The sequence below is a fragment of the Drosophila sechellia genome, unplaced genomic scaffold (genome assembly GCF_004382195.2).
Source record: "Drosophila sechellia strain sech25 unplaced genomic scaffold, ASM438219v1 U_45, whole genome shotgun sequence".
Taxonomy (NCBI): domain Eukaryota; kingdom Metazoa; phylum Arthropoda; class Insecta; order Diptera; family Drosophilidae; genus Drosophila; species Drosophila sechellia.
The window spans coordinates 1-57,690 of NW_022611319.1; the positions used below are offsets into that span (position 1 = coordinate 1).

General features: G+C 39.9%; 5 non-coding genes and 1 pseudogene across 5 annotated transcripts; all 6 read right to left on the bottom strand.

Annotated features, from left to right (window-relative positions):
• Nucleotides 1–1,207: 1,207 nt before the first annotated feature.
• Nucleotides 1,208–5,157, bottom strand: LOC116803298. Its single transcript, XR_004363535.1, has one exon. It is a non-coding gene; the product is annotated as a large subunit ribosomal RNA (ribosomal RNA).
• A 387-nt stretch (nt 5,158–5,544) lies between these two features.
• LOC116803301 lies at nt 5,545–5,725 on the bottom strand. The gene has a single exon (XR_004363537.1). It is a non-coding gene; the product is annotated as a 5.8S ribosomal RNA (ribosomal RNA).
• Nucleotides 5,726–21,317: 15,592 nt separating this feature from the next.
• Nucleotides 21,318–24,951, bottom strand: LOC116803299 (annotated as a pseudogene).
• A 393-nt stretch (nt 24,952–25,344) lies between these two features.
• On the bottom strand, nt 25,345–25,523 carry LOC116803297. Its single transcript, XR_004363534.1, has one exon. It is a non-coding gene; the product is annotated as a 5.8S ribosomal RNA (ribosomal RNA).
• Nucleotides 25,524–50,787: 25,264 nt separating this feature from the next.
• On the bottom strand, nt 50,788–50,966 carry LOC116803300. The gene has a single exon (XR_004363536.1). It is a non-coding gene; the product is annotated as a 5.8S ribosomal RNA (ribosomal RNA).
• Nucleotides 50,967–51,653: 687 nt separating this feature from the next.
• LOC116803302 lies at nt 51,654–53,648 on the bottom strand. The gene has a single exon (XR_004363538.1). It is a non-coding gene; the product is annotated as a small subunit ribosomal RNA (ribosomal RNA).
• Between the last annotated feature and the right edge of the window lie 4,042 nt (nt 53,649–57,690).

Genomic DNA, 57,690 nt, shown 5'->3' on the forward strand with positions numbered 1-57,690 from the left:
CGTCACTAAATTGATGACGAGCGTGTTTGGCAACTTGACACAATCCATTAAAGTCTTTATATTTAATATTGAAGTGACAATATCATATGCGTCACTAAATTGATGACGAGGTGTTTGGCAACTTGATACAATTCTTTAAATCTTTATATTCAAAAATTAATGATAGGGACAATATCATATGCGTCACTAAATGATGACGAGGTGTTTGGCAACTGACACACAATTCATTAAGTCTGTATATTATTTTGATAGGGACAATATCATATGCGTCACTAAATTGATGACGAGGTGTTGGCAACTTGATACAATTCATTAAAGTCTTTATATTAAAATTATATGATAAGGACAAATTTCATATGCGTCACTAAATTGATGACGAGGTGTTTTGGCAACTTGAACAATTCATTAAAGTCTTATATAATTTATGTATAGGACAATATCATATGCGTCACTAAATTGATGACGAGGTGTTGGCAACTTGATACAATTCTTTAAAGTCTTTATATCAAAAATTATATGATAGGACAATATTCATATGCGTCACTAAATTGTGACGAGGTGTTTGGCAACTTGACACAATTCATTAAAGTCTTTATATTAATTATATATAGGACATATCATATGCGTTCACTAAATTGATGACGAGGTGTTTGCAATATGACCAATCCATTAAAGTCTTTATATTAAATATGATAGGACAATATCATATGCGTCACTAAATTGATGACGAGGTGTTTGGCAACTTGACAATCTTTAAAGTCTTTATTAAAATTATATGATAAGGACAATATCATATGCGTCACTAATTGATGACGAGGTGTTTGGCAACTTGACACAATTCTTAAAGTCTTATATAAATTATATGATAGGACAATATCATATGCGTCACTAAATTGATGACGAGGTGTTTGGCAACTTGATACAATTCTTTAAAGTCTTTATATAAAAATTATATGATAGGGACAATATCATATGCGTCACTAAATTGATGACGAGGTGTTTGGCAACTTGACACAATTCATTAAAGTCTTTATATTAATTATTATGATAGGGACAATATCATATGCGTCACTAAATTGATGACGAGGTGTTTGGCAACTTGACACAATCCATTAAAGTCTTTATATTAATTATATGATAGGGACAATATCATATGCGTCACTAAATTGATGACGATGTGTGGCTACAGGAAAAAATCATTTATTTATCGAATCATCAAGCAAAGGATAAGCTTCAGTGGATCGCAGTATGGCAGCTGCTCAACCACTTACAACACCTTGCCTGTTACAAAAGTCGTTTACAATTGATTCTAGGCTTTGTCATTGTATTAAATAATGCTTTTATATGTAACTAGCGCGGCATCAGGTGATCGAAGATCCTCCTAATTTACTATGTTACAAATTACATTGGCATCACATCCATTGTCGTTTATAAAATAAATTATAAACTTTAAATGGTTTAGAAGCCATACAATGCAAATTGCCCCTTATTTATCATTGCAGTCCAGCACGGATACGACCTTAGAGGCGTTCAGGCATAATCCAACGGACGTAGCGTCATACCACTGTTCGCTCGAACAAGTATTGTGCCATTGGTCCGTACCTGCGGTTCCTCTCGTACTACGCAGGAATGCTGTCGCAACAACGTTTGTCATTAGTAGGGTAAAACTAACCTGTCTCACGACGGTCTAAACCCAGCTCACGTTCCCTTGCATGGGTGAACAATCCAACGCTTGGTGAATTTTGCTTCACAATGATAGGAAGAGCCGACATCGAAGGATCAAAAAGCGACGTCGCTATGAACGCTTGGCCGCCACAAGCCAGTTATCCCTATGGTAACTTTTCTGACACCTCTTGTTAAAAACTCTTTAAACCAAAAGGATCGATAGGCCGAGCTTTTGCTGTCCCTGTGTGTACTGAACACCGAGATCAAGTCAGCATTTGCCCTTTTGCTCTATGTGTGTTTCTGTCCGCACTGAGCTGGCCTTGGGACACCTCCGTTATTATTTGAGAGATGTACCGCCCCAGTCAAACTCCCTACCTGGCAATGTCCTTGAATTGGATCATACCTGAGTAATTGGAGTTATACCAAATTTTCAAATCAAAAATACATAAATGCATCGTTTTATTAAAGAATTTGTTTGCGATTATATAACAAACTCGTGATACTTTGATCAAGAAGCTTGCATCAAAACCCAATACCATAAGATATAATAAATATATCCGTATAATGGCTAGGAAATGATACACGTTCCATTTAATCAAGTAAGTAAGGAAACAATAAGAGTAGTGGTATTTCATTGACGATACCAAACCGAGGTCTAATATCTCCCACTTATTCTACACCTCTTATGTCTCCTTACACTGCCAGATTAGAGTCAAGCTCAAAAGGGTCTTCTTTCCCGCTAATTATTCCAAGCCCGTTCCCGTCCGTGGCTTGTGTATCGATAGATAGTAGGCATAGGGACAGTAGGAATCTCGTTAATCCATTCATGCGCGTCACTAATTAGATGACGAGGCATTTGGCTACCTTAAGAGAGTCATAGTTACTCCCGCCGTTGACCCGCGCTTACTTGAATTTCTTCACTTTGACATTCAGAGCACTGGCAGAAATCACATTGTGTCAACACCCGCTAGGGCCATCACAATGCTTTGTTTTAATTAGACAGTCGGATTCCCCAAGTCCGTGCCAGTTCTGAATTGATTGTTAATTGATAATCGTTATAATTGATAAGAACTAATTGGTTTAACCCAAATAGTATTCTTAAAAATTTTAGCAAGAAAGTTCCACAATTGGCTACGTAACTAAACTATCCGGGAACAAGTAACTAACATAAATGCTAGAAACTCTATTTACCCAGAACGAGCACATAAACCATGTTATTGTTTCCCAATCAAGCCCGACTATCTCAATCTTCAGAGCCAATCCTTATCCCGAAGTTACGGATCTAATTTGCCGACTTCCCTTACCTACATTATTCTATCGACTAGAGACTCTTCACCTTGGAGACCAGCTGCGGATATTGGTACGGCCTGTTGAGAAGTTTGCGTGTCCCCACCATAAATTTTCAAGGTCCGAGGAGAAAATATCGACACAACAGTATATGTCATGCTCTTCTAGCCCATCTACCATATCTCTCTGCGAAAGACTTCCATGGTAGTACGGCTATAAAACAGAAAAGAAAACTCTTCCGATATCTCTCGACGGCTTCTTTATGGTCGTTCCTGTTGCCAGGATGAGCACGAGGCCCATATTTAATAACAAACGGATACTCAACAGGTTACGGAATTGGAACCGTATTCCCTTTCGTTCAAAATTATTCAAGTGTATTATATTCGCTTTGTTTATATAGTTAGGCATTTTTGTTTTACTTGAAAATTTTCGGCTTTCGCCTTGAACTTAGGACCGACTAACTCGTGATCAACCACTGTTCACACGAAACCCTTCTCCACTTCAGTCCTCCAAGGTCTCATTCGATTATTTGCTACTACCACCAAGATCTGTACCAATGGCAGCTCCATGCAGGCTTACGCCAAACACTTCTACGCATACCATTGTACCTTCCTACTCACTAAAGTTTCAAAATTTATATCACAAGTAATATAAATCATCTACTTTAGCGGTAATGTATAGGTATACAACTTAAGCGCCATCCATTTTAAGGGCTAGTTGCTTCGGCAGGTGAGTTGTTACACACTCCTTAGCGGATTTCGACTTCCATGATCACCGTCCTGCTGTTTTAAGCAACCAACGCCTTTCATGGTATCTGCATGAGTTGTTAATTTGGGCACCGTAACATTACGTTTGGTTCATCCCACAGCGCCAGTTCTGCTTACCAAAAGTGGCCCACTGGGCACATTATATCATAACCTTGAACTTCATATCAAGAAAGTTAAGGTTCTTACCCATTTAAAGTTTGAGAATAGGTTAAGATCGTTTCGACCCTAAGGCCTCTAATCATTCGCTTTACCAGATAAGATTATTTTATATAATATTAAAATGCACCAGCTATCCTGAGGGAAACTTCGGAAGGAACCAGCTACTAGATGGTTCGATTGGTCTTTCGCCCCTATACTCAATTCTGACAATCGATTTGCACGTCAGAACTGTTTCGGTCTTCCATCAGGGTTTCCCCTGACTTCAACCTGATCAAGTATAGTTCACATCTTTCGGGTCACAGCATATATGCTCAAGGTACGTTCCAGTTAGAGGCATAAATAATATAAATATACATTATACATAATATATAGAACGCCCCGGGATTGTGTTAATTAGCTATAAATAGCTAAAAAACTAATCCCATTATTAGTCAAGTTAATTACGCTATTAGGTTTACATCCCAATAACTTGCACATATGTTAGACTCCTTGTCCGTGTTTCAGACGGGTCCCGAAGGTATCCTGAATCTTTCGCATTGTTAATCATACAAGAGCATATAATAAACACAAAAATCAATGATAATTATGCCATTATATAATTCCGGAAAAATTAACGCTCTGTAATAATATAAATCTATCAGCACTTTATCAAATTAATAACATTTATTCTGTGTTAAATGCAAGCAATTTAATTGGAATAAACTATAAGTTATATTTATGATAAATTTGGGATTATGCTAATGATTACAATTCCTTATATGGAAAAAATGCACATTATTCTTAATAATATTATTTAAATATTACAATTTTAATGATGAATTTCCATAACGGATATTCAGGTTCATCGGGCTTAACTCTAAGCAGTTTCACGTACTGTTTAACTCTCTATTCAGATTCTTTTCAACTTTCCCTCACGGTACTTGTTTACTATCGGTCTCATGGTTATATTTAGTTTTAGATGGAGTTTACCACCCACTTAGTGCTGCACTATCAAGCAACACGACTCTTTGGAAACATCATCTAGCAATCATTAACGTTATACGGGCCTGGCACCCTCTATGGGTAAATGGCCTCATTAAGAAGGACTTAAATCATTAATTTCTCATACTAGAATATTGACGCTCCATACACTGCATCTCACATTTGCCATATAGACAAAGTGACTTAGTGCTGAACTGTTTCTTTTCGCTCGCCGCTACTAAGAAAATCCTTGTTAGTTTCTTTTCCTCCCCTAATTAATATGCTTAAATTCAGGGGTATCCCATATGAGTTGAGGTTGTATATATAACTATATTTTGCCATAAATTCTTTATATATAAATGATAAAACATCAATTAAATTCGTTATAAATAGTTCCAATAGTTCTTGTAAGCAAAGTCATTTTTATCCATTTAACGAACCAACGAAGAATAATAACAAAACCAAGATTTTTCTTTTCCGAATCATTAATAAGAGACAATTCTAGATGAAAATATTTCAATTTTTATGCTAGACATTTCTCAGTATTATTTGATTGAAAAAGAAAATATTTCTCTTCGTTTTCACATTCAAATGTGAGATAATGTTTTTCATTTCTTTTTTAATATTATGAATAAAATCATTATTTAATCAATAATATACCATATGCTTATAAAAAATTTATAAACAACTTAATTAGCTAGTCTTACAACCCTCAACCATATGTAGTCCAAGCAGCACTATAAAAATTATTAAAGTACATAACAGCATGGACTGCGATATGCGTTCAAAATGTCGATGTTTCATGTGTCCTGCAGTTCACCACGATGACGCACAGTTTGCTGCGTTCTTCATCGACCCATGAGCCGAGTGATCCACCGCTTAGAGTTTTATAATTCAATTTTATATAATGTCAATATTGTTTTTATGAAAGAAATTAAAAATACACCATTTTACTGGCATATATCAATTCCTTCAATAAATTTATTTTTATACCTAAAATAAATGTTGCGAAATGTCTTAGTTTCATATAAGCATTATGTATCATAATAATCTGGTTATGGTTTGCTATTTTGGGTGACACATACTGCAAAATTTATATAAAACATTAACCTGATGGATGACAGGTACAAACATTGTATATTTAGGTTGTGCATTAGCCAACGTATGCTCATAACATAGATGAACAACGCGTGTATATTATGGTCCATATACACACACACTTATTTTGATTACCACACATTCAAAATTATTTTTATTTTAATTCGACTTTACTTTCGAATTTAGTTTAGTTTCTTCGATTTCCATTTTCGGAATTTGTTTTTATAGGAAACGCCGTGTTGTAGTAAGTACTGCCACAAATACGCACAGCAACATTAATAATGTTAAAGTCTTTTATGAGGTGCCAAGCCCACATATAAAATAAAAGCCATCTTCATTTTATTTTGACTTTAACTTTGATTCCGTGGAATCATTTTGTAATATTTTTATTTTGGTAAATTGTATTTATTTGTATTATAACAAATATTTATTAACGATAAGGATATTATACAATAATGATCCTTCCGCAGGTTCACCTACGGAAACCTTGTTACGACTTTTACTTCCTCTAAATAATCAAGTTCGGTCAACTTTTGCGAAACAACCGTAACACGCAAGGCGTCACAGTGATCACGTCCGGAGACCTCACTAAATAATTCAATCGGTAGTAGCGACGGGCGGTGTGTACAAAGGGCAGGGACGTAATCAATGCGAGTTAATGACTCACACTACTGGGAATTCCAAGTTTCATGTGAACAGTTTCAGTTCACAATCCCAAGCATGAAAGTGGTTCAGCGGTTTACCCGGACCTCTCGGTCTAGAAATACACGTTGATACTTTCATTGTAGCGCGCGTGCAGCCAGGACATCTAAGGGCATCACAGACCTGTTATTGCTCAATCTCATTATTGCTAGACGCAATTTGTCCATTTAAGAAGCTAGTGTCCTTATAATGGGACAAACCAACAGGTACGGCTCCACTTACATAAACACATTCAAACACAATAAACATTTTACTGCCACCATGAATGAGGCTACATAGCTTCAGCACCATAATCCTGAAGATATCTATTTAATATATTTGAGTCTCGTTCGTTATCGAATTAACCAGACAAATCACTCCACGAACTAAGAACGGCCATGCACCACCACCATAGATTCGAGAAAGAGCTATCAATCTGTCTTACACACTTATGTTCGGACTGGTAAGTTTTCCCGTGTTGAGTCAAATTAAGCCGCAGGCTCCACTCCTGGTGGTGCCCTTCCGTCAATTCCTTTAAGTTCAGCTTGCAACCATACTTCCCCCGGAGGCCCAAAAGCTTTGGTTTCCCGGGAAGCGACTGAGAGAGCCATAAAGTAGCTACACCCAATTGCTAGCTGGCATCGTTTATGGTTAGAACTAGGGCGGTATCTGATCGCCTTCGAACTCTAACTTTCGTTCTTGATTAATGAAAACATCTTTGGCAAATGCTTTCGCTTAAGTTAGTCTTACGACGGTCCAAGAATTTCACCTCTCGCGTCGTAATACTAATGCCCCAAACTGCTTCTATTAATCATTACCTCTTGATCTGAAAACCAATGAAAGCAGAACAGAGGTCTTATTTCATTATCCCATGCACAGAATATTCAGGCATTTGAGCCTGCTTTAAGCACTCTAATTTGTTCAAAGTAATAGTACCGGCCCACAATAACACTCGTTTAAGAGCACTAGTGCAGGTTTTTAAATAGGAGGAACATATGAAAAAATACAAGTATTTAATCACATATAGAACTCCACCGGTAATACGCTTACATACATAAAGGTATAGTACTAACCACAATTGTAAGTTGTACTACCCGTATGAAGCACAAGTTCAACTACGAAGTTTTAACCGCAACAACTTTAATATACGCTATTGGAGCTGGAATTACCGCGGCTGCTGGCACCAGACTTGCCCTCCAATTGGTCCTTGTTAAAGGATTTAAAGTGTACTCATTCCAATTACAGGCTCGGATATGAGTCCTGTATTGTTATTTTTCGTCACTACCTCCCGAGCTGGGAGTGAGTAATTTACGCGCCTGCTGCCTTCCTTAGATGTGGTAGCCGTTTCTCAGGCTCCCTCTCCGGATCGAACCCTGATTCCCCGTTACCCGTTGCAACCATGGTAGTCCTAGATACTACCATCAAAAGTTGATAGGGCAGACATTTGAAAGATCTGTCGTCGGTACAAGACCATACGATCTGCATGTTATCTAGAGTTCAACCAATATAACGATCTTGCGATCGCTTGGTTTTAGCCTAATAAAAGCACATGTCCCATAAGGTTCATGTTTTAATTGCATGTATTAGCTCTAGAATTACCACAGTTATCCAAGTAACTGTTAACGATCTAAGGAACCATAACTGATATAATGAGCCTTTTGCGGTTTCACTTTTAATTCGTGTGTACTTAGACATGCATGGCTTAATCTTTGAGACAAGCATATAACTACTGGCAGGATAACCAGAATAATGTTTTTCCTTCATATTCCATTCATATTTTTTGAATCGAAATAAGCAATATAATAGATATATAGATTTTTCACTTTATATAATTCCATGATTTTATTATATTGAATAAAATTCAATATTTCGCCTTTGGGTAAATTTTAAATATATAAATATAAGTAAAAAATCTATTCGATTACGGCCATTTTTATATAGCATTCGTAATCCATATTTTCATTTTTAATTTATACTTGTTTTACCAATATAACAAGAATTTCATATAATTATTGTAATATATATGTTTCTATAATTTTATCTTTTTATATATACATATTTCATTATAAATATCATTTTATTTCCAACATACATAATTATTGTATCCACACATGTACAATTTTTGTTTAACCAATATAAATATTAAGTTATTAAATCATTTGCATTTTGAAGATAAATTTAAAATTTATCTCTTTTCATATATCTCTCTGGTAATATATAACATAAAACCAAGCGCATATGATAATATTTCCACATTTAATATATAATTTTATATTTCTTTCATAAGAATCCATATTTGTATTATACCGTAACGATATAATAATCCAACTATACGGCAGGTAATAAATTAATATTTGCCTGCCTCCAAAAATTAACGATAATATATGGAAACGATTTGTTATTCTATATATAATAGAAACTTGACTTTTGTTTCAACGATATTATCTAAAAAGCGTATATTCCTATTATCCGCGGAGCCAAGTCCCGTGTTCTATAGAACTGAGAAACAAATTTGTACGGATAATAATATACTTTATTTTATGTAACCAATATAAACATAATCCGAAATAAATATTTCGAATAATGCGGGAGGTCGGCAACCACTGCCTACCTATAGTAGTTTTTGAACCCGCTGTCCTCAAGCGGGTATTTTCAATTCCGTTTGCCACCCAACATACGGTCTATTCTCTTATATATTAAGAGATTATAGGAACATTTCATTTTTTTTCCATTATTCATATATAATATGATTATTTTTTTTTTTATACATATAATAAATATTAATTTTTATATGTTTATTATTTAATTTACTCATATAATTGCCAAATTCATATGAATACATAAGTTTTGAACAATATGAGAGGTCGGCAACCACTGCCTACCTATAGTAGTTTTTTGAACCCTCTGTCGTAATTCCGGTCGTTTACACTACTATACCCTCTCACTATAATGGCTTTTCTCTATAATACTAAGAGAATATGGGAATATCTCAGCATTTTTTCCCATATACATATAATAATTAACCATTTTCATATGTATATTATTTAATTTAATCATATAATTGCCAAAATCATATGAATACATAAGTTTTGAACAATATGAGAGGTCGGCAACCACTGCTACCTATAGTAGTTTTTGAACCCTCTGTCGTAATTCCGGTCGTTTACACTACTATACCTCTCACTATATGGATTTTCTCTATAATACTAAGAGAATGTGGGAATATTTCAGCATTTTTTCCCTTATACATATAATATTAATCATTTTCATATGTATATTATTTAATTTACTCATACAATTGCCAAAATCATATGAATACATAAGTTTTGAACAATATGAGAGGTCGGCAACCACTGCCTACCTATAGTAGTTTTTGAACCCTCTGTCGTAATTCCGGTCGTTTACACTACTATACCCTCTCACTTAAATGGCTTTTCTCTATAATACTAAGAGAATATGGGAATATCTCAGCATTTTTTCCCATATACATATAATAATTAACCATTTTCATATGTATATTATTTAATTTAATCATATAATTGCCAAAATCATATGAATACATAAGTTTTGAACAATATGAGAGGTCGGCAACCACTGCCTACCTATAGTAGTTTTTGAACCCTCTGTCGTAATTCCGGTCGTTTACACTACTATACCCTCTCACTATAATGGATTTTCTCTATAATACTAAGAGAATGTGGGAATATTTCAGCATTTTTTCCCTTATACATATAATAATTAATCATTTTCATATGTATATTATTTAATTTACTCATACAATTGCCAAAATCATATGAATACATAAGTTTTGAACAATATGAGAGGTCGGCAACCACTGCCTACCTATAGTAGTTTTTGAACCCTCTGTCGTAATTCCGGTGGTTTACACTACTATACCCTCTCACTTAAATGGCTTTTCTCTATAATACTAAGAGAATATGGGAATATCTCTGCATTTTTTCCATATACATATAATAATTAATCATTTTCATATGTATATTATTTAATTTACTCATACAATTGCCAAAATCATATGAATACATAAGTTTTTGAACAATATGAGAGGTCGGCAACCACTGCCTACCTATAGTAGTTTTTGAACCCTCTGTCGTAATTCCGGTCGTTTACACTACTATACCCTCTCACTTAAATGGCTTTTCTCTATAATACTAAGAGAATATGGGAATATCTCTGCATTTTTTCCCATATACATATAATAATTAACCATTTTCATATGTATATTATTTAATTTAATCATATAATTGCCAAAATCATATGAATACATAAGTTTTGAACAATATGAGAGGTCGGCAACCACTGCCTACCTATAGTAGTTTTTTGAACCCTCTGTCGTAATTCCGGTCGTTTACACTACTATACCCTCTCACTATAATGGATTTTCTCTATAATACTAAGAGAATGTGGGAATATTTCAGCATTTTTTCCCTTATACATATAATAATTAATCATTTTCATATGTATATTATTTAATTTACTCATACAATTGCCAAAATCATATGATACATAAGTTTTGAACAATATGAGAGGTCGGCAACCACTGCCTACCTATAGTAGTTTTTGAACCCTCTGTCGTAATTCCGGTCGTTTACACTACTATACCCTCTCACTTAAATGGCTTTTCTCTATAATACTAAGAGAATATGGGAATATCTCTGCATTTTTTCCCTTATACATATAATAATTAATCATTTTCATATGTATATTATTTAATTTACTCATACAATTGCCAAAATCATATGAATACATAAGTTTTGAACAATATGAGAGGTCGGCAACCACTGCCTACCTATAGTAGTTTTTGAACCCTCTGTCGTAATTCCGGTCGTTTACACTACTATACCCTCTCACTATAATGGCTTTTCTCTATAATACTAAGAGAATATGGGAATATCTCAGCATTTTTTCCCATATACATATAATAATTAACCATTTTCATATGTATATTATTTAATTTAATCATATAATTGCCAAAATCATATGAATACATAAGTTTTGAACAATATGAGAGGTCGGCAACCACTGCCTACCTATAGTAGTTTTTGAACCCTCTGTCGTAATTCCGGTCGTTTACACTACTATACCCTCTCACTATAATGGATTTTCTCTATAATACTAAGAGAATGTGGGAATATTTCAGCATTTTTTCCCTTATACATATAATAATTAATCATTTTCATATGTATATTATTTAATTTACTCATACAATTGCCAAAATCATATGAATACATAAGTTTTGAACAATATGAGAGGTCGGCAACCACTGCCTACCTATAGTAGTTTTTGAACCCTCTGTCGTAATTCCGGTGGTTTACACTACTATACCCTCTCACTTAAATGGCTTTTCTCTATAATACTAAGAGAATATGGGAATATCTCTGCATTTTTTCCCATATACATATAATAATTAATCATTTTCGTATGTATATTATTTAATTTACTCATACAATTGCCAAAATCATATGAATACATAAGTTTTGAACAATATGAGAGGTCGGCAACCACTGCCTACCTATAGTAGTTTTTGAACCCTCTGTCGTAATTCCGGTCGTTTACACTACTATACCCTCTCACTTAAATGGCTTTTCTCTATAATACTAAGAGAATATGGGAATATCTCTGCATTTTTTCCCATATACATATAATAATTAACCATTTTCATATGTATATTATTTAATTTAATCATATAATTGCCAAAATCATATGAATACATAAGTTTTGAACAATATGAGAGGTCGGCAACCACTGCCTACCTATAGTAGTTTTTGAACCCTCTGTCGTAATTCCGGTCGTTTACACTACTATACCCTCTCACTATAATGGATTTTCTCTATAATACTAAGAGAATGTGGGAATATTTCAGCATTTTTTCCCTTATACATATAATAATTAATCATTTTCATATGTATATTATTTAATTTACTCATATAATTGCCAAATTCATATGAATACATAAGTTTTGAACAATATGAGAGGTCGGCAACCACTGCCTACCTATAGTAGTTTTTGAACCCTCTGTCGTAATTCCGGTCGTTTACACTACTATACCCTCTCACTATAATGGATTTTCTCTATAATACTAAGAGAATGTGGGAATATTTCAGCATTTTTTCCCTTATACATATAATAATTAATCATTTTCATATGTATATTATTTAATTTACTCATACAATTGCCAAAATCATATGAATACATAAGTTTTGAACAATATGAGAGGTCGGCAACCACTGCCTACCTATAGTAGTTTTTGAACCCTCTGTCGTAATTCCGGTCGTTTACACTACTATACCCTCTCACTTAAATGGCTTTTCTCTATAATACTAAGAGAATATGGGAATATCTTAGCATTTTTTCCCATATACATATAATAATTAACCATTTTCATATGTATATTTTTTAATTTACTCATATAATTGCCAAAATCATATAAATACATAAGTTTGAACAATATCAGAGGTCGGCAACGGTCTTTCCTCTATAATACTAAGATAATATGGGAATATTTCATCATTTTTTCCCTTATACATATAATAATTAATCATTTTCATATGTATATTATTTAATTTACTCGTATAATTGTCAAAATCCTATGAACACATAAGAGAATACAATATGAGAGGTCGGCGCAACCATAATATAGTAGTTGATGACGAGGTGTTTGGCAACTTGACACAATCCATTAAAGTCTTTATATTAATTATATGAAAGGGACAATATCATATGCGTCACTAAATTGATGACGAGGTGTTTGGCAACTTGATACAATTCTTTAAAGTCTTTATATCAAAAATTATATGATAGGGACAATATCATATGCGTCACTAAATTGATGACGAGGTGTTTGGCAACTTGACACAATTCATTAGAGTCTGTATATTAATTATATGATAGGGACAATATCATATGCGTCACTAAATTGATGACGAGGTGTTTGGCAACTTGATACAATTCTTTAAAGTCTTTATATCAAAAATTATATAATAAGGACAATATCATATGCGTCACTAAATTGATGACGAGGTGTTTGGCAACTTGACACAATCCATTAAAGTCTTTATATTAATTATATGATAGGGACAATATCATATGCGTCACTAAATTGATCAGTCGCGATCGAACACTCGACGAGTGCAGACGTGCCTGCGGATCGACAGCAAATTGTTAGCAAATTGTTAGCAAATTGTTCACAGTTGTAAGTCCCGTTACTTGTGCCCAGCCACTTCGCGTCGCGTGATCTTGTCGCGCGTTTTGATTGGCCCAGCCAACGTACCTAACGGTAGTTCGCACTAACACCATCGCACACCCGAGTGTGCGTGTTATCAGCGCAAAAAACCCAGTGCTCGAAGCAGCGGTATAATTGCAAAGCAGCAGCCACGTGCTGCCTGGCTCACCGGCTTACGGTGCCCAGCTTCCCCCCCCCCCCCCCTCCTCACTCCTTATCAACTTTGGAGAAGATGGACTGGCAGGCCCCCCCGCGCACCCACAAGCTTGGAACAACACCACGCAAAAAGGCTCTGAGAACACGCAAGAGCAGCTCCAGCAGCGAGGGAAGCACCTCGCATACAGAGCCGGGCGAGATAAAGCGAAAACCGGCAAAGAAAGCACAGGGAGAGGAGCTGGAAGATAAGCCAAGCACTAGCGCAGCTCTGCGCAAGAAGCTCGCCAACAACGCCTTCGCTTTACTCTCGACCGAAGAAGACGAGTACGACCAAGAGAGCTCTGATGACGAACCCGGACCTAAAGACGATTCCAAGCCCAAGACCCCCGAGAAACCAAAGCCCACCCCGAAGACCATCAAGCCACCTCCGATTTTTATCCCCGATGTGACCAACATCTCGGCACTCGTCAAGATGATCACGACTCTTGTAGGCCCGAAGAACAATTTTACCTACAAGACCGTGAATGGCAACAACGTACGTGTCATGATGCCGGACAAAGAGTCCTATACAGCTCTGCGTCTCCAACTTGTGGCCCAAAACAAGAGGCATCGGACTTTCCAGCCGAAAGATGAACGTGCATACAAGGTTGTCATCAAAGGACTCCACCACTCCACCGATCGTGAGGAAATCATTGAAGACCTTCGCAGACAAGGGCACGCTGTTAGAGATCTGCACAATCCCATTGGCAGAAGAACTAAAGAACCGCTGGGAATATTCTTCGCCAACCTGGAGCCTTCCAGCAACAACAAAGACGTCTACCAAGTCAAGCGGATCTGCAGGTCGGTAGTAACCATTGAACCGCCGCAGAAGTTCAACGACGTGCCTCAATGCTTCAGGTGCCAAGGATTCGGTCATACACAGCGTTACTGCTTCCTGGAATACCGATGTGTAAAGTGTGGAGGCCCTCACGAATCGAGGGCATGTGAGAAGAGGGAGGACGACAAAGCGTGCTGCTTCCACTGCCAGGCGGACCATCCTGCGTCTTTCAAGGGATGCCCTGCATACAAAAGGGCCAAAGCACTCGCTGCTCCGAAAACAAGGCCCGTCGCTAATGCTAACAAGGCGCCGCCCGTGGCATCACCAAACGTCACCTCTGGCAGGAGCTACCGAGACGCCCTCAACGGAGTGCACGCAGCACCGCAGAATCCCACAACCCCAGTCCAAACCCAAACAGAAACCCCACACTCCGGTCAGATAGAAGCGATGTTCGCTCGCATGGAAGGAATGATGGAAAGGATGATGGAGCGCATGTTCACCCAGATGACACAGCTGGTGGCCACCATTCTCAACAGCAAGTCATGCAACTAAAGCTCCACCTAGTCGTCTGGAATGCGAACGGCCTGCAGAACAGCAAGGCCATAGTCGAGCACCATCTGAAGACCCACCAGATCGATATCCTACTCGTAGCCGAAACCCACTTCTCCCCCAGATCCCACTTTAATATCAGCGGATATGACCTCATCCATGCAGACCATCCTTCTGGCAGAGCACGCGGTGGAGCAGCCATCCTCATCAGGAGCGGTATTCAATACCTAGAGCTGCCCGCGTTTCAGCAAGACTGGGCACAATGTCCTGTCATCAGGATTGTCAGCCCGCAAGGAGATTTAGACATTGGAGCGGTCTACTTTCCCCCCAGATACCGCATAACAGCATCTCACCTCAGTGAGTTCTTCGAGCATTTTGGGCCCCGCTTCATAGCAGCTGGAGATTATAACGCCAAACATTCTTGGTGGGGATCGCGCGCCAACAACCCCAAAGGGAAAACTCTGTTTGGGTACCTGCAACGCCACCGACTGGACTGCCACTCCACTGGCGAGCCCACTCACTGGCCAACGAATCCCCTCAAGACTCCAGACCTACTGGACTTTGCTGTGTCGAAAGGCATAGGGCATGCGAAGATCAGCTGCACAACAAATGCTGATCTCCTGTCAGACCACTGTGCAATAAACGTGCTAATCAACACGCCAGTCCTCAGGAAAACCCCGCTCAGAAGGCTCACTGGAAAATATACCGACGCCGCCAAGTTCGCGTCCTGGATGCTCTCCACCGTCAATCCGAACCCCATCCTCAACACACCCAGGAACATTGATGAAGCTATCGGGAATCTCACCAGGCAGATGCAAAACGCTGCGGAATTCGCAAGCCCACCGCCACCAAAGACTGCGAGAACACCTAGCAGGGACCTCCACCTCTGGTCCCCGGAAATTGCGGCACTCGTGACTGAGAAGAGGCGTCTCAGGAGAGTTTGGTTCTTGACGCGCAATCCAAGAGACAAAACAGCGCTCAATCACGCCACAAAGGAGTTGAAGGACAAGATCTCCAGCCTACGCCAGGACTCCTTCCTCAGATTCCTCGAGGAACTCTCTCCCGGGGACCCAGACCACAATCTGTGGAACGTCACCCGCCACATTAAACGACCAGCCAAAAAGGTTTCCGCAGTGCGCAAAGCAGATGGATCCTGGTGCCTTTCGGATGCTGAAAGAGCAGAAGCTTTCGCCGAACACCTTTACAACGCCTTCTCTCCGTTCGACTGCTGCACTGCCGAAGAACATGCTGAAACAGCCCGGTTTCTCAATAGCCCAAGCTCTCCCGGTCCCCCGTTGGAACCAGTCGACCCTGAGGAAGTTGCGCAGGAGATTGCTCTACTGAAGAACAACAAATCTCCAGGCCTGGATCGTATAGATGCGGCGGCCCTAAAAATGCTCCCATCCCGCTGCACACAAATGCTGGCCAGCATTTACAACAGCTGCTTCCGGCTAGGGTACTTCCCGGAAGAGTGGAAAAGAGCAGAGGTTATTGTCCTCCTCAAGCCTGGTAAGCCTGAAGCCAATCTCGCCTCCTATCGTCCGATTAGTTTGCTGGCAATCCTCTCCAAAATACTCGAAAGAGTATTTTTGCGCAGAGTATTGCCAGTACTGGATGAGGCTGGTTTGATCCCCGATCACCAGTTTGGCTTCAGGCGCTCCCACGGAACACCAGAGCAATGCCACCGGCTAGTCGAACGGATCCTCGAGGCATTCGAGCAAAAGAAATACTGCTGCGCTGTAATGCTCGACGTGAAGCAGGCATTCGACAGAGTTTGGCATCCTGGACTCCTCCATAAACTCAAATCCTACCTCCCAAGCCCCATTTTACCCTCCTCAAATCCTACACTGAGGGAAGAGCATTCCAAGTCAGATGCGGAAGTGCAATAAGCCTACCCAGACTGATCAGAGCTGGAGTTCCGCAAGGCAGTGTGCTCGGACCAATACTGTACACCCTTTACACCGCAGACCTTCCCATAATCCCCTCCAGGAACCTAACTATAGCGACTTATGCAGATGACACGGCTTTCCTCGCCTCCTCATCCGACCCACGAGAAGCCTCCGAAACAATCCAAAGGCAAATGGACGCGCTACATCCCTGGCTCAGCAGGTGGAACATCGTAGTGAACGCGGAAAAATCTACCCAAACAACATTTGCACTAAGGAGAGGAGACTGCCCACCGGTCACGCTAAACGGAGTCATCATTCCAACGCACCCGCACCCAAGTACCTAGGACTTACCCTGGACCGCAGGCTCACTTGGCGTCCCCACATCGTCAGCAAACGCATACAGGCCGATGCGCGTCTGAGGCAGATGCATTGGCTTATTGGGAGAGGGTCCAAGCTAAGGCAGAACCACAAAATCCTGGTGTACAAGGCAATTCTCAAGCCCATCTGGACCTACGGGATACAGCTATGGGGCACGGCAAGCCACACGAATCGCCTGCGTATACAGCGGTTCCAGAATAGGTGCTTGAGAATTGCCTGTAATGCGCATCCCTACCACGAGAATGTCGCCATACATAGGGAACTTGGAATCCCACAAGTCGCTGATGAAATCTCCAGGCTCAGCGAGAGATACCTGAAAAGGCTCGAAAACCACCCTAACCACCTCGCCACCAACCTGTTAGACAATAGCCAAACAAGCAGACGTCTCATGAGGAGACACCCTCTCGATCTTCCACAACAATAGACAACACATATAAAACCCGCCACAAATACATGTACAATAGTATCCCTTAAGCTAATGTTCCCCCGCAAAACCATTTAATTATGTCCACTAGGACAGATTTAAATAAATAAACGCACGCTAAAGAAAAAAAAAAAAAAAAAAAAACTAAATATGACATGTGAACTGAACAATTAAAGTCTTAATCAAAAAAAAAGACAATATCATATCGTCATATTATACAGTGTTTGCAACTTGACAAATCCATTAAGTTATAATATATATAGACAAATCATACTATAATTGATGACGAGGTGTTTGGCAACTTGATACAATTCTTTAAAGTCTTTATATCAAAAATTATATATAAGGACAATATCATATGCGTCACTAAATTGATGACGAGGTGTTTGGCAACTTGACACAATCCATTAAAGTCTTTATATTAATTATATGATAGGGACAATATCATATGCGTCACTAAATTGATGACGAGGTGTTTGGCAACTTGATTCAATTCTTTAAAGTCTTTATATCAAAAATTATATGATAAGGACAATATCATATGCGTCACTAAATTGATGACGAGGTGTTTGGCAACTTGACACAATTCATTAAAGTCTGTATATTAATTATATGATAGGGACAATATCATATGCGTCACTAAATTGATGACGAGGTGTTTGGCAACTTGATACAATTCTTTAAAGTCTTTATATCAAAAATTATATGATAGGGACAATATCATATGCGTCACTAAATTGATGACGAGGTGTTTGGCAACTTGACACAATTCATTAAAGTCTTTATATTAATTATATGATAGGGACAATATCATATGCGTCACTAAATTGATGACGAGGTGTTTGGCAACTTGACACAATCCATTAAAGTCTTTATATTAATTATATGATAGGGACAATATCATATGCGTCACTAAATTGATGACGAGGTGTTTGGCTACAGGAAAAAATCATTTATTTATCGAATCATCAAGCAAAGGATAAGCTTCAGTGGATCGCAGTATGGCAGCTGCTCAACCACTTACAACACCTTGCCTGTTACAAAAGTCGTTTACAATTGATTCTAGGCTTTGTCATTGTATTAAATAATGCTTTATATGTAACTAGCGCGGCATCAGGTGATCGAAGATCCTCCTAATTTACTATGTTACAAATTACATTGGCATCACATCCATTGTCGTTTATAAATAAATTATAAACTTTAAATGGTTTAGAAGCCATACAATGCAAATTGCCCCTTATTTATCATTGCAGTCCAGCACGGATACGACCTTAGAGGCGTTCAGGCATAATCCAACGGACGTAGCGTCATACCACTGTTCGCTCGAACAAGTATTGTGCCATTGGTCCGTACCTGCGGTTCCTCTCGTACTACGCAGGAATGCTGTCGCAACAACGTTTTGTCATTAGTAGGGTAAAACTAACCTGTCTCACGACGGTCTAAACCCAGCTCACGTTCCCTTGCATGGGTGAACAATCCAACGCTTGGTGAATTTTGCTTCACAATGATAGGAAGAGCCGACATCGAAGGATCAAAAAGCGACGTCGCTATGAACGCTTGGCCGCCACAAGCCAGTTATCCCTATGGTAACTTTTCTGACACCTCTTGTTAAAAACTCTTTAAACCAAAAGGATCGATAGGCCGAGCTTTTGCTGTCCCTGTGTGTACTGAACACCGAGATCAAGTCAGCATTTGCCCTTTTGCTCTATGTGTGGTTTCTGTCCGCACTGAGCTGGCCTTGGGACACCTCCGTTATTATTTGAGAGATGTACCGCCCCAGTCAAACTCCCTACCTGGCAATGTCCTTGAATTGGATCATACCTGAGTAATTGGAGTTATACCAAATTTTCAAATCAAAAATACATAAATGCATCGTTTTATTAAAGAATTTGTTTGCGATTATATAACAAACAATTCATATGCGTCACTAAATTGATGACAGGTGTTTGGCAACTTGACACAATTCATTAAAGTCTGTATATTAATTATATGATAGGGACAATATCATATGCGTCACTAAATTGATGACGAGGTGTTTGGCAACTTGATACAATTCTTTAAAGTCTTTATATCAAAAATTATATGATAAGGACAATATCATATGCGTCACTAAATTGATGACGAGGTGTTTGGCAACTTGACACAATCCATTAAAGTCTTTATATTAATTATATGATAGGACAATATCATATGCGTCACTAAATTGATGACGAGGTGTTTGGCAACTTGATACAATTCTTTAAAGTCTTTATATCAAAAATTATATGATAAGGACAATATCATATGCGTCACTAAATTGATGACGAGGTGTTTGGCAACTTGACACAATTCATTAAAGTCTTTATATTAATTATATGATAGGGACAATATCATATGCGTCACTAAATTGATGACGAGGTGTTTGGCAACTTGACACAATCCATTAAAGTCTTTATATTAATTATATGATAGGGACAATATCATATGCGTCACTAAATTGATGACGAGGTGTTTGGCAACTTGATTCAATTCTTTAAAGTCTTTATATCAAAAATTATATGATAAGGACAATATCATATGCGTCACTAAATTGATGACGAGGTGTTTGGCAACTTGACACAATTCATTAAAGTCTGTATATTAATTATATGATAGGGACAATATCATATGCGTCACTAAATTGATGACGAGGTGTTTGGCAACTTGATACAATTCTTTAAAGTCTTTATATCAAAAATTATATGATAGGGACAATATCATATGCGTCACTAAATTGATGACGAGGTGTTTGGCAACTTGACACAATTCATTAAAGTCTTTATATTAATTATATGATAGGGACAATATCATATGCGTCACTAAATTGATGACGAGGTGTTTGGCAACTTGACACAATCCATTAAAGTCTTTATATTAATTATATGATAGGGACAATATCATATGCGTCACTAAATTGATGATGACGAGGTGTTTGGCTACAGGAAAAAATCATTTATTTATCGAATCATCAAGCAAAGGATAAGCTTCAGTGATCGCAGTATGGCAGCTGCTAACCACTTACAACACCTTGCCTGTTACAAAAGTCGTTTACAATTGATTCTAGGCTTTCATTGTATTAAATAATGCTTTTATATGTAACTAGCGCGGGGCATCAGGTGATCGAAATCCTCCTAATTACTATGTTACAAATTACATTGGCATCACATCCATTGTCGTTTATAAAATAAATTATAAACTTTAAATGTTTAGAAGCCATACAATGCAAATTGCCCTTATTATCATTGCAGTCCAGCACGGATACGACCTTAGAGGCGTTCAGGCATAATCCAACGGACGTAGCGTCATACCACTGTTCGCTCGAAACAAGTATTGTGCCATTGGTCCGTACCTGCGTTTCCTCTCGACTACGCAGAATGCTGTCGCAACAACGTTTTGTCAAGTAGGGTAAAACTAACCTGTCTCACGACGGTCTAAACCCAGCTCACGTTCCCTTGCATGGAGTGAACAATCCAACGCTGGTGAATTTTGCTTCCAATGATAGGAAGAGCCGACATCGAAGGATCAAAAAGCGACGTCGCTATGAACGCTTGGCCGCCACAAGCCAGTTATCCCTATGGTAACTCGACACTGTTAAAAACTCTTTAACCAAAAGGATCATAGCCGAGCTTTGCTGTCCTGTGTGTACTAACACGAGATCAAGTCAGCATTTGCCCTTTGCTCTATGGTGGTTTCTCCGCACTAGCTGGCCTTGGGACACCTCCGTTATTATTTGAGAGATGTACCGCCCCAGTCAAACTCCCTACCTGCAATTCCTTGAATTGGATCATACCTGAGTAATTGGATTATACCAAATTTTCAAATCAAAAATACATAAATGCATCGTTTTATTAAAGAATTTGTTTGCGATATATAACAAACTCGTGATACTTTGATCAAGAAGCTTGCATAAAACCCAATACCATAAGATATAATAATATATCCGTATAATGGCTAGGAAATGATACACGTTCCATTTAATCAAGTAAGTAAGGAAACAATAAGAGTAGTGGTATTTCATTGACGATACCAAACCGAGGTCTAATATCTCCCACTTATTCTAACCTCTTATGTCTCCTTACACTGCCAGATTAGAGTCAAGCTCAAAGGTCCTTTCCCCGCTAATTATTCCAAGCCCGTTCCCTTGGCTGTGGTTTCGCTAGATAGAGATAGGGACAGTAGGAATCTCGTTAATCCATTCATGCGCGTCACTAATTAGATGACGAGGCATTTGGCTACCTTAGAGAGTCATAGTTACTCCCCCGTTGACCCGCGCTTACTTGAATTTCTTCACTTGACATTCAGAGCACTGGGCAGAAATCACATTTGTCAACACCCGCTAGGGCCATCACAATGCTTTGTTTTAATTAGACAGTCGGATTCCCCAAGTCCGTGCCAGTTCTGAATTGATTGTTAATTGATAATCGTTATAATTGATAAGAACTAATTGGTTTAACCCAAATAGTATTCTTAAAAATTTTAGCAAGAAAGTTCCACAATTGGCTACGTAACTAAACTATCCGGGGAACAAGTAACTAACATAAATGCTAGAAACTCTATTTACCCAGAACGAGCACATAAACCATGTTATTGTTTCCCAATCAAGCCCGACTATCTCAATCTCAGAGCCAATCCTTATCCCGAAGTTACGGATCTAATTTGCCGACTTCCCTTACCTACATTATTCTATCGACTAGAGACTCTTCACCTTGGAGACCAGCTGCGGATATTGGTACGGCCTGTTAGAAGTTTGCGTGTCCCCACCATAAATTTTCAAGGTCCGAGGAGAAAATATCGACACAACAGTATATGTCATGCTCTTCTAGCCCATCTACCATATCTCTCTGCGAAAGACTTCCATGGTAGTACGGCTATAAAACAGAAAAGAAAACTCTTCCGATATCTCTCGACGGCTTCTTTATGGTCGTTCCTGTTGCCAGGATGAGCACGAGGCCCATATTTAATAACAAACGGATACTCAACAGGTTACGGAATTGGAACCGTATTCCCTTTCGTTCAAAATTATTCAAGTGTATTATATTCGCTTTGTTTATATAGTTAGGCATTTTTGTTTTACTTGAAAATTTTCGGCTTTCGCCTTGAACTTAGGACCGACTAACTCGTGATCAACCACTGTTCACACGAAACCCTTCTCCACTTCAGTCCTCCAAGGTCTCATTCGATTATTGCTACTACCACCAAGATCTGTACCAATGGCAGCTCCATGCAGGCTTACGCCAAACACTTCTACGCATACCATTGTACCTTCCTACTCACTAAAGTTTCAAAATTTATATCACAAGTAATATAAATCATCTACTTTAGCGGTAATGTATAGGTATACAACTTAAGCGCCATCCATTTTAAGGGCTAGTTGCTTCGGCAGGTGAGTTGTTACACACTCCTTAGCGGATTTCGACTTCCATGATCACCGTCCTGCTGTTTTAAGCAACCAACGCCTTTCATGGTATCTGCATGAGTTGTTAATTTGGGCACCGTAACATTACGTTTGGTTCATCCCACAGCGCCAGTTCTGCTTACCAAAAGTGGCCCACTGGGCACATTATATCATAACCTTGAACTTCATATCAAGAAAGTTAAGTTCTTACCCATTTAAAGTTTGAGAATAGGTTAAGATCGTTTCGACCCTAAGGCCTCTAATCATTCGCTTTACCAGATAAGATTATTTTATATAATATTAAAATGCACCAGCTATCCTGAGGAAACTTCGGAAGGAACCAGCTACTAGATGGTTCGATTGGTCTTTCGCCCCTATACTCAATTCTGACAATCGATTTGCACGTCAGAACTGTTTCGGTCTTCCATCAGGGTTTCCCCTGACTTCAACCTGATCAAGTATAGTTCACCATCTTTCGGTCACAGCATATATGCTCAAGTACGTTCCAGTTAGAGGCATAAATAATATAAATATACATTATACATAACTATATAGAACGCCCCGGATTGTGTAATTAGCTATAAATAGCTAAAAAACTAATCCCATTATTAGTCAAGTTAATTACGCTATTAGGTTTACATCCCAATAACTTGCACATATGTTAGACTCCTTGGTCCGTGTTTCAAGACGGGTCCCGAAGGTATCCTGAATCTTTCGCATTGTTAATCATACAAGAGCATATAATAAACACAAAAATCAATGATAATTATGCCATTATATAATTCCGAAAAATTAACGCTCTGTAATAATATAAATCTATCAGCACTTTATCAAATTAATAACATTTATTCTGTGTTAAAATGCAAGCAATTTAATTGGAATAAACTATAAGTTATATTTTATGATAAATTTGGATATGCTAATAGATTACAATGTCCTTATATGGAAAAAATGCACATTATTCTTAATAATATTATTTAAATATTACAATTTTAATGATGAATTTTCCATAACGGATATTCAGGTTCATCGGGCTTAACCTCTAAGCAGTTTCACGTACTGTTTAACTCTCTATTCAGAGTTCTTTTCAACTTTCCCTCACGGTACTTGTTTACTATCGGTCTCATGGTTATATTTAGTTTTAGATGGAGTTTACCACCCACTTAGTGCTGCACTATCAAGCAACACGACTCTTTGGAAACATCATCTAGCAATCATTAACGTTATACGGCCTGGCACCCTCTATGGGTAAATGGCCTCATTTAAGAAGGACTTAAATCATTAATTTCTCATACTAGAATATTGACGCTCCATACACTGCATCTCACATTTGCCATATAGACAAAGTGACTTAGTGCTGAACTGTTTTCTTTTCGCTCGCCGCTACTAAGAAAATCCTTGTTAGTTTCTTTTCCTCCCCTAATTAATATGCTTAAATTCAGGGGTAGTCCCATATGAGTTGAGGTTGTATATATAACATATTTTGCCATAAATTCTTTATATATAAATGATAAAACAATCAATTAAATTCGTTATAAATAGTTCCAATAGTTCTTGTAAGCAAAGTCATTTTTATCCATTTAACGAACCAACGAAGAATAATAACAAAACCAAGATTTTTCTTTTTCCGAATCATTAATAAGAGACAATTCTAGATGAAAAATATTTCAATTTTTTATGCTAGACATTTCTCAGTATTATTTGATTGAAAAAGAAAATATTTCTCTTCGTTTTTCACATTCAAATGTGAGATAATGTTTTTCATTTCTTTTTTAATATTATGAATAAAATCATTATTTAATCCAATAATATACCATATGCTTATAAAAAATTTATAAACAACTTAATTAGCATAGTCTTACAACCCTCAACCATATGTAGTCCAAGCAGCACTATAAAATTAATTAAAGTACATAACAGCATGGACTGCGATATGCGTTCAAAATGTCGATGTTCATGTGTCCTGCAGTTCACACGATGACGCACAGTTTGCTGCGTTCTTCATCGACCCATGAGCCGAGTGATCCACCGCTTAGAGTTTTATAATTCAATTTTATATAATGTCAATATTGTTTTTATTGAAAGAAATTAAAAATACACCATTTTACTGGCATATATCAATTCCTTCAATAAATTTATTTTATACCTAAAATAAATGTTGCGAAATGTCTTAGTTTCATATAAGCATTATGTATCATAATAATCTGGTTATGGTTTGCTATTTTGGGTGACACATACTGCAAAATTTATATAAAACATTAACCTGATGGATGACAGGTACAAACATTGTTATTTTAGGTTGTTGCATTAGCCAACGTATGCTCATAACATAGATGAACAATACATATTCGCAACGCGTGTATTTATGGTCCTATACACACACACTTATTTTGATTACCACACATTCAAAATTATTTTATTTTAATTCGACTTCTACTTTCGAATTTAGTTTAGTTTCTTCGATTTCCATTTTCGAGAATTTGTTTTTATAGGAAACGCCGTTGTGTAGTAAGTACTGCCACAAATACGCACAGCAACATTAATAATGTTAAAGTCTTTTATGAGGTTGCCAAGCCCCACATATAAAATAAAAGCCATCTTCATTTTATTTTGACTTTAACTTTTGATTCCGTGGAATCATTTTGTAATATTTTTATTTTGGTAAATTGTATTTATTTGTATTATAACAATATTTATTAACGATAAGGATATTATACAATAATGATCCTTCCGCAGGTTCACCTACGGAAACCTTGTTTACGACTTTTACTTCCTCTAAATAATCAAGTTCGGTTCAACTTTTGCGAAACAACCGTAACACGCAAGGCGTCACAGTGATCACGTCCGGAGACCTCACTAAATAATTCAATCGGTAGTAGCGACGGGCGGTGTGTACAAAGGGCAGGGACGTAATCAATGCGAGTTAATGACTCACACTTACTGGGAATTCCAAGTTCATGTGAACAGTTTCAGTTCACAATCCCAAGCATGAAAGTGGTTCAGCGGGTTTACCCGGACCTCTCGGTCTAGGAAATACACGTTGATACTTTCATTGTAGCGCGCGTGCAGCCCAGGACATCTAAGGGCATCACAGACCTGTTATTGCTCAATCTCATTATTGCTAGACGCAATTTGTCCATTTAAGAAGCTTGGTCCCTTATAATGGACAAACCAACAGGTACGGCTCCACTTACATAAACACATTCAAACACAATAAACATTTTACTGCCACCATGAATGAAGGCTACATAAGCTTCAGCACCATAATCCTGAAGATATCTATTTAATATATTTGAGTCTCGTTCGTTATCGGAATTAACCAGACAAATCACTCCACGAACTAAGAACGGCCATGCACCACCACCCATAGATTCGAGAAAGAGCTATCAATCTGTCTTACACACTTATGTTCGGACCTGGTAAGTTTTCCCGTGTTGAGTCAAATTAAGCCGCAGGCTCCACTCCTGGTGGTGCCCTTCCGTCAATTCCTTTAAGTTTCAGCTTTGCAACCATACTTCCCCCGGAGCCCAAAAGCTTTGGTTTCCCGGAAGCGACCTGAGAGAGCCATAAAAGTAGCTACACCCAATTGCTAGCTGGCATCGTTTATGGTTAGAACTAGGGCGGTATCTGATCGCCTTCGAACCTCTAACTTTCGTTCTTGATTAATGAAAACATCTTTGGCAAATGCTTTCGCTTAAGTTAGTCTTACGACGGTCCAAGAATTTCACCTCTCGCGTCGTAATACTAATGCCCCCAAACTGCTTCTATTAATCATTACCTCTTGATCTGAAAACCAATGAAAGCAGAACAGAGGTCTTATTTCATTATCCCATGCACAGAATATTCAGGCATTTGAAGCCTGCTTTAAGCACTCTAATTTGTTCAAAGTAATAGTACCGGCCCACAATAACACTCGTTTAAGAGCACTAGTGCAGGTTTTTAAAAAGGAGGAACATATGAAAAAATTTTTTTTTTTTTTTTTTTTTTTTTTAGCGTGCGTTTATTTATTTAAAATCTGTCCTAGTGGACAATAATTAAATGGTTTTGCGGGGGAACATTAGCTTAAGGATACTATTGTACATGTATTTGTGGCGGGTTTTATATGTGTTGTCTATTGTTGTGGAAGATCGAGAGGGTGTCTCCTCATGAGACGTCTGCTTGTTTGGCTATTGTCTAACAGGTTGGTGGCGAGGTGGTTAGGGTGGTTTTCGAGCCTTTTCAGGTATCTCTCGCTGAGCCTGGAGATTTCATCAGCGACTTGTGGGATTCCAAGTTCCCTATGTATGGCGACATTCTCGTGGTAGGGATGCGCATTACAGGCAATTCTCAAGCACCTATTCTGGAACCGCTGTATACGCAGGCGATTCGTGTGGCTTGCCGTGCCCCATAGCTGTATCCCGTAGGTCCAGATGGGCTTGAGAATTGCCTTGTACACCAGGATTTTGTGGTTCTGCCTTAGCTTGGACCCTCTCCCAATAAGCCAATGCATCTGCCTCAGACGCGCATCGGCCTGTATGCGTTTGCTGACGATGTGGGGACGCCAAGTGAGCCTGCGGTCCAGGGTAAGTCCTAGGTACTTGGGTGCGGGTGCGTTGGGAATGATGACTCCGTTTAGCGTGACCGGTGGGCAGTCTCCTCTCCTTAGTGCAAATGTTGTTTGGGTAGATTTTTCCGCGTTCACTACGATGTTCCACCTGCTGAGCCAGGGATGTAGCGCGTCCATTTGCCTTTGGATTGTTTCGGAGGCTTCTCGTGGTCGGATGAGGAGGCGAGGAAAGCCGTGTCATCTGCATAAGTCGCTATAGTTAGGTTCCTGGAGGGGATTATGGGAAGGTCTGCGGTGTAAAGGGTGTACAGTATTGGTCCGAGCACACTGCCTTGCGGAACTCCAGCTCTGATCAGTCTGGGTAGGCTTATTGCACTTCCGCATCTGACTTGGAATGCTCTTCCCTCAGTGTAGGATTTGAGGAGGGTAAAATGGGGGCTTGGGAGGTAGGATTTGAGTTTATGGAGGAGTCCAGGATGCCAAACTCTGTCGAATGCCTGCTTCACGTCGAGCATTACAGCGCAGCAGTATTTCTTTTGCTCGAATGCCTCGAGGATCCGTTCGACTAGCCGGTGGCATTGCTCTGGTGTTCCGTGGGAGCGCCTGAAGCCAAACTGGTGATCGGGGATCAAACCAGCCTCATCCAGTACTGGCAATACTCTGCGCAAAAATACTCTTTCGAGTATTTTGGAGAGGATTGCCAGCAAACTAATCGGACGATAGGAGCGAGATGGCTTCAGGCTTACCAGGCTTGAGGAGGACAATAACCTCTGCTCTTTTCCACTCTTCCGGGAAGTACCCTAGCCGGAAGCAGCTGTTGTAAATGCTGGCCAGCATTTGTGTGCAGCGGGATGGGAGCATTTTTAGGGCCGCCGCATCTATACGATCCAGGCCTGGAGATTTGTTGTTCTTCAGTAGAGCAATCTCCTGCGCAACTTCCTCAGGGTCGACTGGTTCCAACGGGGGACCGGGAGAGCTTGGGCTATTGAGAAACCGGGCTGTTTCAGCATGTTCTTCGGCAGTGCAGCAGTCGAACGGAGAGAAGGCGTTGTAAAGGTGTTCGGCGAAAGCTTCTGCTCTTTCAGCATCCGAAAGGCACCAGGATCCATCTGCTTTGCGCACTGCGGAAACCTTTTTGGCTGGTCGTTTAATGTGGCGGGTGACGTTCCACAGATTGTGGTCTGGGTCCCCGGGAGAGAGTTCCTCGAGGAATCTGAGGAAGGAGTCCTGGCGTAGGCTGGAGATCTTGTCCTTCAACTCCTTTGTGGCGTGATTGAGCGCTGTTTTGTCTCTTGGATTGCGCGTCAAGAACCAAACTCTCCTGAGACGCCTCTTCTCAGTCACGAGTGCCGCAATTTCCGGGGACCAGAGGTGGAGGTCCCTGCTAGGTGTTCTCGCAGTCTTTGGTGGCGGTGGGCTTGCGAATTCCGCAGCGTTTTGCATCTGCCTGGTGAGATTCCCGATAGCTTCATCAATGTTCCTGGGTGTGTTGAGGATGGGGTTCGGATTGACGGTGGAGAGCATCCAGGACGCGAACTTGGCGGCGTCGGTATATTTTCCAGTGAGCCTTCTGAGCGGGGTTTTCCTGAGGACTGGCGTGTTGATTAGCACGTTTATTGCACAGTGGTCTGACAGGAGATCAGCATTTGTTGTGCAGCTGATCTTCGCATGCCCTATGCCTTTCGACACAGCAAAGTCCAGTAGGTCTGGAGTCTTGAGGGGATTCGTTGGCCAGTGAGTGGGCTCGCCAGTGGAGTGGCAGTCCAGTCGGTGGCGTTGCAGGTACCCAAACAGAGTTTTCCCTTTGGGGTTGTTGGCGCGCGATCCCCACCAAGAATGTTTGGCGTTATAATCTCCAGCTGCTATGAAGCGGGGCCCAAAATGCTCGAAGAACTCACTGAGGTGAGATGCTGTTATGCGGTATCTGGGGGGAAAGTAGACCGCTCCAATGTCTAAATCTCCTTGCGGGCTGACAATCCTGATGACAGGACATTGTGCCCAGTCTTGCTGAAACGCGGGCAGCTCTAGGTATTGAATACCGCTCCTGATGAGGATGGCTGCTCCACCGCGTGCTCTGCCAGAAGGATGGTCTGCATGGATGAGGTCATATCCGCTGATATTAAAGTGGGATCTGGGGGAGAAGTGGGTTTCGGCTACGAGTAGGATATCGATCTGGTGGGTCTTCAGATGGTGCTCGACTATGGCCTTGCTGTTCTGCAGGCCGTTCGCATTCCAGACGACTAGGTGGAGCTTTAGTTGCATGACTTGCTGTTGAGAATGGTGGCCACCAGCTGTGTCATCTGGGTGAACATGCGCTCCATCATCCTTTCCATCATTCCTTCCATGCGAGCGAACATCGCTTCTATCTGACCGGAGTGTGGGGTTTCTGTTTGGGTTTGGACTGGGGTTGTGGGATTCTGCGGTGCTGCGTGCACTCCGTTGAGGGCGTCTCGGTAGCTCCTGCCAGAGGTGACGTTTGGTGATGCCACGGGCGGCGCCTTGTTAGCATTAGCGACGGGCCTTGTTTTCGGAGCAGCGAGTGCTTTGGCCCTTTTGTATGCAGGGCATCCCTTGAAAGACGCAGGATGGTCCGCCTGGCAGTGGAAGCAGCACGCTTTGTCGTCCTCCCTCTTCTCACATGCCCTCGATTCGTGAGGGCCTCCACACTTTACACATCGGTATTCCAGGAAGCAGTAACGCTGTGTATGACCGAATCCTTGGCACCTGAAGCATTGAGGCACGTCGTTGAACTTCTGCGGCGGTTCAATGGTTACTACCGACCTGCAGATCCGCTTGACTTGGTAGACGTCTTTGTTGTTGCTGGAAGGCTCCAGGTTGGCGAAGAATATTCCCAGCGGTTCTTTAGTTCTTCTGCCAATGGGATTGTGCAGATCTCTAACAGCGTGCCCTTGTCTGCGAAGGTCTTCAATGATTTCCTCACGATCGGTGGAGTGGTGGAGTCCTTTGATGACAACCTTGTATGCACGTTCATCTTTCGGCTGGAAAGTCCGATGCCTCTTGTTTTGGGCCACAAGTTGGAGACGCAGAGCTGTATAGGACTCTTTGTCCGGCATCATGACACGTACGTTGTTGCCATTCACGGTCTTGTAGGTAAAATTGTTCTTCGGGCCTACAAGAGTCGTGATCATCTTGACGAGTGCCGAGATGTTGGTCACATCGGGGATAAAAATCGGAGGTGGCTTGATGGTCTTCGGGGTGGGCTTTGGTTTCTCGGGGGTCTTGGGCTTGGAATCGTCTTTAGGTCCGGGTTCGTCATCAGAGCTCTCTTGGTCGTACTCGTCTTCTTCGGTCGAGAGTAAAGCGAAGGCGTTGTTGGCGAGCTTCTTGCGCAGAGCTGCGCTAGTGCTTGGCTTATCTTCCAGCTCCTCTCCCTGTGCTTTCTTTGCCGGTTTTCGCTTTATCTCGCCCGGCTCTGTATGCGAGGTGCTTCCCTCGCTGCTGGAGCTGCTCTTGCGTGTTCTCAGAGCCTTTTTGCGTGGTGTTGTTCCAAGCTTGTGGGTGCGCGGGGGGCCTGCCAGTCCATCTTCTCCAAAGTTGATAAGGAGTGAGGAGGGGGGGGGGGGGGAAGCTGGGCACCGTAAGCCGGTGAGCCAGGCAGCACGTGGCTGCTGCTTTGCAATTATACCGCTGCTTCGAGCACTGGGTTTTTTGCGCTGATAACACGCACACTCGGGTGTGCGATGGTGTTAGTGCGAACTACCGTTAGGTACGTTGGCTGGGCCAATCAAAACGCGCGACAAGATCACGCGACGCGAAGTGGCTGGGCACAAGTAACGGGACTTACAACTGTGAACAATTTGCTAACAATTTGCTAACAATTTGCTGTCGATCCGCAGGCACGTCTGCACTCGTCGAGTGTTCGATCGCGACTGATATGAAAAATACAAGTATTTAATCACATATAAGAACTCCACCGGTAATACGCTTACATACATAAAGGTATAGTACTAACCACAATTGTAAGTTGTACTACCCGTATGAAGCACAAGTTCAACTACGAACGTTTTAACCGCAACAACTTTAATATACGCTATTGGAGCTGGAATTACCGCGGCTGCTGGCACCAGACTTGCCCTCCAATTGGTCCTTGTTAAAGGATTTAAAGTGTACTCATTCCAATTACAGGGCCTCGGATATGAGTCCTGTATTGTTATTTTTCGTCACTACCTCCCCGAGCTGGGAGTGGGTAATTTACGCGCCTGCTGCCTTCCTTAGATGTGGTAGCCGTTTCTCAGGCTCCCTCTCCGGAATCGAACCCTGATTCCCCGTTACCCGTTGCAACCATGGTAGTCCTAGATACTACCATCAAAAGTTGATAGGGCAGACATTTGAAAGATCTGTCGTCGGTACAAGACCATACGATCTGCATGTTATCTAGAGTTCAACCAATATAACGATCTTGCGATCGCTTGGTTTTAGCCTAATAAAAGCACATGTCCCATAAGGTTCATGTTTTAATTGCATGTATTAGCTCTAGAATTACCACAGTTATCCAAGTAACTGTTAACGATCTAAGGAACCATAACTGATATAATGAGCCTTTTGCGGTTTCACTTTTAATTCGTGTGTACTTAGACATGCATGGCTTAATCTTTGAGACAAGCATATAACTACTGGCAGGATCAACCAGAATAATGTTTTTCCTTCATATTCCATTCATATTTTTTGAATCGAAATAAGCAATATAATAGATATATAGATTTTTCACTTTATATAATTCCATGATTTTTATTATATTGAATAAAATTCAATATTTCGCCTTTGGGTAAAATTTTAAATATATAAATATAAGTAAAAAATCTATTCGATTACGGCCATTTTTATATAGCATTCGTAATCCATATTTTCATTTTTAATTTATACTTGTTTTACCAATATAACAAGAATTTCATATAATTATTGTAATATATATGTTTCTATAATTTTATCTTTTTATATATACATATTTCATTATAAAATATCATTTTATTTCCAACATACATAATTATTGTATCCACACATGTACAATTTTTGTTTAACCAATATAAATATTAAGTTAAATCATTTGCATTTTGAAGATAAATTTAAAATTTATCTCTTTTCATATATCTCTCTGGTAATATATAACATAAAACCAAGCGCATATGATAATATTTCCACATTTAATATATAATTTTATATTTCTTTCATAAGAATCCATATTTGTATTATACCGTAACGATATAATAATCCAACTATACGGCAGGTAATAAATTAATATTTGCCTGCCTCCAAAAATTAACGATAATATATGGAAACGATTTGTTATTCTATATATAATAGAAACTTGACTTTTGTTTCAACGATATTATCTAAAAAGCGTATATTCCTATTATCCGCGGAGCCAAGTCCCGTGTTCTATAGAACTGAGAAACAAATTTGTACGGATAATAATATACTTTATTTTATGTAACCAATATAAACATAATCCGAAATAAATATTTCGAATAATGCGGGAGGTCGGCAACCACTGCCTACCTATAGTAGTTTTTGAACCCGCTGTCCTCAAAGCGGGTATTTTCAATTCCGTTTGCCACCCAACATACGGTCTATTCTCTTATATATTAAGAGATTATAGGAACATTTCATTTTTTTTCCATTATTCATATATAATATGATTATTTTTTTTTTTATACATATAATAAATATTAATTTTTATATGTTTATTATTTAATTTACTCATATAATTGCCAAATTCATATGAATACATAAGTTTTGAACAATATGAGAGGTCGGCAACCACTGCCTACCTATAGTAGTTTTTGAACCCTCTGTCGTAATTCCGGTCGTTTACACTACTATACCCTCTCACTATAATGGCTTTTCTCTATAATACTAAGAGAATATGGGAATATCTCAGCATTTTTTCCCATATACATATAATAATTAACCATTTTCATATGTATATTATTTAATTTAATCATATAATTGCCAAAATCATATGAATACATAAGTTTTGAACAATATGAGAGGTCGGCAACCACTGCCTACCTATAGTAGTTTTTGAACCCTCTGTCGTAATTCCGGTCGTTTACACTACTATACCCTCTCACTATAATGGATTTTCTCTATAATACTAAGAGAATGTGGGAATATTTCAGCATTTTTTCCCTTATACATATAATAATTAATCATTTTCATATGTATATTATTTAATTTACTCATACAATTGCCAAAATCATATGAATACATAAGTTTTGAACAATATGAGAGGTCGGCAACCACTGCCTACCTATAGTAGTTTTTGAACCCTCTGTCGTAATTCCGGTCGTTTACACTACTATACCCTCTCACTTAAATGGCTTTTCTCTATAATACTAAGAGAATATGGGAATATCTCAGCATTTTTTCCCATATACATATAATAATTAACCATTTTCATATGTATATTATTTAATTTAATCATATAATTGCCAAAATCATATGAATACATAAGTTTTGAACAATATGAGAGGTCGGCAACCACTGCCTACCTATAGTAGTTTTTGAACCCTCTGTCGTAATTCCGGTCGTTTACACTACTATACCCTCTCACTATAATGGATTTTCTCTATAATACTAAGAGAATGTGGGAATATTTCAGCATTTTTTCCCTTATACATATAATAATTAATCATTTTCATATGTATATTATTTAATTTACTCATACAATTGCCAAAATCATATGAATACATAAGTTTTGAACAATATGAGAGGTCGGCAACCACTGCCTACCTATAGTAGTTTTTGAACCCTCTGTCGTAATTCCGGTGGTTTACACTACTATACCCTCTCACTTAAATGGCTTTTCTCTATAATACTAAGAGAATATGGGAATATCTCTGCATTTTTTCCCATATACATATAATAATTAATCATTTTCGTATGTATATTATTTAATTTACTCATACAATTGCCAAAATCATATGAATACATAAGTTTTGAACAATATGAGAGGTCGGCAACCACTGCCTACCTATAGTAGTTTTTGAACCCTCTGTCGTAATTCCGGTCGTTTACACTACTATACCCTCTCACTTAAATGGCTTTTCTCTATAATACTAAGAGAATATGGGAATATCTCTGCATTTTTTCCCATATACATATAATAATTAACCATTTTCATATGTATATTATTTAATTTAATCATATAATTGCCAAAATCATATGAATACATAAGTTTTGAACAATATGAGAGGTCGGCAACCACTGCCTACCTATAGTAGTTTTTGAACCCTCTGTCGTAATTCCGGTCGTTTACACTACTATACCCTCTCACTATAATGGATTTTCTCTATAATACTAAGAGAATGTGGGAATATTTCAGCATTTTTTCCCTTATACATATAATAATTAATCATTTTCATATGTATATTATTTAATTTACTCATATAATTGCCAAATTCATATGAATACATAAGTTTTGAACAATATGAGAGGTCGGCAACCACTGCCTACCTATAGTAGTTTTTGAACCCTCTGTCGTAATTCCGGTCGTTTACACTACTATACCCTCTCACTATAATGGATTTTCTCTATAATACTAAGAGAATGTGGGAATATTTCAGCATTTTTTCCCTTATACATATAATAATTAATCATTTTCATATGTATATTATTTAATTTACTCATACAATTGCCAAAATCATATGAATACATAAGTTTTGAACAATATGAGAGGTCGGCAACCACTGCCTACCTATAGTAGTTTTTGAACCCTCTGTCGTAATTCCGGTCGTTTACACTACTATACCCTCTCACTTAAATGGCTTTTCTCTATAATACTAAGAGAATATGGGAATATCTTAGCATTTTTTCCCATATACATATAATAATTAACCATTTTCATATGTATATTTTTTAATTTACTCATATAATTGCCAAAATCATATAAATACATAAGTTTGAACAATATCAGAGGTCGGCAACGGTCTTTCCTCTATAATACTAAGATAATATGGGAATATTTCATCATTTTTTCCCTTATACATATAATAATTAATCATTTTCATATGTATATTATTTAATTTACTCGTATAATTGTCAAAATCCTATGAACACATAAGAGAATACAATATGAGAGGTCGGCGCAACCATAATATAGTAGTTGATGACGAGGTGTTTGGCAACTTGACACAATCCATTAAAGTCTTTATATTAATTATATGAAAGGGACAATATCATATGCGTCACTAAATTGATGACGAGGTGTTTGGCAACTTGATACAATTCTTTAAAGTCTTTATATCAAAAATTATATGATAGGGACAATATCATATGCGTCACTAAATTGATGACGAGGTGTTTGGCAACTTGACACAATTCATTAGAGTCTGTATATTAATTATATGATAGGGACAATATCATATGCGTCACTAAATTGATGACGAGGTGTTTGGCAACTTGATACAATTCTTTAAAGTCTTTATATCAAAAATTATATAATAAGGACAATATCATATGCGTCACTAAATTGATGACGAGGTGTTTGGCAACTTGACACAATCCATTAAAGTCTTTATATTAATTATATGATAGGGACAATATCATATGCGTCACTAAATTGATGACGAGGTGTTTGGCAACTTGATACAATTCTTTAAAGTCTATATATCAAAAATTATATGATAGGGACAATATCATATGCGTCACTAAATTGATGACGAGGTGTTTGGCAACTTGACACAATTCATTAAAGTCTGTATATTAATTATATGATAGGGACAATATCATATGCGTCACTAAATTGATGACGAGGTGTTTGGCAACTTGATACAATTCTTTAAAGTCTTTATATCAAAAATTATATGATAAGGACAATATCATATGCGTCACTAAATTGATGACGAGGTGTTTGGCAACTTGACACAATCCATTAAAGTCTTTATATTAATTATATGATAGGGACAATATCATATGCGTCACTAAATTGATGACGAGGTGTTTGGCAACTTGATACAATTCTTTAAAGTCTTTATATCAAAAATTATATGATAAGGACAATATCATATGCGTCACTAAATTGATGACGAGGTGTTTGGCAACTTGACACAATTCATTAAAGTCTTTATATTAATTATATGATAGGGACAATATCATATGCGTCACTAAATTGATGACGAGGTGTTTGGCAACTTGACACAATCCATTAAAGTCTTTATATTAATTATATGATAGGGACAATATCATATGCGTCACTAAATTGATGACGAGGTGTTTGGCAACTTGATTCAATTCTTTAAAGTCTTTATATCAAAAATTATATGATAAGGACAATATCATATGCGTCACTAAATTGATGACGAGGTGTTTGGCAACTTGACACAATTCATTAAAGTCTGTATATTAATTATATGATAGGGACAATATCATATGCGTCACTAAATTGATGACGAGGTGTTTGGCAACTTGATACAATTCTTTAAAGTCTTTATATCAAAAATTATATGATAGGGACAATATCATATGCGTCACTAAATTGATGACGAGGTGTTTGGCAACTTGACACAATCCATTAAAGTCTTTATATTAATTATATGATAGGGACAATATCATATGCGTCACTAAATTGATGACGAGGTGTTTGGCTACAGGAAAAAATCATTTATTTATCGAATCATCAAGCAAAGGATAAGCTTCAGTGGATCGCAGTATGGCAGCTGCTCAACCACTTACAACACCTTGCCTGTTACAAAAGTCGTTTACAATTGATTCTAGGCTTTGTCATTGTATTAAATAATGCTTTTATATGTAACTAGCGCGGCATCAGGTGATCGAAGATCCTCCTAATTTACTATGTTACAAATTACATTGGCATCACATCCATTGTCGTTTATAAAATAAATTATAAACTTTAAATGGTTTAGAAGCCATACAATGCAAATTGCCCCTTATTTATCATTGCAGTCCAGCACGGATACGACCTTAGAGGCGTTCAGGCATAATCCAACGGACGTAGCGTCATACCACTGTTCGCTCGAACAAGTATTGTGCCATTGGTCCGTACCTGCGGTTCCTCTCGTACTACGCAGGAATGCTGTCGCAACAACGTTTTGTCATTAGTAGGGTAAAACTAACCTGTCTCACGACGGTCTAAACCCAGCTCACGTTCCCTTGCATGGGTGAACAATCCAACGCTTGGTGAATTTTGCTTCACAATGATAGGAAGAGCCGACATCGAAGGATCAAAAAGCGACGTCGCTATGAACGCTTGGCCGCCACAAGCCAGTTATCCCTATGGTAACTTTTCTGACACCTCTTGTTAAAAACTCTTTAAACCAAAAGGATCGATAGGCCGAGCTTTTGCTGTCCCTGTGTGTACTGAACACCGAGATCAAGTCAGCATTTGCCCTTTTGCTCTATGTGTGGTTTCTGTCCGCACTGAGCTGGCCTTGGGACACCTCCGTTATTATTTGAGAGATGTACCGCCCAGTCAAACTCCCTACCTGGCAATGTCCTTGAATTGGATCATACCTGAGTAATTGGAGTTATACCAAATTTTCAAATCAAAAATACATAAATGCATCGTTTTATTAAAGAATTTGTTTGCGATTATATAACAAACTCGTGATACTTTGATCAAGAAGCTTGCATCAAAACCCAATACCATAAGATATAATAAATATATCCGTATAATGGCTAGGAAATGATACACGTTCCATTTAATCAAGTAAGTAAGGAAACAATAAGAGTAGTGGTATTTCATTGACGATACCAAACCGAGGTCTAATATCTCCCACTTATTCTACACCTCTTATGTCTCCTTACACTGCCAGATTAGAGTCAAGCTCAAAAGGGTCTTCTTTCCCCGCTAATTATTCCAAGCCCGTTCCCTTGGCTGTGGTTTCGCTAGATAGTAGATAGGGACAGTGACTTTCGGACCTCTCCGAACTTGTTTTACGTGGCGTGTTCCACACTGAAGGGATTACAACCACGACACCCTGAACACCCACAAGTGGTGCATGTATCAACATGGTGCATGAGTCTGGATACGCCAGACAAACGTCCCGGACTGGAAGCTATAGCTATGTACATAGCGACCACCCCGGTAGCAATTCGAGTACTTGCTTGCCGGGCAAGCACTCCCCCTTGCTGAGGAGCGAGATCTACCTAAAATCTCTACTGATCTCTGGGTCACAGCACCCGAGTTTTGCGCAACTAGCACCGTAACTCAAACGTCGAACACGAAGGCTCTACCCGCGATATGGGTATCAACCACAGCCACCACGATACTCCCACCAGGGGGCCTACCTCAATGTGCTGTCTTGGAGCAGCACAACCCGTGGTACCGAAAGAGAGGCTCGGTGGGCCTCCTCCTTTTGCTCCGACAAGCATGGTTAGAGGAACCAGTCGCTATATTAGTCGCCTCTTACGACAAGCAATAGCGGGCTGTGGAAGTATTCTCGCCCGCTAACCACACGGCGAAGTTTTGGGCTAAATACCCCTCCTCCTACGGAACACCTCGTCCGCAAACGCTGCCAGCCGTTGAATCCTCTGCTGATCTTCCAGGATTCTATTGAAGGTCCAGTTTTCGCCAAGGCGCTGCACTCCAAGTCCATCGAGGTTTCGCAAATCTGCATATAGAGGACAAGCGCACAATATGTGCATCCAGTCCTCATATGGATCACCACAAGCGCAAGCAGTGGTATCGCTGAGGGCTCTCCCTTGCAAAAATGCGTTAAACGACCCGTGACCTGTCAGCAGGAAAGACGTCCTCATCGAGAATCCAAAGCTTGGATCTCGATAGGCGAGAGTGACGTATGGGATGAACTTGTGCGTCACCCGTCCTGGTTCGCTGTCGTCATCCCATCTGTTTTGCCAATTCTGCAGCAAGCACTCCTCTAGGCGAGTCTTCCTCTGCTTCCAGCTTAGACACGTAGTGTCCTCGCCGTATAGCCAGTCGTTCTCCTCCAGCGGGTATCCACGCTTCAGCTTGTACTTGACCGCTAAAAACTTAGCAGCCAAGTCAAGCGGGGGAGCTCCGCCAAGTACCTGCAGTGCCACTGTGGACACTGTTCGGCATACCGAAAGGCATCCAAGCAGGATTAGCCTCTGGCAGGAGGCTAGTCGTCTCCGGGCGGCTACCTGTTCGGCGGTGTCATACCATACCGGGGCACCAAACAGCACACAAGGTGCCATGAGTCCGTCATATATGGTCCGCCTGGCTCGAGGACTGAAGCCCCAGTCGGCTCGAAGCACACGCGCCAATGCTCCAACGACTCCGGTCATCCGCTGGCGAAGCGAAGCTATGTGCGTGAGGAATTTCATTCCTTCACTGACCGTGATGCCAAGGTACCGACAGCTACGCACATACGGAAGGTTCGCTCCAGCAAACCTCACCGTAGGCGCACGTCTCAAGGCACCTTTCAGCAGCATTATTACCGTCTTGCTGGTCGAGACGGTAACGCCAACTTCCGCTCCCCACGCTTCTACGATGGACATCAGCTCTGCACCTTTTTCCTCTAGCTCAGCTCGGGAATTTCCCTCGACGAGAAGCAGCAAGTCATCCGCGTATGCACTCAGCTGGCAATACGGCTGGAGACGCTGAAGCAGTACATCCATCAGTATGTCCCAGATAAATGGGCCACTGATTGACCCCTGCGGGCAGCCTCTAGTTACCGGTACATCCACAGTACCGGAACTGCTTCGGATCACTGCTCTTCGGCCGGAGAAAAAGCTCTGCCACAAGCCCATCTCCCGGCATCCCAAGTCGGCTAGTCGGCGGAGTGCAGCACTCCATTCGACGTTGTCGAATGCTCCTTTGAAGTCCACGAATGTGCCGAGCACGTATTGCGCCGGGCTGGCACAAACACTGCTCTTCACGTGCCTCCAAGCATCCTCCACACATCGTCCTTGGCGAAATCCAAATTGCCATCTGCAGCCTTCCGGAAGAACTTCTCTCACACGATTCACCATGATGGCCTCGAGCACCTTACCAAAGACTGGTAGCAAGCATATTCCTCTATATGAGGAGGGCTCACATTTGTCCTTATCTGGCCCTTTGAGCAGCGAGACAACTCGTGGGCACTTCCACTCAGCGGGAAAGTATCCTAATCGGATGCATCGGGAAAACAACGATGCAAGGTGCTCGGGTATGGCGCGCCAGACTGCCTTGCAGATAGTGCCATTAATGCCGTCCAAGCCGGGAGAGCGCCTGCTCTTCAACCGGGCAACACATGCATCAACCTCGAATACTTCGAGGGCCGGTGGGACTTCCTCCGCGATGGCAGTCGGTGCTTCGGACTCCGCAACTGGGAAGAAATTGCGGAGGAGCACTCGTGCACAGTCACCCCAATCGGTGATCATCTCGCCATTCACGCGGAGGCACCCAATCTCCGTGCACTTCCTGCGGCCTCGGCAAATCTTATAGACGCGCCCCCATGGGTCGTCGGCATGATCTCCCACGAAGCGTTTCCACTCATCCATTTTCGCCCTCCAAATGAGCTTCTTGTAGTTGGCTGAGGCCCGCCTCAGGTCGACCAATACACGCTCTATTGCGGCATCATCATCATGACGCCTTCCATTTTGAAGTAGGCGACGAAGTCTCCGGACTTCGCGCCTTGCATCACAGAGGTCGGCAGTCCACCAACGTGCTCTCCTGTTGGGCAATCGGATGGACTTTCTTCCCAGCGCAATATCACATACATTATGTACTATACTGCGCAGGGTCGAAACTTGCTGGTCCAACGGCGACTCTGAGAAGTTTTCCGGAAGTTCGGCTGCTCTACTCACCATTTCCTCCTTGAACAATCGCCAACGTGCATTGGAGAAGTTCCAGGACGGCACAGGAGCTATGCTCTCAACTGCGCGCGCGGTAGTTGGTTCGGCCACAACAGTAATGATGTTGTGGTCACTCAATTCCCACTCGTCCACTCTCCACTCATATGTGGCCCACATAGATGCTGCCTCATTGACGATTGTCACGTCGATATCGCTTGTAGCTCTGTAATTATCGAACGTGTACACCTCTGTTGACTGGTTTAGGGCGGCGACTCTTGCCTCCAGCATCCACTCTGACAGCAGCTCACCCCGTCTGTAGTTAGCTTGCCCCTCGGCATGACGAGAGAGTTTGCTAAGCCACATGGGGGACACTGCATTCGCGTCGAGGCCCAGGATTGCGGGGGTTCTGCTGGCCTGCAGCAGGACCGCATCCATGTACCGGATGTACGGTTCCAGAGGTGCATCATACTGGCAGTATGCGGCGCAAAGGAAGATTGAGCCAAAACTCCCTTTCACGACCAGACATACGCCATAATCTGTGGTGAGGGTCTCCACTGGCATACAGATGGCTTCCTGGTGATCCACTAGGATGGCTGCCTTCCCTCGCCGATCGATGAAAATTCTCATTCCTTCAGGCAGCACATCCATTCCGTCCCCGCCGAGATACGGCTCCTGCACCAGCGCGAACATAGACTCCGATCTCCTGAGTCGGACTCCGAGCTCGATGGTCGCAGCTCGGCCTCGGCCACAGTTCGCTTGGATGAAGCTAAACATTAGTGTCTAGCTTGCACCCTCGCCAGCAACGCCCCGTATATCGGGCAAACGCTCGAGAGCATGTAATGCCCCGAGGGTTGCCCTCTGTGGCGGCAGTTCCGGCAGTCCACCGGGTTTTGGCACTTTGCCGCAGTGTGGCCTTGTTGCCCGCACTGGCGACAGACACTATCCTTCTGCCGGCATTCGCTGACCTTGTGGTCGAAACCCACACATCTGTGGCAGGCGTATGTGCGGACCTGTGACCGGCATCGGAATGAGAACCACTTGATGTAGACACGACCTACATCAAGCTTCGCCATCGCCCGGTCGTCAACCTCCAGCGTCACATTTACTGTGGCGCCGTCAGCTACCGACCACGCCTTGGTCACCAGGTGCACTGACTTCTTAAACTGGGCCAGATTCATTTCGCTGTCGAAGTTGTTTTCGTGGAGCTCCTTCATAAACTCCTCAGGGCCGATAGCTGTGTCGACGTCATATACGACGACCTTCGGCTTCTCGGCCGCGTTCCGTGCCACATTTAGGCCAACCTCGGCGAATCTTTTTGAAGCGACCACCTTCTGCAGCTCTCCCACCGAAGGAGTGCGAATGATCGCACCACCACCTCGACGGAGCTCACGGACCTCGTGTACTCTGACTCCGAGAGAGGGTGCAACCATCGTTCGCACCTTTTCCGCTATGTCTTTCCCCGATAGCGCAGGGTCGTCGCACTTCACCACCGCTGACCACGTCTCGCGGACCTTGGTAGTCCGCGGGGCAGCGATGGGTGCAACCTGCTGCATCTGGGGAGCATTGGCGGCCGTATTTTTCAACAGATTCAACGACGGCGGCGGCGGTGGCGGCATAGCAAGCCGCGTCTCCAGCTCTCCGCACCGGAGCATTAGCGCCAACACCAGCTCATCGTAGCGGCTGATAGCATATGAGAGCTCTTCCGTGTCCACTTCTCCTAGTCTGCGGAAGCTGCTTCTCACCATGCGCTGTGTGGCCGACAGCTCTGCCATCATGGCTGCTTGCCCAGCACGGGCGGCAGCGGTGGCGGCAGTGGCAGTGGTGGCAACAATTTTAGCAGCAGTGAAAACGGCGGAGGCAGCAGTGTGGTCGGCAGCAGGGGCAGCAGTAGGATCAGCAGCGGTGGCAGCAGCGTGGGGGGGGGCAGCATCAATGGCAGCGTTCTCCGTAGCCGCCCGGGCGTCCTCCAGCGACGAAAACGGCTCCTCCAGTACCCCAACGGGTTCTGGCACTCCATTCGATGCCAGGGCAACCAATTTCGCCTGCGTTGGCGCCGAGCTCTTAGATGCCAGATGGCTTCTGCGCCTGCCTCGTCTGGACTTCATCGAGGCACTACTTCCGCTCAAGGCACTCGCGCTGCTGTCGCTCTCCATCGGCATAAATACGATGGTGGCTCCACCTACCGTCGACGCCAGCAACCGTATGCTCGTTTACTCGCTGACAAAAGGTAGTTGCTCTGGAACTCGAGCTCCACCTATCGGTAGAGTCTGGTAGCACTAAAACTCTCCCTAGACACAAACCTTAGCAGTGACTCCCACCAATAAGCTTTGTGACAGCTGATCAAAAAGCTTACTCGAAAAACTTACTCGTAAGTTCGCCTTCAGCACGTGCTAAGTGGAAAATTCCCAACAATTAATTGTTAATTACTTCCAAACCGCTTGTTTATAACACACGAAAATTAGCACACGACTTTCGCGGAGCACTAATTCACCGATTTTATTACTTTCCAAACACGGAAAACCAAGTTCTTCGCAATCTGTACACGAGCGCAACGAAAACACGTCCGTCGTTAATCCATTCATGCGCGTCACTAATTAGATGACGAGGCATTTGGCTATTTTTTTTTTTTTTTTTTTTGATCGCGGAGGTATGGAAATCTATCGAAAGATACTAGGTCTGTCAACACTTCAGTTTCCTAGCATGCACGATTCATTGCTCTATCTGAACCGAAGTTCCGCAACGCCTACGTACTAAAACCATCCTCATAGCCAATTTATATATTACCATTATTTGCGATGTTTATGCCTTTATTGATGTTATGCCAAGACAGCAAGCAAATGTTTTGAACCAAACGTTTTAGCTAAGTCCAATCTCGGGAAAACCCGCTCAGGTACATGAACTGTTTAAAACAACCGAGACTGCCTCTCATAACCTGGACGCTAATGATATGACTATCATATTTGCTGAGGAGACCCTTCGCTATCAATCTTTTAGCGGATTGACCACTCCAGATCCCCCTCCAGTTCAGGGTGGCAGAATGGAATTCAATGTCACCTGCGGCTTCGAATCTGCGACGCAACTCAGTTCGTATGTCCGGTCTGTCGTATCTATTGATTTTGCGCTGGTGTGCATCATCCATAGAGTGTCCGTCTGTCACAATTTGTATGTCGATCACATCAATGTGATTTTGTCGTAGTGCCACCAGGTCTGGTTTATTAAGACCGGATTCGCACTGCAGACTTGGTTCAACAATGACTACGCAGCCTCTCTCCTCAAGTCCCCGCTTGATTCGATTTACTACGCAGTTGTGTCTAGCTATGCGCCTCCCATGCGATCGGTAACATTTTTGCATAATATGGTTTGTTGTTTCGGGAGCGTCACATCCTGCACGACACTGTCGTTCCAATTCGTGCCTTCCCCTTGTAGTACGAGACTTCGTGGGTAGGGCATTTATCCGCAGACGAATACCGTCTATATATTCCTTTCCTGTTAGTAAACGCGTGGGTTGATTAACCCACCCGTGTTGCGGGCCCCAATGGCCTGCTTCACGGAGTCCGCTACCATCAACTGAGAGGTACAATTTGTTCGCCCAATATTTTTCTATTGCCGGACGCGATAACAATTCATTTTGTTCTGCTAATAATCTATCTCGGGCCCGTTGTTTTTCTGCTTCGAGGAAAGAGCTGGCTACCTCGTTTTGCGTGAGGTGAGGCCATTTAATATTACTCAAACGTCTTAGCCTTAACATTGGAGCTACCCATCTAAGTGATGGAATTCCGAGACCTCCACTTTTTGGGGGTGCGTGAATGAATGCTATCGGTATATCCAGCGGAAGATTTAGCCATCTTCGCACATAGTATCGTATTAGTTTGTCAGTTTTTCGTAGGATGCCTATCGCCACACTCCCAAGGGCTAACTTGTGATAGAGCTGTGGGATAAGGACAGTCCTAAGGGCGAACATCCTCTGTTGTGGTTTGAGGGGGGCCTTTGTCAATCTTTGTAGCTTCGGACCAATGTCCTCGGCCGGATTGCATCGAACCCTCCCGGTTGCAGTGAAGTTGATGCCTAAGTACTTCCACTCGTCCGTTCGCTTCAATGATGGAATCTCCCTTGAGCCTACGTAAAAGCTCTGTGCCTCTAGCACGGTACACTTCTGTTTCGGCTGGCCCTTAATGCCAACGGTAAAACATTTGTCGGCATTAAGTTTGAGGCCGACGAGAGATAGAAAATCCAACGTTCTGTCCAACAATACTTGAAGTCCCATTCGAGTTTCAGCAAATAGTACCAAATCATCTGCAAACGCGGCCGCGTTAGTAATGGCATTTCCGACTCTGGCACCAATTTCGCTGGGTAGGTTTCTAAGTAACCTGTCCATTACCAAGTTAAATAGAATAGGAGACAAAGGGTCACCCTGCTTCACTCCTCTAGCAGGGACGAATTCCTCTGAACTCCAACCGTCCCCATTGAGACTGGTACCGCCACCCTCGTACGTATTCTGTACGTAGTCAACGAAGCCCTTTGGCGCACCATAAGCACGTAAGGTGTCATATATAGATGCATGCGATAAAGAATCGAATGCCTTGCTTACATCTAAATTTGCAATGTAGCAAGATCTAAAGTGCTTATGGCTATGCCTCAAGACTAAGTCAACTATCGTCGCGTTATCGGCACATCCGTCGGTAGGTAAGAAGCCCCGCTGGCGCGGGTCCCAATTGATTGATGAGTTCAACCGGGTTGCCAATATTGCATTTAGCTGTCTTACCAGGACTGAAGGCACCGATATTGGACGAAAGTCTTGCGGTCGCTTCGCCGTCATCGTCTTCGGGATGAAGACGGTTCTGGCCAGTCGGATAGAGTGTGGTAGATTGCCGCACCATAGAATTAGGTTCATTATTCGCAACATAATACCTGACGGCACCTCCCTGGCTGTTTTTGGAGTTATCCCGTCAGGCCCCGGAGAGGAAGATAATGAGATTCTTGATGCCCGAAGGTCGTGCTCTGTAATAGCAGACCAAACCCTCTCAAGCGAGTGATCCATTTGTATCACTTCTCTACTGCAAGAGCTTGGGCTAGGCTGAGTCATTACTTCTCTCCAGTAAGGAACCATTACTTCTTGGCTTGGCATTACCGACTCATCAGTTCCATTTAGCAAGGACTTGATGCATCTTCCTTTATGCTTATCCCAGTTACGCTGGACGACAGCATACTGCTGCCTTCTGCTTTCTCTCCTATTTCGAGGCCTCCGAGGAGGTCTCGTCAGAGTGTGACGTACACCCTGTGCCGGAAAAATTCCTAGGAGATATAGCGATAAGCATTGGAGAGTGGTTTCCTTTCCCTCGAGCTCTGCCCTGTCAATGATCGTTTGTAGCTCTTGGGCTCTCCATTTGGAATGGCATTCTACGGGGCTATACCCACGCAGTGTCCGCAAAATTTCCCTGTTCGACTGTTCGAAGGGTGTGATTGGAGTTGTTTCTGATGTTGTTACTTGGTGGTTTTGCTCACTTCTACTAGGGCGGCGCCTTATGGTTAGATTTGCAACTTCCGGGACGAGAGCTGATTGCCTTCTTATCTGCTCTATTTTCTCCTTATAATCGCCCCTTTGTCTTAGCTTTTTGATGGCTTCGACGCTGCGGTTTGCAAAATACACCGCTAGTTGCTTGTTTATGTGTTTATGTCCATTTGCTGTGAGCTCAACCTCCTTTCTCGCCATCATCCACTTCTCTTCCTCACTCCACCTTGCCTTTATATCGACACGTCGACGTTCTTCATCAAGTTCGTCTGGGTGCCGAGATCGCATGTGAACACCGAGTCCTCTCTTGCTGTTAAAGGACCGGCCACATACTGTGCAGGGTACCCTAGATAGAGTAGCCGCTGCGTTTGGTTCATATTGGTCCTCCGGGAAGATGTCCACGGAGGGTCGGGTCGTCATCAGATTGCGTAAATTGCTCCGAGGCTCGTTATTTCTATTTGTAGTGTTAAAGGACCTTAAGAGAGTCATAGTTACTCCCGCCGTTGACCCGCGCTTACTTGAATTTCTTCACTTTGACATTCAGAGCACTGGGCAGAAATCACATTGTGTCAACACCCGCTAGGGCCATCACAATGCTTTGTTTTAATTAGACAGTCGGATTCCCCAAGTCCGTGCCAGTTCTGAATTGATTGTTAATTGATAATCGTTATAATTGATAAGACCTAATTGGTTTAACCCAAATAGTATTCTTAAAAATTTTAGCAAGAAAGTTCCACAATTGGCTACGTAACTAAACTATCCGGGGAACAAGTAACTAACATAAATGCTAGAAACTCTATTTACCCAGAACGAGCACATAAACCATGTTATTGTTTCCCAATCAAGCCCGACTATCTCAATCTTCAGAGCCAATCCTTATCCCGAAGTTACGGATCTAATTTGCCGACTTCCCTTACCTACATTATTCTATCGACTAGAGACTCTTCACCTTGGAGACCAGCTGCGGATATTGGTACGGCCTGTTGAGAAGTTTGCGTGTCCCCACCATAAATTTTCAAGGTCCGAGGAGAAAATATCGACACAACAGTATATGTCATGCTCTTCTAGCCCATCTACCATATCTCTCTGCGAAAGACTTCCATGGTAGTACGGCTATAAAACAGAAAAGAAAACTCTTCCGATATCTCTCGACGGCTTCTTTATGGTCGTTCCTGTTGCCAGGATGAGCACGAGGCCCATATTTAATAACAAACGGATACTCAACAGGTTACGGAATTGGAACCGTATTCCCTTTCGTTCAAAATTATTCAAGTGTATTATATTCGCTTTGTTTATATAGTTAGGCATTTTTGTTTTACTTGAAAATTTTCGGCTTTCGCCTTGAACTTAGGACCGACTAACTCGTGATCAACCACTGTTCACACGAAACCCTTCTCCACTTCAGTCCTCCAAGGTCTCATTCGATTATTTGCTACTACCACCAAGATCTGTACCAATGGCAGCTCCATGCAGGCTTACGCCAAACACTTCTACGCATACCATTGTACCTTCCTACTCACTAAAGTTTCAAAATTTATATCACAAGTAATATAAATCATCTACTTTAGCGGTAATGTATAGGTATACAACTTAAGCGCCATCCATTTTAAGGGCTAGTTGCTTCGGCAGGTGAGTTGTTACACACTCCTTAGCGGATTTCGACTTCCATGATCACCGTCCTGCTGTTTTAAGCAACCAACGCCTTTCATGGTATCTGCATGAGTTGTTAATTTGGGCACCGTAACATTACGTTTGGTTCATCCCACAGCGCCAGTTCTGCTTACCAAAAGTGGCCCACTGGGCACATTATATCATAACCTTGAACTTCATATCAAGAAAGTTAAGGTTCTTACCCATTTAAAGTTTGAGAATAGGTTAAGATCGTTTCGACCCTAAGGCCTCTAATCATTCGCTTTACCAGATAAGATTATTTTATATAATATTAAAATGCACCAGCTATCCTGAGGGAAACTTCGGAAGGAACCAGCTACTAGATGGTTCGATTGGTCTTTCGCCCCTATACTCAATTCTGACAATCGATTTGCACGTCAGAACTGTTTCGGTCTTCCATCAGGGTTTCCCCTGACTTCAACCTGATCAAGTATAGTTCACCATCTTTCGGGTCACAGCATATATGCTCAAGGTACGTTCCAGTTAGAGGCATAAATAATATAAATATACATTATACATAACTATATAGAACGCCCCGGGATTGTGTTAATTAGCTATAAATAGCTAAAAAACTAATCCCATTATTAGTCAAGTTAATTACGCTATTAGGTTTACATCCCAATAACTTGCACATATGTTAGACTCCTTGGTCCGTGTTTCAAGACGGGTCCCGAAGGTATCCTGAATCTTTCGCATTGTTAATCATACAAGAGCATATAATAAACACAAAAATCAATGATAATTATGCCATTATATAATTCCGAAAAATTAACGCTCTGTAATAATATAAATCTATCAGCACTTTATCAAATTAATAACATTTATTCTGTGTTAAAATGCAAGCAATTTAATTGGAATAAACTATAAGTTATATTTTATGATAAATTTGGGATATGCTAATAGATTACAATGTCCTTATATGGAAAAAATGCACATTATTCTTAATAATATTATTTAAATATTACAATTTTAATGATGAATTTTCCATAACGGATATTCAGGTTCATCGGGCTTAACCTCTAAGCAGTTTCACGTACTGTTTAACTCTCTATTCAGAGTTCTTTTCAACTTTCCCTCACGGTACTTGTTTACTATCGGTCTCATGGTTATATTTAGTTTTAGATGGAGTTTACCACCCACTTAGTGCTGCACTATCAAGCAACACGACTCTTTGGAAACATCATCTAGCAATCATTAACGTTATACGGGCCTGGCACCCTCTATGGGTAAATGGCCTCATTTAAGAAGGACTTAAATCATTAATTTCTCATACTAGAATATTGACGCTCCATACACTGCATCTCACATTTGCCATATAGACAAAGTGACTTAGTGCTGAACTGTTTTCTTTTCGCTCGCCGCTACTAAGAAAATCCTTGTTAGTTTCTTTTCCTCCCCTAATTAATATGCTTAAATTCAGGGGGTAGTCCCATATGAGTTGAGGTTGTATATATAACTATATTTTGCCATAAATTCTTTATATATAAATGATAAAACAATCAATTAAATTCGTTATAAATAGTTCCAATAGTTCTTGTAAGCAAAGTCATTTTTATCCATTTAACGAACCAACGAAGAATAATAACAAAACCAAGATTTTTCTTTTTCCGAATCATTAATAAGAGACAATTCTAGATGAAAAATATTTCAATTTTTTATGCTAGACATTTCTCAGTATTATTTGATTGAAAAAGAAAATATTTCTCTTCGTTTTTCACATTCAAATGTGAGATAATGTTTTTCATTTCTTTTTTAATATTATGAATAAAATCATTATTTAATCCAATAATATACCATATGCTTATAAAAAATTTATAAACAACTTAATTAGCATAGTCTTACAACCCTCAACCATATGTAGTCCAAGCAGCACTATAAAATTAATTAAAGTACATAACAGCATGGACTGCGATATGCGTTCAAAATGTCGATGTTCATGTGTCCTGCAGTTCACACGATGACGCACAGTTTGCTGCGTTCTTCATCGACCCATGAGCCGAGTGATCCACCGCTTAGAGTTTTATAATTCAATTTTATATAATGTCAATATTGTTTTTATTGAAAGAAATTAAAAATACACCATTTTACTGGCATATATCAATTCCTTCAATAAATTTATTTTTATACCTAAAATAAATGTTGCGAAATGTCTTAGTTTCATATAAGCATTATGTATCATAATAATCTGGTTATGGTTTGCTATTTTGGGTGACACATACTGCAAAATTTATATAAAACATTAACCTGATGGATGACAGGTACAAACATTGTATATTTTAGGTTGTTGCATTAGCCAACGTATGCTCATAACATAGATGAACAATACATATTCGCAACGCGTGTATATTATGGTCCATATACACACACACTTATTTTGATTACCACACATTCAAAATTATTTTTATTTTAATTCGACTTCTACTTTCGAATTTAGTTTAGTTTCTTCGATTTCCATTTTCGAGAATTTGTTTTTATAGGAAACGCCGTTGTTGTAGTAAGTACTGCCACAAATACGCACAGCAACATTAATAATGTTAAAGTCTTTTTATGAGGTTGCCAAGCCCCACATATAAAATAAAAGCCATCTTCATTTTATTTTGACTTTAACTTTTGATTCCGTGGAATCATTTTGTAATATTTTTATTTTGGTAAATTGTATTTATTTGTATTATAACAAATATTTATTAACGATAAGGATATTATACAATAATGATCCTTCCGCAGGTTCACCTACGGAAACCTTGTTACGACTTTTACTTCCTCTAAATAATCAAGTTCGGTCAACTTTTGCGAAACAACCGTAACACGCAAGGCGTCACAGTGATCACGTCCGGAGACCTCACTAAATAATTCAATCGGTAGTAGCGACGGGCGGTGTGTACAAAGGGCAGGGACGTAATCAATGCGAGTTAATGACTCACACTTACTGGGAATTCCAAGTTCATGTGAACAGTTTCAGTTCACAATCCCAAGCATGAAAGTGGTTCAGCGGTTTACCCGGACCTCTCGGTCTAGGAAATACACGTTGATACTTTCATTGTAGCGCGCGTGCAGCCCAGGACATCTAAGGGCATCACAGACCTGTTATTGCTCAATCTCATTATTGCTAGACGCAATTTGTCCATTTAAGAAGCTAGTGTCCTTATAATGGGACAAACCAACAGGTACGGCTCCACTTACATAAACACATTCAAACACAATAAACATTTTACTGCCACCATGAATGAAGGCTACATAAGCTTCAGCACCATAATCCTGAAGATATCTATTTAATATATTTGAGTCTCGTTCGTTATCGGAATTAACCAGACAAATCACTCCACGAACTAAGAACGGCCATGCACCACCACCCATAGATTCGAGAAAGAGCTATCAATCTGTCTTACACACTTATGTTCGGACCTGGTAAGTTTTCCCGTGTTGAGTCAAATTAAGCCGCAGGCTCCACTCCTGGTGGTGCCCTTCCGTCAATTCCTTTAAGTTTCAGCTTTGCAACCATACTTCCCCCGGAGCCCAAAAGCTTTGGTTTCCCGGGAAGCGACTGAGAGAGCCATAAAAGTAGCTACACCCAATTGCTAGCTGGCATCGTTTATGGTTAGAACTAGGGCGGTATCTGATCGCCTTCGAACCTCTAACTTTCGTTCTTGATTAATGAAAACATCTTTGGCAAATGCTTTCGCTTAAGTTAGTCTTACGACGGTCCAAGAATTTCACCTCTCGCGTCGTAATACTAATGCCCCCAAACTGCTTCTATTAATCATTACCTCTTGATCTGAAAACCAATGAAAGCAGAACAGAGGTCTTATTTCATTATCCCATGCACAGAATATTCAGGCATTTGAAGCCTGCTTTAAGCACTCTAATTTGTTCAAAGTAATAGTACCGGCCCACAATAACACTCGTTTAAGAGCACTAGTGCAGGTTTTTAAATAGGAGGAACATATGAAAAAATACAAGTATTTAATCACATATAAGAACTCCACCGGTAATACGCTTACATACATAAAGGTATAGTACTAACCACAATTGTAAGTTGTACTACCCGTATGAAGCACAAGTTCAACTACGAACGTTTTAACCGCAACAACTTTAATATACGCTATTGGAGCTGGAATTACCGCGGCTGCTGGCACCAGACTTGCCCTCCAATTGGTCCTTGTTAAAGGATTTAAAGTGTACTCATTCCAATTACAGGGCCTCGGATATGAGTCCTGTATTGTTATTTTTCGTCACTACCTCCCCGAGCTGGGAGTGGGTAATTTACGCGCCTGCTGCCTTCCTTAGATGTGGTAGCCGTTTCTCAGGCTCCCTCTCCGGAATCGAACCCTGATTCCCCGTTACCCGTTGCAACCATGGTAGTCCTAGATACTACCATCAAAAGTTGATAGGGCAGACATTTGAAAGATCTGTCGTCGGTACAAGACCATACGATCTGCATGTTATCTAGAGTTCAACCAATATAACGATCTTGCGATCGCTTGGTTTTAGCCTAATAAAAGCACATGTCCCATAAGGTTCATGTTTTAATTGCATGTATTAGCTCTAGAATTACCACAGTTATCCAAGTAACTGTTAACGATCTAAGGAACCATAACTGATATAATGAGCCTTTTGCGGTTTCACTTTTAATTCGTGTGTACTTAGACATGCATGGCTTAATCTTTGAGACAAGCATATAACTACTGGCAGGATCAACCAGAATAATGTTTTTCCTTCATATTCCATTCATATTTTTTGAATCGAAATAAGCAATATAATAGATATATAGATTTTTCACTTTATATAATTCCATGATTTTTATTATATTGAATAAAATTCAATATTTCGCCTTTGGGTAAAATTTTAAATATATAAATATAAGTAAAAAATCTATTCGATTACGGCCATTTTTATATAGCATTCGTAATCCATATTTTCATTTTTAATTTATACTTGTTTTACCAATATAACAAGAATTTCATATAATTATTGTAATATATATGTTTCTATAATTTTATCTTTTTATATATACATATTTCATTATAAAATATCATTTTATTTCCAACATACATAATTATTGTATCCACACATGTACAATTTTTGTTTAACCAATATAAATATTAAGTTAAATCATTTGCATTTTGAAGATAAATTTAAAATTTATCTCTTTTCATATATCTCTCTGGTAATATATAACATAAAACCAAGCGCATATGATAATATTTCCACATTTAATATATAATTTTATATTTCTTTCATAAGAATCCATATTTGTATTATACCGTAACGATATAATAATCCAACTATACGGCAGGTAATAAATTAATATTTGCCTGCCTCCAAAAATTAACGATAATATATGGAAACGATTTGTTATTCTATATATAATAGAAACTTGACTTTTGTTTCAACGATATTATCTAAAAAGCGTATATTCCTATTATCCGCGGAGCCAAGTCCCGTGTTCTATAGAACTGAGAAACAAATTTGTACGGATAATAATATACTTTATTTTATGTAACCAATATAAACATAATCCGAAATAAATATTTCGAATAATGCGGGAGGTCGGCAACCACTGCCTACCTATAGTAGTTTTTGAACCCGCTGTCCTCAAAGCGGGTATTTTCAATTCCGTTTGCCACCCAACATACGGTCTATTCTCTTATATATTAAGAGATTATAGGAACATTTCATTTTTTTTCCATTATTCATATATAATATGATTATTTTTTTTTTTATACATATAATAAATATTAATTTTTATATGTTTATTATTTAATTTACTCATATAATTGCCAAATTCATATGAATACATAAGTTTTGAACAATATGAGAGGTCGGCAACCACTGCCTACCTATAGTAGTTTTTGAACCCTCTGTCGTAATTCCGGTCGTTTACACTACTATACCCTCTCACTATAATGGCTTTTCTCTATAATACTAAGAGAATATGGGAATATCTCAGCATTTTTTCCCATATACATATAATAATTAACCATTTTCATATGTATATTATTTAATTTAATCATATAATTGCCAAAATCATATGAATACATAAGTTTTGAACAATATGAGAGGTCGGCAACACTGCCTACCTATAGTAGTTTTTGAACCCTCTGTCGTAATTCCGGTCGTTTACACTACTATACCCTCTCACTATAATGGATTTTCTCTATAATACTAAGAGAATGTGGGAATATTTCAGCATTTTTTTCCCTTATACATATAATAATTAATCATTTTCATATGTATATTATTTAATTTACTCATACATTGCCAAAATCATATGAATACATAAGTTTGAACAATATGAGAGGTGGCAACCACTGCTACTATAGTAGTTTTTGAACCCTCTGTCGTAATTCCGGTCGTTTACACTACTATACCCTCTCACTTAAATGGCTTTTCTCTATAATACTAAGAGAATATGGGAATATCTCAGCATTTTTTCCCATATACATATAATAATTAACCATTTTCATATGTATATTATTTAATTTAATCATATAATTGCCAAAATCATATGAATACATAAGTTTTGAACAATATGAGAGGTCGGCAACCACTGCCTACCTATAGTAGTTTTTTGAACCCTCTGTCGTAATTCCGGTCGTTTACACTACTATACCCTCTCACTATAATGGATTTTCTCTATAATACTAAGAGAATGTGGGAATTATTCAGCATTTTTTCCCTTATACATATAATAATTAATCATTTTCATATGTATATTATTTAATTTACTCATACAATTGCCAAAATCATATGAATACATAAGTTTGAACATATGAGAGGTCGGCAACCACTGCCTACCTATAGTAGTTTTTGAACCCTCTGTCGTAATTCCGGTGGTTTACACTACTATACCCTCTCACTTAAATGGCTTTTCTCTATAATACTAAGAGAATATGGGAATATCTCTGCATTTTTCCCATATACATATAATAATTAATCATTTTCGTATGTATATTATTTAATTTACTCATACAATTGCCAAAATCATATGAATACATAAGTTTTGAACAATATGAGAGGTCGGCAACCACTGCCTACCTATAGTAGTTTTGAACCCTCTGTCGTAATTCCGGTCGTTTACACTACTATACCCTCTCACTTAATGGCTTTTCTCTATAATACTAGAGAATATGGGAATATCTCTGCATTTTTTCCCATATTACATATAATAATTAACCATTTTCATATGTATATTATTTAATTTAATCATATAATTGCCAAAATCATATGAATACATAAGTTTTTGAACAATATGAAGGTCGGCAACCACTGCCTACCTATAGTAGTTTTTGAACCCTCTGTCGTAATTCCGGGTCGTTTACACTACTATTACCCTCATCACTATAATGGATTTTCTCTATATACTAAGAGAATGTGGGATATTTCAGCATTTTTTCCCTTATACATAATAATTAATCATTTTCCATATGTATATTATTTAATTACTCATATAATTGCCAAATTCATATGAATACATAAGTTTTGAACAATATGAGAGGTCGGCAACCACTGCCTACCTATAGTAGTTTTTGAACCCTCTGTCGTAATTCCGGTCGTTTACACTACTATACCCTCCTCCACTATAATGGATTTTCTCTATAATACTAAGAGAATGTGGGATATTTCAGCATTTTTTCCCTTATACATATAATAATTAATCATTTTCATATGTATATTATTTAATTTACTCATACAATTGCCAAAATCATATGAATACATAAGTTTTGAACAATATGAGAGGTCGGCAACCACTGCCTACCTATAGTAGTTTTTTGAACCTCTGTCGTAATTCCGGTCGTTTACACTACTATAACCCTCTCACTTAAATGGCTTTTCTCTATAATACTAAGAGAATATGGGAATATCTTAGCATTTTTTCCCATATACATATAATAATTAACCATTTTCATATGTATATTTTTTAATTTACTCATATAATTGCCAAAATCATATAAATAATAAGTTTGAACAATATCAGAGGTCGGCAACGGTCTTTCCTCTATAATACTAAGATAATATGGGAATATTTCATCATTTTTTCCCTTATACATATAATAATTAATCATTTTCATATGTATATTATTTATATTTACTCGTATAATTGTCAAAATCCTATGAACACATAAGAGAATACAATATGAGAGGTCGGCGCAACCATAATATAGTAGTTTGATGACGAGGTGTTTGGCACTTGACACAATCATTAAAGTCTTTATATTAATTTATATGAAAGGGACAATATCATATGGTCACTAAATTGATGACGAGGTGTTTGGCAACTTGATACAATTCTTTAAAGTCTTTATATCAAAAATTATATGATAGGGACAATATCATATGCGTCACTAAATTGATGACGAGGTGTTTGGCAACTTGACACAATTCATTAGAGTCTGTATATTAATTATATGATAGGGACAATAATCATATGCGTCACTAAATTGATGACGAGGTGTTTGGCAACTTGATACAATTCTTTAAAGTCTTTATATCAAAAATTATATAATAAGGACAATATCATATGCGTCACTAAATTGATGACGAGGTGTTTGGCAACTTGACACAATCCATTAAAGTCTTTATATTATTATATGATAGGGACAATATCATATGCGTCACTAAATTGATGACGAGGTGTTTGGCAACTTGAATACAATTCTTTAAAGTCTATATATCAAAAATTATATGATAGGGACAATATCTATGCGTCACTAAATTGATGACGAGGTGTTTGGCAACTTGACACA